Genomic DNA, 72,089 nt, shown 5'->3' with positions numbered 1-72,089 from the left:
ATAATCAAATATAAATTGCTGAATTATAATACAAATCAACATAAAAAATGGGCAAGTGTAAGTCATTTTTATTCAGTATTTCAAATGTTCTAAAAGTTACTTCATTCATTTAAAAGAAAATAAGAAAAATGGGCAAGTAAGTTAACAATTTCATTCATTTTCATCTAATTTTCGATTTAATAATACTTTCTACACATACAATTTCAAACAAACAAAAAATAGTACCTCAATCTAATATTCATTCGTTGTGGTTTGATCGAATGTAATTGGCTTGGTCGTCTATCTCATTTGGTACAACAGATCTAGGAACAGTGAAAGGTGTCGAGTCATCAAACGCATCATATTCTTCCTCATCCTCGACATCTCCAACGGCAAGGATTCTTCTTTTGCCGGCTAGCACAATAGACCATTTTGAGTAGGCTGGGCCAGTTACGTAAAACACTTGCTTAGCTTGAGATGCAAGGATGAATGGTTCCGCACTATCATTCAGGTGGCCAAGATCTACAAGAGTAAAGTCATCATATTTGACGTTACGCCTGATATTATCAACCCACTTACACCGGAAAAGGGCAATCGTGAAGTTACAATAATCAAGCTCCCAAATCTCTTGAATTCGACCGTAGTATGACAACTCTGGATCAACGGGTGATTTATCCTTAGCACTTGCAAACTCCCTTGACAATGCCACAAGCGTTAATCCACTGTTTTGGGTCAAGGAAGGTTTCAAATCCTGACGCTCAGTCCAAAATGTGTACCCATTTATGTCATATCCCTTAAATGAGCGAACATCATCCCGAGGACCATAAGCAAGCCACCTTACTGTATCTATGACACTCTCATCCATTCCACCCATCACTCGATCACAAAACCAACTCACAAAATTCTTATTATGCAACTGCATCAATGCCCTTTCACCTTTCGATGGAAATTCATCACGCAAACTAGCCATGTGCTCGTCTAAATATGGGTGAACATATGCAACATGGTGCAACACATGTAGGTGTGCTTGTAAGAACTTATCTCGATCAGGTGACATTCGTGTCGACCCGATTGTGCCATGAACATCAAGTCTCCCTTCATGTCGAGAAGTAGGAATACCAATAGGTTCAGCAACGGCTATATAGTCGGCCACAAAATTACCAATCTCCTCAGCCACGGTCCCTTGAATCATACTTCCTTTAGGGTGAGCTCGATTCCTTACCTTATTTTGCAATGTTCCCATGTGTCTTTCAAAAGGATAGCACCACCTCATGAACACTAGACCGCACAATTTAATCTCACGCACCAAATGAAGAATCAAATGCACCAATATGTCAAAAAATGAGGGTGGGAAGTACATCTCAAATTTGCACAAAGTCACAACCACATCCGCCTGTAAAGCATCAAGTATACAAGGATCAAGCACTTTGATGCATATTGTATTGAAAAACAAACAGAGGCTTGTAATAGCTTCCCTCACGTGCTTTGGTAAAATACCACGTATTACAATCAGTAGGAATACTTGCATCAGAACATGACAATCGTGGGATTTCATACTTGTCAGCTTCAATTATCCATTCAAGGATACAAATCTTTTCATGTTAGATGTGTACCCTGATAGAACCTTAATGCCGTACAGACATGCACAAAACATCCGTTTTTCTACCCTAGACAATGTGTAGCAAGTCGGAGGTAAATAAGCCTTGTCATCCTTGGCTTGTCCCGCATATTTCTTCTTCGACGCATCCGTGGCCTTTCCCTTTCCCTTGCTCTTCCCCTTTCCTTTTCTCGAACTCCTTTCATTATCCGTTTCATGTTCCTTTCCCTTTCTAACCTTTTTCTGAGCCCACAATTCTGGACGAACCCCCCTCTTTTCCAATTCTAACTGTGCATCCTTTCCGTCCTTTGTTTTGCCTTGAATATTCATCAGCGTTCCCACGAGAGCATCAAACACATTCTTCTTTATATGCATTACATCAAGACAGTGCCTAACGTCATGTTCTTTCCAGTACGGAAGCTTCCAAAAGATTAATTCTTTTTTGAAGAGAGCAGTTGAGTCCGTAGCTTTTTCTGTTTTCCCAAATATTGTTCGTATACCCTTAACACGAGCATAAACCTCCTCACCAGTCAATGGCCTAGGTGCAGTGCCCTCTTCCGCTTTCCCATCGAAAAACTTTTTCTACCTATGGTACGGGTGATCACGCCTGAGCAACCTTTGAGTACACACGTACACCTCTATGTGATAATTATCAAGGTGTATGCTTGGGGTGTCAACAATACAAATAGAGCATGCTTTTTTTCCTTTGTTCTTGTACCCAGACAAGTTGCCATATGCAGGAAAATTATTAACGGTCCACATAAGAGCTGCACGCAATGTGAACATCTCATTCCTATGAGCATCAAAAACGGAAACCCCTTCGCCCCACATCTTTCTCAAATCGTCAACAAGTGGCGCAAGATAAACATCTATGTCGTTTCCAGGTTGCCTTGGACCCGTTATTTAAAGTGAAAGCATTACGTATTTTTGTTTCATGCACAACCAAGGAGGCAAATTGTAGATCACTAAAAGTACCGGCCATGTGCTGTGTTGGGTACTAAGAGTGCCAAATGGATTCATCCTGTCCGTGCACAAACCAAGCCTTAAATTTCTGACTTCATCACCAAATTCCCCGAACTTCATATCAATGTTCTTCCATTGCAGGGAGTCGGCTGGATGCTTCAGCATTCTGTTTTTCTTTCTTCCCACTACATGCCACCTCAAGTTTTTAGCGTCTTTTGGTGTTAAGAATAGACGCTTAAACCTTGGAATAATGGGAAGATACCACAACACCTTAGCGGGAGGTCCCTTCGTACCAACATTGCAACTCATGCGCTTGTAGCGCGACTTCTTGCATCGTGGACACTCCTCCAATTGTTCATATTCATTTCGATAAAGAATACAATCATTAGGACATGCATGTATCTTCTTATACTCCAAACCAAATGGACACATGAGCTTCTTTGTGTAATAGTAAGACTTAGGAATTTCATTCCCGTCGGGCAAAATCTCAATTAACGCGGTCAACAAAGAAGTAAAACTACTGTCCGTCCACCCATGCTTCGACTTAATGTTAAAAAGTGTTAGCACGACTGATAGTTTGGAGTATTTTTTGCACCCATGATACAAAGGCTTTTTATAAGCCTCCGATAATGACTCAAACACGTCATCTTCTACACCACGCATCATCTCATCCACCCCTTCATCCTCGACCTCATCCACCTGATCATCCTCAAATCCATCCTCATCACCATTATCAATAATATGTTCATCATTCCTGTATTCCTCGTCCACACGAATGTCATTGCCTCTATCATCATGCACATCATTCCCATCAACATCCCCACTGTACTCTCCTTATTCACCGTGCCAAATCCACACATGGTATTTAAGCCTAAACCCACGACAAACTACATGATCTCTAATGATATCAACACTATTGACTACCTTGACATTATTACAATCAACACAAGGACAATATTGATAAAGCCATTAGACACCCATTCTGCGCTGATAAGATAAAGCCCTCTCGCAAAACTCTTGAACCCCATCAAATAATTCCAATGTATCACATCTACCATACATCCATCCACGATCCTTCTCCATTAAGTAAATTGTCTCTAAACATGGCAACATATTACAAATAATGTATAATTGCTACATCTATTATATATGTAAATCAAATTCAAACACACACCATGCATATAACATTCATATAGATACAAAAATGCATATATGCTTCCAAAGTGTCCTTATCACTCCAACCTAACCCATCCTTGAACGTGTAATCTCACTAGTGAATGTATGTCGATTTTCCAATTTTAAGGAAAATCCGGCGGCATTTCCCCCCAATTCTCCAAGTACACGACGTAGGTAATAACTTACCCACATATGTACCTAGAGAACATGGTGAGGAAATGGTAAGCCAAGATGTTCCTTAAAATCGAAAAAAAGACATACATTCACCACCTAAGTGAGAGTAAACGTTCAAGAACAGTCCCAACAGGGGACTATTCAAGACTTTCTCCTAATGAGAAAGCTTTAAACGGGTATCTAGGCATATGATGATGCAAGCATTTCATATATTGTTGTATTTATTTGTCATTAAATAATACACAAGTTGTAATAGCATGAAAAAACTTTTATTAAAACAATAAAGAGAAAGAAATATATATAGCTTAGAGAAGTTTATAATTCATACCAATATAGCAAGTACAATGGATGTATTCTTTCTAACTTCCCACTTGAGCTAAATATGTAGTCTTCAAGCTAAACTTGTACTTCAATTCACATATGAATCTATAAAAACACAAAAAGGATAATATTTGCCGTTGAAGTATGGAGGCCTTTGAATGGATGTACTCCCGAATTCCTTTTCCTCTGTGTAAGCCATTTTCCCAGGAACTTACTCAACAGGGTTGCCTGCGTGCTCTGAGTTCCCGCTCTGATACCAACTGAAAGTCTAACTGGCTAATACAAGAGGGGGGGTGAATTGTATTTGAGGTGAAATCTAAAAACTTTTTGCGGAATTTAACTAAATGAAATAGTGACGAGAGAAGATATAGGCTTTTCTAAATTTCCACTAAGTAATCAAACTCTTTACAAGTGAAGATTCAAACCCGTTAACAAGTTCCACAAATTAGGAACTTGTTCCCAACTCTCACAGAAGACTTCAGCAACGAAGCTTCCTTGACCTCACTTTACAAACTCACAATCCCAACCCCTAAGTACTTGAATACAATCTGTGATTACAAATACCTATTGCACTCAAGAATATATGAAGGAAAATAACTCTCTTTATGTTATTAGATGGCTACTGGAATTTTTATGCTCAAGAGTTATGTTTTGCTGAGATAGTTTGCATGAGTATTTATAGAGAAGGCTTAGTCATTAACCTCCACCATAATCACGTCCACATGTCAACAACCCACTAACAACTTGTGGAGTTATCTTGACAGATTGTGATCATGAAGAGGTTTCCTAGCCTTATCTAATTAAACCACTATCCTAACAACTTGATAACCATTAGCCGTATAAAAGATTTTCTCACAGAAAAACCACTTGCTAACTTTATCAAATATTTATTTAAAAGATTATCAAAAGTTTGTTTAAAAAGATTTTATTTGAAAAGATAAATTTATTATTTATTAAAACAACTAGATAATTATCTTCGATAATTATCTTTATTAAAACTTTTACAAATTATCTTTTCTTTAAGAAATTATCTTTTAAAACTAACTTTTATTCCAGTAGTCTTTAACATAAGTCATTGAGTTCCTTTCCGACTTTATATTATTGAGTGCTCACAATTAAAACTAGAACGTGAGATTTGCACGAGGCTTTTTTAAAGAATGCTACTCCGCATCCAAGTTCCTACTCCGGAACGAACTTTGCTTGAATCCTTTATTCACCAAAGACTCAAAACATTCATTAGTCGAGTTTGTCAATTTGTCCATCAAAACCAAAAGGCTCAACATTACGCATAACCACCCACCCTAACCCAGACCCACCCTAACCACCCCACCCTAACCTAAGCACACCCTAACCATCCCAGCCTTAACCCAAACCCACCCTAACCACACCACCCTAACCCAGACCTACCCTAACCACCCCACCCCTTTACCTAGACCCATCCTACCCAACCATCTAACCCACGCATCCCAACCCTTTACCCACAGCACCACCAACCCCAACCCAGACCAGACCCCCCACCCCCCCAACCCAGACCCGACCAAACTTCCCCCACCCACCATAACTACCCTAACCAACAACCTAACCCACCCACCCTGACCAATCACCTAACCCAAATACGAAAAAAAAATACGAAAATACGAGAAAATACGAAAAGAAAAAAAAAAACCTAATCGAAAACGCCAAATCTGCCTAGATACAGCCCCAATTCCCTTACCAAAAATCAAAACAACTAAAAACCGAAACAACCAAAACTCAAAACAACCACAAATCGAAACAACCATAAATCGAAAAAAATAAACAAAAAAAAAATTGAAATCAAATAAATTAAATAATTATACAATTATACAATTATCTTCTGAAATTAATAAAATAACATTACAATTATATCAAAAATTTAATTATAATCAAGTTTTTTTTTAAAAAAAAAACAAAAAAACAAAAAAAAATAGAGCTACAGTTGTTATTGTCGTTGCTGCTTGGGCTGGTGTTGTTGTTGTCGTTGCGGTGGTTTCCACGCTACTGGGGTCGTTGTTGTCGCTGCGCGGTGGCCTGAATGGTGTGGTCGCCATTGAAAAGAAGAAGAGGAGATCGAAAAAGGAGAATAACATGGCCGAAATGGTGTGGCTGTGAAGGAGGAGATCGAAAAAGGGGAATGAGAGGAGAAGGAGAACTCCGGGAGAAGGAGAAGATAAGAGAGAGAAAGAGAAGAAGAGAGGAGAGAGAAACGAGAAATAAAAGGGGGGATCCGGGTATTTTTTAGGGTTGTGTATGGTTAGGTTTTTTTTTTTATTATTTAATTACATTTCGACGGAAAATAAAATTTCCGACGGAATATTCCATCGGAAATTTCCGACGGATTTTATTTCCGCCGGAAATTTAATGTATCGACGGAATAATCCGTAGGAAGTTTCCGACGGATTTTATTTCCGTCGAAACATTAAATTTCCGACAGAGTATTCCGTCGGAAAGCCCATAAATTCAGACGGATTTTTATTCCGTAGGAAATCCGTTGGAAATTTCCGACGGAAATTTATTCCGCCGGAATTTACTGAATTTCCAACGGAAAAACATGTCCGTCGGAAATCGGCCTATTTCTAGTAGTGCAAGACAAAAAAAACACACCCTACATAAAGGGAACACTCCTAGCACAAACTAGATAAAACCGAGGCAACAGAACAACTAGATTAAAATAACAGCCCATACAACCACTAATTACAATACACTACACAACAACACAACACCAACAACCACCAACAGCACTACAGCACAGCACAGCAACGCAGCACCCCCGGCAGACCAGGACAATAGCAGGAACCAGGAAGCTGGAGAACAGCAGAACAGCCCAAACACCACCCACAAAGACTGAGCAAAGCAGCCATCACAAGCACATAAAGCACAAAACAGGAGAAGGACACCTAAAGCCTTTAGCACCGGTTAACCGGTGCCAACTAAAGCCTTTAGCACCGGTTAACCGGTGCCAACATAATGACGCACCTTTTGTTTTTTAATTTTCAATACTATTGGCACCGGTTTGAAGCATGAACCGGAGCCTTTAACTGTGTTTGATTTTTTTTTCTCGGCAATAATATGTAATAATATTAATACTAATACACATAATAATAATGAGAACATATAGATCCTGCATTAATTCTACCATTAGGATATTATAATAAAAATAATTAATAATTATTATTATTATTATTATTATTATAATAATAATATTAATAATAATTAAAATATTAACAATACATACGTATTGATAACAATCCCAAAATGCAATACTAATTAGGAAAAAGTGTCATAATTACAAACAATATTAATCAGTAATGTAGTAAAGAAGTTCAAACATAAATTATATTACAAATTAAATGTGATGAAGGACGCCAACATGTCTCGAACTTCATTAAGTTCTTCGCTCGTGAACGGACGTCCCGTTTGTACCTTGCAAAACTTAGAATAAACAAAAAGTAAGTTAGAGTGAATTACTTAGGTTATGCATGTAAAAATACATTTACAAGTTCAATTAAAGCAAGAATTTCCTACATTTCTTGTCAAGTGAACTCATACTTACTCATAACATGTCATTATTACTTAGTTATAGGCTGCTAATGCTTGAAATTACAAGAAAAGAGCAATTTAAGGGTTTTAGGACGCATTTTCATCCAAAATGGCCCAAGTAATGCCTATTTGACTACTATGATGCCTATTTCCTACATTTCTTTTCAAGTGAACTCATACTTACTCATAACATGTCATTATTACTTAGTTATAGGCTGCTAATGCTTGAAATTACAAGAAAAGAGCAATTTAAGGGTTTTAGGACGCATTTTCATCCAAAATGGCCCAAGTAATGCCTATTTGACTACTATTATGCCTATTTCCTACATTTCTCGTCAAGTGAACTCATACTTACTCAAAACATGTCATTATTACTTAGTTATAGGCTGCTAATGTTTGAAATTACAAGAAAAGAGCAATTTAAGGGTTTTAGGATGCATTTTCATCCAAAATGGCCCAAGTAAGGCCAATTTGACTACTATGATTCCTATTTCCTACATTTCTTGTCAAGTGAACTCATTCTTACTCATAACATGTCATTATCACTTAGTTATAGGCCGCTAATGCTTGAAATTACAAGATATAGTCAATGGCATACCTCATCAAGCTGTAGTGTGTCTGTACAGTGACTCACTATGTCAAACATGAATCTCATCACGTATAGGCCACAATCAACTCCGTTATCTTGTTGTGTGCACTAGCATAAGGAACAAAGTACATGAACAAAACATGCATAGCCAATTAGCAACATCTTACGCATTGTTTATTACGAAAATCACAATATCATGTGGCATTACCATCGGTGATTTCCATGTAGGACCTCGAGGAGCTCGACAATTTATCTTCTTCATTACACTATATAGAAAAGTAAGTTCAAATTTGATTAGTATGACTAATAAATGAGTTATGTAATGATAATCAACACTAGGAAGTTATATTTACTTTTGTAGTATGAACTTCATGAGGCGCTTTCTTGGATGAGGTAGCTGAGCAGAATCAAAAAGGAAGATTGTGTTACTGGAAACACAAATCACCAGCAGGGTCCAATGCAAACTACGTACATAAATTCACATTAAACAAACAAATCGATAACTAGCCATGTACAACATACAAACAGGGGAAACAAATGAATTTGACATAATCAGACGTACTCCTCATAATATGGGGCGAATATAAACTTGTTGAAATGAATGGTGTCGTTCCAACAAGTGTATTATTCTGATAGAGGGTTCAGAATTATTATAGAACTAATTCTTCAGTAAGGTCAAGTGATCGGAAAGCCTAGGTGGAGGCCGCTTCCGATCAGTAATATTAAGGTACAATTAATACTACAGCTTAATAATTCGAACAACCGATCCGAGACGACAAATTAATCCTAAAGAAAATTAATGAGTCGACGGAGTTTTACAAATACAGACGACGGATATCAAGCCTAGGGCGTCGAGACCAAGCGTCGCAAAATCACAAGCGACAAATACGAGCATAGCCGTAGCTAGGCTAGGCTAGCTCATCCCAAGCCCAGGCGCACCATTTGTGTGCTAGGCGCACCATGGTGTGCTAGGCGTAGCATCATGCCTAGGCACCATCGCAGCCCTAGCATGATGCCTAGGCGCCATCGCAACCCTAGCATGATGCCTAGGCGCCATCGCAACCCTAGCACCACGCACAGCACCATCGCAGTGCTAGGCACATGCGTGTGTGCGTGTGCATGTGCACCATCGCCGAGCAGCCTCGCAATGCAGCACCGAGCATTCGCATAGCTGTGTTTTTGCATGTGTGCCTTCGCATGGCAGCACCAAGCACAGCAAGCTAGCAAGCAGCACTAGCCTCGCTCAGTGCGTGTGCATGTGCACCATCGCCCAGCAGCCTCGCAATGCAGCACCGAGCATTCGCATAGCTGTGTGCTTGCGTGCGTGCCTTCGCATGGAAGCACCAAGCACAGCAAGCTAGCAAGCAGCACTTGCCTCGCTCAGTGCGTGTGCATGTGGACCATCGCCCAGCACCAAGCCCAACATGCGTGGCTCGCTAGCAGCACGCATGCTAGGCCTTGCGTGCGTGAGGGGCTGGCAGGCATGGCTATGCGTAGAGCCTGTGCGAGGGATGCGAGTGTGTGCGAGGCAATGCATGGGAGTGTTAGGCCAGCGCCAGCTTGCTAGCACAGCCTAGACCTAGCATGCACCAGCGCCAAGCATCGCCCAGCACCAGCACGCACTTCCTGGCCGGGGATGCAAGGCTGTTGGCTGCGCTAGCTGGCAGCGCTAGCTGGCACGCTAGCTGGAAGCCAGCACATCCCTCCTTGAGGCGGTTTGTGTGTGGGTGTGGGGACCAAGCAAAGCCTTGGGGAGCAATGCTATGGTCCCCCCCACCTAACCTTGGGCATCACTCATAAGCATATAATTATGCCACTTGTCGCGTTGTGATTGATCTTAATTATTTATTTAATTTGGAATTAAATAAATTATTGATTTTTACCAACTCTCCCACATTGGTGGGAGAATTGAAATCAAGGGTGCATTTCCCTATAAATACCAAAGGCTTGGGTATTTAGGAATAGACAACATTGAGTGGAATTAAAAGGCAACTCTTGATTTGAGTAAACCTTGATTCGTTAAACTCATAGTTTTTTTTGTCCGGGTCTCGACTAACCTTCGAGACTTAGGACGCTCGGGTCGGGTTCGAGGGTACGATCCCGTTGGAGACCTCGTATTTTCGGGGTTCAAGTAAGAGCTCATTGTTGAGCGAAGCACGCGTCAAAGGTATAATCTTTTATCCTTTCTTGTGTTTTAATTATGTTTTTCTTGTTAATTGTATTTATTATGGGGGCAGGTCTTGGCGGGTTTCTTTCCGCGTAGTGTGGGTCACTACGAAACCCAACAGTGGTATCAAAGCCACGCTCCTTTTAATTTTTGCAATTATTAATTAATTAAGGTGTTTTAAAGTAAGATTTAATTTCTTGTTTTGCTTTTCTAATTAGATTAGAAGCTCGTTTTAATTAATTTTAAAACTCGTATTTTTTATCAATTTGGTTGTCGAACCCAGGTTTTGGCTCAAAAATAGTAATTTTTGGGTGGAATCAACATTCTGAAACAGATTCAACCCTTTTTAAGGACTGTCCAGAAGAAAAATTCGAAACAGAAACCCAAGTTTTTGGGGTTTTTTCGTTTTTCAACGAAAATTTTAAAAGCCTTGATTAATGCAAGCATTACAAGGTTAGATTAAATGAATTATTGCATCCCTAATCTACTGCTATTTTAAATATCCTTAAGCATAATTATGGAGTTTTAATTAGTGCTTGAGTTGATATGCCTTTTCACATAAACTTGTTTTTCACAAATTTTGCAAATTAATTGCATTAATGTGTGAATGTTTGATGTGAATGTGTAATTTAAGTTCCCAAGTATGTTAAAGTTCTAATCTTTAAAGGTTTAAATGATTGGAACTCTAACCCTAAATTCCATATTGAACAAAGTTTGGATTTTTCATTTTGGTTGATTAAAATCCATGAAGTTCAAATACTTGTGAGTAAAATTTTGATTAATCATCATATTGGAAGATGTAATCTTGTTATTTTACACAAGTATGAAAGTTGGAAAATTTTTATCATTAGATGGTTAATTTATTTTTCCAACTCCTATTTGTCAAATCCATTATTAATTTACATATTGGCTAAATTAATTATGGATATAGCTCATTTAATTTTAAGCATAAAGAAATACCTAAATTTGTTCAAAAATAAATTTTTGGATGATTTAGGCTTGAGCACCATTAAAATTAAATTTATATAAGTTAGACCTATTTTATTTTATTTTATTTTTCCTCAAATTGATTCTAAAATGTAATATAGAATTAATTTTTTCACACACAAATCGGAAATAAAATTCCGAGTAAAATGCACGCAAATCGATGCAAAAATGCAAGCGTCGCCAAGGCTAGCCTGGCTGCCTAACAGCCCACATGTAAGCTGCCTATGGTGCGCGCATGGTTGAGCATCAATGTTGCGTTGCTATATGGCGAGGGGTGCTAGAGTGTTGGGCTTGGGCAGTGGCATTGGCTGCTGGCTGCTTGGAGCGCTGCTGGGCAACGTGGTAGCAAGCACCAGCCAGCCCCCACTTGCTGGCAAGCGCCAACATGCGAGCAGGCATGCGTGATGCTGGCCAGCGTAGTGTGTTGTGCTGGGCGCAGCATGCTAGCACCAAGCGCCAGCACAGCCCTTGATGCTGCTGGTGCTATGTGGCGTAGGCTGCTGGCAAGCTTGTGCTGTTGCTGGGCAGCAAGGCAACAAGCCCCACCCAGCCAGCCCACTGCTGCCTAGCAGCCATGGTGCGCAATGCACCATGCTTGGGTGGGGCTATTTTGCTTAATTTTTTAGCTATGCAATTTTGCGAAAATTTTGCTGTTTTAAATTATTTATGTAATTATTTTAACGAGGTTAGACCTTGATTTTTCCGACTATTGCAAAAATTTTTGATTTTGACAAATTATGGGTTATACCGACTTAATTTATCGGATTAATTAAGTGTGGATGCGGAATTTAGTGGGAGCTTAGTTAATTACGTGAGCATTTTGTTTTTAGAAATAATGGATTAAACAACTTTGACTAGTTTTAATTAGGCGCGTTAATTAGATAACCACCTAAGTTAGTTACTAGTTTTGCGTGTTTAATTGTGTATTTCGTAAAATGCATGGGCCATTCACAAATAGTGAATGAAAGATTGTTTTCAAAACAGGTTATTGAAAATGGCAACTAGTGGGGCCCGACTAGGATAGAAAATACGGACTGCGTTCCGTTATGTATTTTTGTAAATCTCAATACGGTCTGCGAACCGTTAAGTATTTTTGTACTTTAGATTAGTCTTAGTCGTTCTAGCTAGTTATTTTATTTTGGCCAAGATGTCTCAAGACGACGTTTCGATGAAGACGAGCCAAGATGAAGACCCATGGAAATTGAAGATTTCAAGGGGTCATGCTAGTTGCCAAATGCATCTATTTTTATGCCTTATATATATTATTGTTATATATGAATGTTAGATGCATGTCTAGGATTTCATATGTTGCGACGATTAGTTAAGTTCACTTAAATCAAACCAACATAGAAACCCTAGGTCCGTTAATAATATTGAGCTAAAATTTGTCGTTCCAAGAACAACACTTACCGAACTAATGCGCGTATGTGATGGGCTACGCCAAAGCAAGGCATCACTACTTCCCTAGGAACGTGAGGTATACTAGGTATACAAGTTGTCTTGGTTAAGCTCAACGATATCAGTAAGGAGTCCTTAGATGTCGTGGCAAAAGAGATAAAATGTCAAGGATGCATTAGATGCGACATTTTATCAAACCGAGAGTAGCTAGGAGCTATTAGCAATTGGATTGCTTACCTTAAGATATTTAATGATTAAGACAAGCCAAAGCATGCTTAACCATTTCTTGATCTTTGGGATCTCGGAATCATTTTATTCTCGCCCATAAGGGACAATTTATTAATGCGTGGATAAAATGCTCAATAAGATTGAAAATATTCATGAACGCTTTTTTAATTTTCAACTTATTGATTTATGAATGGTTTTTCATTTCAAATTCTTTCAATTGTAGAACAATTTCTGCAAGTAACTCAAACAACAACCAATTCTCTTTACGCTCAGTTCTCGACAAGGAGAAGTTGTGCGGGCCAAATTTTCTTGATTGGCAAAGAAATTTGCGCATTGTACTAATGCAAGAGCAAAAAGAATGTGTCCTTGATGAGGAAATGCCCGACGCTCCAAATGAGGAGGTCACTCAGGCGGCCCTTAACCGATGGCAAAGTGCCAATCGGGATGTCAAATGCATCATGTTGGCCACTATGTCTCCGGACCTTCAAAAGATCTTCTTTGAAAAGGAGACGGCTTTTGAAATCATTTCTGAGCTTCAGAATATGTTTCAAGAGCAGGCCCGAACTGAAAGGTTCGAAACCCACAGGCAAATCCTTGAGAGCCAGCTTAAAAAAAGAGAGCCAGTCAGCCCGCATGTCCTCAAAATGATTGGATTATTTGAGAACATGGAAAGGCTTGATGCTGGGTATTCAACCGAGATGGCAATTGACATCATTCTCCATTCGCTTCACAAAGGCTATGATCAGTTCAAGATGAACTATAATATGCATAACATGGAGAAAACCCTCACCGAGCTTCATGGTATGTTGAAGCAAGCCGAGCAAACCCTCAAAGATGACGGCAAGCATGACATGCTTATGGTGAGGAAGGGCAAGCCATTCAAATGTCCGGGCAAGAAGAAGAGCTTTAAAGGGAAAAAGAGAAATTTTCCTCCTAAGTCAAACACTGCCAAGAGCAACAAGGACAAGAAGGTAGCCTATTCCAAGTCCGATTCCGAATGATTCTATTGCAAGAAGAAGGGACATTGGAAACGGGACTGCCTCAAATTCAAGGAAGATAAGAAGAACGGCACCGTTGCTTCTTCATCAGGTATTTTTGTTATAGACTTAAACTTCGCTAGCAAAACATCATGGGTATTAGACACCGGATGTGTCTCACACCTTTGTTCCAATGCTCAGGGACTAAGGATAAATAGGAGGCTAGAGAAGGGAGAGGTTGAGCTTCGGGTCGGCAATGGAGCAAGAATGTCTGACGTCTCCGCTGGAACTCTCAGTTTGTCATATCCTTCTGGGCTTATTTTAGAACTTGACAATTTGTTATCATGTTCCTAGAGTTACCAAAAACATTATTTCAATATCGGCGTTGGACGCCAAAGGTTTTGAATTTTGAATTAAGAACAATAGTTGTTCATTTTATTTCGATAATGTTTTATATGGTAAAGCATATTCAGAAAATGGTCTTTATGTGCTTTCTCTTGACAAACAAGTCTATAACATTGATGATACCGCCAAAAAGGCTAAGACCATCGATTCGAATCAAACCTACTTGTGGCATTGTCGTCTTGGCCATATTAACGTCAAACGCATCAAGAAACTTCTACAAGAAGGTGTTCTTGACTCATTCGACTTGGAGTCGTTTGAAAATTGCGAAGGATGTCTATTAGGCAAGATGATAAAATAGTCGTTCTCCAAGTTGGGAGAAAGGGCAAGTGAACTTATTAGGTCTAATACACACGAATGTATGTTGACCAATGAGTACACCTGCAAGACAGGGTTACCGATATTTCATCACCTTCACCGACGATTTTAGTAGATATGGCTATATCTACTTAATGTCGAATAAATCTGAATCCTTTGAGAAATTCAAAGAATTTTAGAAAGAAGTTGAGAATAAACTTGGTAAGAAAATTAAAGCACTTCGATCGGATCGAGGTGGCGAATATTTGAGCCATGAATTCGACGATCACTTGAAAGAAAATGGTATTCTTTCAGAGTTGACACCTCCCGGAACTCCTCAATGGAACGGAGTGTCCGAACGGAGGAATCGAACCTTGTTAGACATGGTTCGATCAATGATGGGTAGTGAACTTCCTATCTCTTTCTGGGGACATGCGTAACAAACCGCGGCACTAACACTGAACCGCACTCCGTCAAAAGATGATGAAAAGACTCCATATGAATTATAGACTAAGAAACCTCCTAGTTTGTCTTTTCTCAAGATTTGGGGATGCAAAGCATATGTCAAGCAATTAATTTCGGACAAACTTCACCCCAAATCGGATAAGTGTTTCTTTATGGGATATCCAAAAGAAACCAAAGGGTATTACTTCTACAATAAATCCGAGAACAAAGTGTTTGTTGCTCATGATGGTGTCTTTTTTGGAGAAGGAACACCTTTCCAAAATGACAAGTGGGAGGAAAATCGAACTCGACGAAGTTCGAGAGGACGAGCAACAATTTCAACTTGATAAAACTGACAATCTAAGTGATTTGGAAGCAGCTGGGAAGATTGGTCAGAATTAAACAGACAATGTAAATGCTCAACCTATTACCCTTCGTAGGTCGCAACGGTAAAGATCTCAACCAGACAGATACATTGGTATTGTCTTAACCGATGATCAAGACATCTTAGTTATGGATGGAGATGAGCCAGCGACATACAAGCAAGCTATGACGAGCCCCGACTCTGCTAAATGGCAAGAGGCCATGAAATCCGAGATGGACTCCATGTTTGAAAATCAAGTCTGGGACTTGGTGAATTTGCCCGAGGGTTACACACCCATTGGTTGCAAATGGATCTTCAAATTGAAGACAGACAAGGATGGAAATGTATTGATATACAAGGCTACACTGGTGGCAAAAGGTTATAGGCAAGTCCATGGGATTTACTATGATGAAACCTTTTCACCAGTTGCAATGTTAAAGTCTGTCCGGATTATTCTAGCGATTGCTTCATATTACGATTATGAAATATGGCAGATGGATGTCAAAACCGCCTTCTTGAATGGGATTTTGGAAGAAACTGTGTACATGACACAGCCAGAAGGTTTTGTCGATCCGAGCAACGCAGGAAAGGTTTGCAAGCTTAAGAAGTCCATTTATGGACTAAAGCAAGCCAGCAGGAGTTGGATTCAGCGATCTGATGAAGCCATCAGCAAGTTTGGTTTTATCAAGAATCAAGATGAATCTTGTGTATACAAGAAGGTCAGTGGGAGTAACATCGCATTCCTAGTCCTACATGTCGATGACATACTGCTCATTGGAAACAGCACAAAATTACTGGAGTCCGTAAAGGGCTGGTTGGGAAAGTGCTTTTCAATGAAGGACTTAGGAGAGGCACAGTACATATTGGGCATCAAGATCTACAAGGATAGATCTAAGAGGATGATTGGATTGAGCCAGAGTACTTACATTGATAAAGTACTGGCACTATTCAACATGGAGAATGCCAAGAGAGGGCATCTACCCATGTCCCATGGCATAACTCTCAGCAAGAAACAGTGTCCACAAACACCTGTTGTGCGAGAGAGAATGGATCAGATTCCATATGCTTCGCTAATTGGGTCGATCATGTATGCGATGATATGTACCAGCCAGATGTCTCGTATGCCTTGAGTGCTACGAGCCGATACCAATCAAACCCAGGAGAGGCGCATTGGACCGCGGCCAAGAATATCCTGAAATACCTGAAAAGAAACAAGGATAAATTCCTGGTTTATGGTGGCCATAAAGATCTGGTTATTGAAGGTTACACCAACGCTAGCTTCCAAACTGACAGAGACGACTTCAAGTCACAGTCAGGGTACATATTTTGCCTAAATAGAGGAGCATTTAGCTGGAAGAGTGCCAAGCAGAGCACAACTGCAGACTCTACAACTGAAGCCAGATACTTGGATTCTTTAGAAGCTGCTAAGGAGGCTGCTTGGATTCGGAAGTTCATCAGTGAACTTGGTGTTGTGCTCTCCATCAAGGGTCCGATAGATCTCTACTATGACAACAATGGAACTAACGCTCAAGCTAGAGAGCTAAGAGAGCACCAGAAGGTCAAACATGTCCAAAGGCGATTTCACATGATAAGGGAATGGAAATCCGAGGGTGAAATTAGAATTTTCAAGATCGGCACGAATGATAATGTAGTCAATCCTTTGACTAAACCTTTGCCTCAAGTGAAACACAACAAGCACGTTGAGGCAATGGGAATCAAGCACGTAGGAGACTGGCTTTGAAATTCCCTGTACATGTGTTTTAATTAAACTGGTTGTTTTAATGTAAGACGCTATATTGAAACCATTCATTAATGGAGTAGTTAATTTTGTGCAAAATTATCATTCACTCCATTGCTATTTAATTGTGGTTTAGAATTAAATAATGAGTCCGTTCGATTTATGGAAATATTCAAAACAGGGTATCCAGACCATGTCTTGGATAAAGAAACACCTGTTAAGTGAACATTGAATATTTAAAACAAAAATTATCCCTAATCGAGGTCATCTAACTGATGGACGATTGATGACCAACAGAGATTAGTGTGTAGTATGATTTACAGCACCGTTTCTTGTACTGCAAGGACATCATGGTCATAAATCATTTGCACAGGTGCCAGTTTGGAACTGCACTGGATCGACCTATGAGAGTACTTTAAGAGATTCAAAAATTGTCATAAGTATATTTCTCATTATAGCTATCGGAACTCGTTTCCTCGACCATGAGTATTGTGAAGTTTTCTTGTTTGAGAACTAGTCACTTTGATGTTGCCTAACGTCTGCCGTAACTGGGGATCATAACGGGAGCACTCAGGAGATTAGGTCCTCTTAGTAAGAGAAACATACAATGCAAGACTGGGAATTGAAAGGAATGGTGTCCTTCCAACAAGTGTATTCTTCCGATAGAGGGTTCAGAATTATTACAGAGCTAATTCTTCAGTAAGGTCAAGTGATCAGAATGCCTAGGTGGAGGCCGCTTCCGATCAGTAATATCGAGGTACAATTGATATTACAGCTTAATCTTAACTAAACCCTTCGGGTCGAACCTAATCGAATCACCTATCCGAGACGACGAATTAATCCAAAAGGATTTAATGAGTCGACAGAGTTTTACGAATACAGACGTCGGATATCGAGCCTAGGGCGTCGAGACCGAGCATCGCAAAATCACAAAGCGACAAGTATGAACATAGCCCTAGCATCACACTGGCCTAGCTATGTGGATGCTAGACTAGTTCAAGCTAGCATGCACCTAGCATGGCTAGGCGCAGCCTAGGCGCACCATCGTAGCCTAGGTGCACCATCGCAGCCTAGACGTGCCATGGCAGCTCATCGCAAGCTCTAGGTGCACCATCGCAGCCTAGGCGTGCCATGGCAGCCTATCGCAAGCACCACAAGGCACCAGGCAGCCCTTCACAGCATGCGTACTGGCTTGCGTGCTAGCCTTCGCATGGCAGCACCAAGAAGCGCACCATGCGTGTGCAAGGGGCTTGGGCGTCAGCACGTTGCTAGGCCACCCACAGCAGCCCAGCATTGCTACGCATCAAGGCTGCTAGGAGATGCGTGGTGCATGATGCAAGGCTGGTGCGTAGTGCGTGGTGCGTAGCATGATGCGAGGGAAGGGGCCAGCATGTGTGGCTCGCTAGCAGCACGCATGCTGGATGTGCTAGCAATGGTGCGCAAGGTGTGTGTGCGTGCTAGCCTGTGCGTGGGCTGCTGGGGGCTAGTGCCAGCACTATGTGCTAGCAGCGCTAGGCGCTAGCACACAGCACCAGCACCAGCATCGCCCAGCGCCAGCACACATTGACTTGCTAGGCTGCTGGGCATGTGCTAGCTGGCAGCGCTAGCTGGCATGCTAGCTGGCTGCCAGCCCAGCAGCTGTGTGGCGGCATTAAGGAAGGGTGTGGGGACCAAAATCCAACCCCTTGGGGAGAAAGGCACATGGTCCCCCCACCTAGCCTTGGGCACTACTTCTTTGCACATGATCATGCCACTTTTCGCAATGTCATTTACTTGATTATTTATTTAATTTGGAAATTAAATAAATCATTGATATTCAACACTCCCACATTGGTGGTGGATGAAAAATCAAGGGTTCATTTCCCTATAAATACCAAGCTTGGGTATTTGGGAATGAACAACCTTGAGTGGAATTAAAAAGGCAACTCTAATTAAGAGAAACATTTGATTCGTAAAACTCATAGTTATTTTGTCCGGGTCTTGACTAACCTTCAAGACTTAGGACGCTCGGGTCGGGTCGAGGGTAAGATCCGTCGGAGATCTCGTGTTTTCGGGATTTTGATGTAAGAGCTCTTTGGGAGCGAAGCACTCGACAAAGGTATAGTTCTTGTTCTTAATCTTGTTTGATTAAGTTTAATATGCTTGTTAATTGTTTTAATTAAGGGGCAGGTCTTGGTGGGTTTCCTTCCGTGTAGTGTCGACTCACTACGAAACCCTACAGCGGTATCGGAGCCACGCTCCTTTTAATTTTTGCAATTAATTTTAATTAAGGTCTTTTAAAAAATTTATTTTTCTGGTTCATGTTCTTCTAATTAGATTAGATGCTCGTTTTAATTAATTTTAAAACTTGATTTTATTCTCGATTTGGCTGTCGAACCTAGATTTTGCCTCAAAAATAGTGATTTTTGGGTGGAATCGACATTCTGGAACAGATTCAACCCTTTTAAAACTGTCCAGAAGCCAAATTTGAACCAGAAATCCATTTTTTCTGGGTTTTTTCGATTTTCAACGAAAACTTTAATTCTTTTTAAGCCTTGATTAATGCAAGCATTACAAGGTTAGATTAAATGCACATTTAAATCACTAATCTACTGGTTTTAAAATATCCTTAAGCATAATAATGGAAGTTTTATTAGTGCTTAAGTTGATATGCCATTTTTCACATAAACTTGTTTTTCACAAATTTTGCAAATAAATTGCAATAAAATGTGAAAGCTTGTTGTGATCTTGTAATTTTAAGTTCCTATAATGTTAAAGTTCTAATCTTTAAAGGTTTAAATGATTGGAACCCTAACCCTAAATTCCATGTTGAACAAAGTTTGGATTTTTCATGTTTGGTTGATTAAAATCCATCAAGTTCAGTTACTTGTGAGTAAAATTTGATTAATCTTCATATTGGAAGATGTAATCTTGGTATTTTACACAAGTATGAAAGTTGGAAAATTTTTATCATTGGATGGTTAATTTATTTTTCCAACTCCCATTTGTCAAACCCATTATTAATTTGCATATTGGCAAGATTAATTATGGACATAGCTCATTTTATTTTAAGCATAAAGTTAGACCTAATTTTGTTCAAAATTAAAAATTTTGGATAATTTAGGCTTGTGCACCAATAAAATAAAAATTATTTAAGTTAGACTTATTTTATTTTATGTTCCCTCAAATTGATTCTAAAATGTAGTTTGGAATTAATTATTGTCACACACAAATCGGAATTAAAATCCCGAGTAAAATGCACGCAAATCGATGCAAAACCGCAAGCGTCACCAAGGCTAGCCGGGCTGCCTAGCAGCCCACATGTAGGCTGCCTATGGTGTGCGCATGGCTAAGAATCAATGTTGCATGGCTGTGTGGCGAGGGGTGCTAAGGCTGGGCTTGGGCAGTGGCCTTGGCTACTGGGTGCTTGGGAGCGCTGCTGGGCAGCATGGTAGCAAGCACCAGCCAGCCCCCACTTGCTGCCAGGCGCCAGCATACGTGCAGGCATGCGTGGTGCTGGCCAGCGTAGTGTGATGTGCTGGGCGCAGCATGCTAGCACCAAGCGCCAGCCCAGCCCCTTAATGCTGCTAGTGCGTGTGAGGCATAAGCTGCTAGCGAGCTTGTGCTGCTGCTGGGCAGCGAGGCAGCAAGCCCCAGCCAGCCAGCCCACTGCTGCCTAGCAGCCATGGTGCGCCATGCATTATGCTAGGATGGGGCCTCGTTGCTTAATTTTGAGCTATGTATATTTGCGAAAATTTTGCCGTTTTAAATTATTTATGTAATTATTTAACGAGGCTAAAAACCTCAATTTTCGGTTTTACAAAATTTGACAAATTTTGGGTTATGCCGACTTAATTCATCGGATTAATTAAGTACGGATGCGGAATTTAGTGGGAGCTTAATTAATTGCGTGAGCTTTTAGAAATAATGGATTAAACAATTTTGACTAGTTTTAATTAGGCGTGTTAATTGGATTAACCACCTAAGTTAGTTAGTAGTTTTGCATGTTTAATTATGTATTTCGTAAAATTGCATGTGCTATTCACAAATAGTGAATGGATGAATGGAAGATTGTTATTCAAAACAGGTCTTTGAAAATGGCAACTAGTGGGGCCCGACTAGGATAGAAAATATGGACTACGTTCCGTTATGTATTTTTGTAAATCTAAATACGGTCTGCAAGCCGTTAAGTATTTTTGTACTATTAGATTAATCTTAGTTGTTCTAGCTAGCTTCTTTTATTCTATTTTGGCCAAGATGTCTCAAGACGGCGTTTCGATGAAGACGAGCCAAGATGAAGACCCATGGAAATTGAAGATTTCAAGGGGTCATGCTAGTTGCTAAATGCATCTATTTTTATGCCTTATATATATTGTTATTATATATGATTACTAGATGCATGTCTAGGATTTCTATTATGTTGCGACGATTAGTTAAGTTCACTTAAGTCAACCAACATAGAAACCCTAGGTCCCTTAATAATATTGAGCTAAAATTTGTCGTTCCAAGAACAACACTTACCGAACTAATGCGCGTAAGTGATGGATTACGCCAAAGAGAGGCATCACTACTTCCCTAGGAACGTAAGGTATACTAGGTATACAAGTTGTCTTAGTTAAGCTCAACGATATATGTAAGGAATCCTTAGATGTCGTGGCAAAAGAGATAAAATGTCAAGAATGCATTAGATGCGACATTTTATCAAATCGGGAGTAGCTTGGAGCTATTAGCATTTAGATTGCTTACCTTAAGATATTTAATGATTAAGACAAGCCAAAGCATGTTTAACCATTTCTTGATCTTTGGGATCACGGAATCATTTTATTCTCGCCCATAAGGGACATTTTAAATGCGTGGATAAAATGCTCAATAAGATTGAATATATGCATGAACGTTTTAAATTTCAACTTATTGATTTATGAATGGTTTTTCACTTCAAATTCTTTCAATTGTAGAACCATGTCAGCAAGTAACTCAAACAACGACCATATGTGCCCGGACTTCCCCGAGAAGTTGGCCTTTTCCTTAAACTTGGTCAACTTCAAGGAATGGGAGGAGGAACTCAGGAGAACTCTCCAAAATTGTTCCTTGGAGTATACTCTTGATACTCCCATTCCAAGCTTCTTTGCCAAAGGAATCATGACCGATGAGGCTCATGAAGAATGATCTTCAAATTGCAAAAAGGTCTCACGACTTATGGCAAATTCCATCCCGGAAGATTGGAAGGAAAGTCTTACCTCCTATCTCCCAGACATGTTCCTCAAAGCTCTTGAGGACGTTGTCAATTCACCAAGAGTGACAATGGAAACTTTGATGGCCTCGTGTTTGACTTGACTAGATCACTTTCCAACATGAGGATAAAGCCACCAAACGTGGGATTTCTTGCTAAGGAAAGGCGCCGGCTTTGGATAAAGGTCTACAATGCCAAATTGAGACCCGGCATGTCGCTCCGACCTCATGTGCTTGGAATGACTAGAGTCTTCAAACACATGCAGCTTCTCGGAATCCCATTGGAAGATTAGATGGCGGGGCATATCTTGCTTGCTTCACTCCACTCGGGCTATGATGTACTTAGAGTGCATATCGCTGTGGGAAAGGAGATACACTCCCTCAAGGAGGTGGTGCAACTTCTTAGCCAATCCACCGCCTATGGAATGACCAAAAGGCCCTTGAGAGCTAAGAAGAAGGAGTTCGAGAAGGTCAAGGCAAAGATGAGATGCTTCCATTATGGCATGTAAGGCCACTACAAGAGAGAATGCATGCTCTTCAAGGAAGAGGGGATCATTCCGACTACCTCAGGTATCTTCCTAAACACTTGTGAATTAAGCTTATCATAAGGTATTGGATACCAAGTATGACTCACTTTATGTTGCCTTTTCAGGAACCAAGTGAAAAGCTTATCAAGTGTTGGTGCAAGAGCAAGAAGACGACGAAGATGGTTTTTCGGTCGTGCTTGCATGCACCATTTTATCTTTGAGATATAATTAAAACTAATCCTAGTTTTATCATGCTTTTGAACAATATTTTGATCAATGGTGTTGGACACCAAGATTTTTGAAATGAAAGACTTCTAACGTATTTGTTTCAAAGATTATCTTTCAAACATATGTTCAAATTAAATTGCATGCTTTACACAAATAAAATAGGAATGATACCAAATGAACTAAGACCATCAAGTCGAATCAAACCTACTTGTGGCATTATCGTCTTGGCCATATTAACATCAAGCACATCAAGAAACTTCTTCAAAGAAGGTGTTCTTGACTCATTCGACTTAGAGTCGTTTGAAAATTGCGAAGGATGTCTATTAGGCAAGATGATAAAACAGTCATTCTCCAAGTTGGGAGAAAGGGAAAGTGACTTATTAGGTCTAATACACACGGATGTATGTGGACCAATGAGTACACCCGCAAGACAAGGTTACCGATATTTCATCACTTTCACCGACGATTATAGTAAACATGGCTATATCTACTTAATGTTGAATAAATCTGAATCTTTTGAGAAATTCAAAGAATTTCAGAAAGAAGTTGAAAATCAACTTGGCAAGAAAATTAAATCACTTCGATCGGATCAAGGTGGTGAATATTTGAGCCATGAATTCGACGATCACTTGAAAGAAAATGGCATTCTTTCAGAGTGGACACCCCCGGAACTCCTCAATGGAACGGAGTGTCCGAACGGAGGAATCGAACCTTGTTAGACATGGTTCGATCAATGATGGGTCTTAGTGAACTCCCTATCTCTTTCTGGGGACATGCGCTACAAACTGCAGCACTAACACTGAATAGAGCTCCGTCAAAAGCTGTTGAAAAGACTCCTTATGAATTATGGAGAAAAGCACGCTGTTGAAAAGACATGCGCTACAAATTGCAGCACTAACACTTAGAAAAGCACGCTGTTGTTGTTTACAATCGTGCCATCTTTTATGATTTTCAAGAAGAATGCCAGGCAGCCTGTTTGTCATGTGGTGTTGAAAGTTGTAGTTCTCTGTATGGAGATGGTGTGGAGTTTTCTGTAATTATTGATCATGAGAAAAGGAAAAACTTTGATGTACATTTTGACTTGGCCACATATGAGTGCAGTTGTACTTGTATTAAGTTTTAGAGTCAAGGCATCTTATGTAGACACATTCTGTTTATTATGAAAGGCAAGTCTATACATAAAATTCTTAATCTTTATATCATGAATCGTTTGAGAAAAGACATTCTGAAGAAAGCTTCAGCCATAAATGATGTTCTAGATGATGCTTCTAAGTATGATAAGAAGAAGCAATTGTTGAGTGATGTGTGGTCCAAGATTTTCAGTTGTGTGAGTTTATCTGAGCAATCTGAGGATGATTTATCTGAGCTTATTAGGAAATTATCTTCATTTGAGGAGCAAATGCTGACAAAGAATAATCCTGAAAATGCAACTAGTTCAAAAGAGGTGAAAGATGCTGATATTCAGGTTATGGTTGGGTCAAATGAAGTAGATGTAAACATCTTGCTTCCAAATCAGTGTCTTAATAAAGGTTCTTCCATAAGTTCAAAGTGGTTGAAGAGTGCAAAAGAAATAGCTTATGAAGAAAAATCCAAAAAGGGCAGAACCCGTAGAGCTTGTGGGCAATCTAGTGTTTCACATGACAGTAGAAACTGTCCAAACAAGTAGTTCTTCAGGTATTTTACTTTTACATGTGTTACATTTACTTTAATCAGTTATTTATTTACTTTAACATTTAACTTGATTTACTTTTTATTTTTGTGCAAGTGTTATTATACTTAATACTTTTTTTTAGGTATTTTACCTTTGTACTTTTCTCATTTACTTTAAGTTGAAATTTATTTACTTTACATTGTAATTTATTTACTTTAATCTGTCACTGATTTTCTGATGTTTATTTTTGTGCAGTTATTATAATACTTGGAAATTTAAAGATGTTTTGGAAGATAAAGATATACTGAAGAAATATTAATGTTTTTTTTATGTAATATTTTTACATTTACTCTAAGTAATTGTACTGCAGAAATAAAGTTCAGTTTATTTACTTATACTTTAACCTTATGAAATATTTCATTTACTTTATGATATTGTTTTTTCCTGCCTTTCACAATAAATAATATATCATATGAATTGTATTATCATATAATGTCCTTCTTATTTAAAAAATTGAAGATAATATCCTATATTACTCCCTTCATCCCAGAATACGTGGCACGATTTCCATTTTTATCCATCCCAAAATACTTGACACATTTCTAAAAATAGCATGGGACCACATTTATAACATTTTTAATACTCCCCCATGGTCTCATGGTAACAAAACTTGTTAAACTTTTTCTTTTACATTTAACTTCATATCTTTTACTTTAATTGTAATTCCCTTTACTTTAAAATCGAACATCATATTTTTGACTATTTTTTGAACTTTTTTTCTCTTAAATTTGTTCCTTTTATTTTAATGATAATTTCATTTACTTTTGGAGTAATTTCTTTTATTTTAACAGTATTTTTCTTTACTTTAAAATCGAACACTATATTTCAAAAAGACTTCATTTTCTAAACTTTTTTCTTTTACTTTTAACTGAGTTCTTGTTACTTTAACATTTTTTTCATTTACCTTTTGATTGATTTCTTCTACTTTTATATCTAGCACCATTTTTTAAAAAGAATAATTCTACTACTTCAACTCAGAGATATAATATGTATTCTTCATACAAACATACTACTTAAACCTTCAAACTAATGTTTTGGATTATACTATACAACTTAAAGTACTCTAATGCATATGATATATTCAAATCTATTAAAAACATTTACAATTCTTTACATGCTTTTTGTGTTTTCTTCTCTTCCCAATCCTTAACATTTGTTAGCAGTTTCTCTTGCATTTGATTGTTACCATTGAAAAGTAGGTCAAGTACTGTTTTTATATGATGGTGTTTCAATCTTTGAAATTCCTATAAAAAACAAAAGATTAACTTTAGTTTTAATAAATTATGCTCTAAGTAATCCATATAACTGATAGAATTTAAGGACTTCAGAAATTATTATGGTAACTTACCTCTTTCAATTTAAGGTTCCCAATCCTATCTCATTAACACCATCATACACCTTCATGTGCAGCATTAGATAGCTTCCTGAGTAATTTTCTTGTCTTTCTTTTTGGAATGGAAGTTCAGTTATTCTCAGCTTGTATGATAACATATCATTTGCCTTTGGATGCTTTCTTTTTTAAAACACCTTCTGCATTTGTATGATCTACAATGGAATGAATATTAATGTAATATGATACATTGAAAAATGAATTTAATGACATTTTATTAATCTATTTATGCTTTACCGTTTCTAAGATAAAACTTTATACAGGCTCATATTCATCAGTGCTCTCGTATAAAGTATTGTCCAAAAGATCAATTGTTTCATTTTTTAAGTTTATGATAGCAAGAAAATAATGATCTTCCTGCTTCAGAGGTATAAATACCTGCACATAAAAAATATTTAAACATATATACTTTAAAGCTGTTTTTTATTACTTTAAACATATATTTTTCTACTTTAAGTATTTATTCTATATCTTACACATTCAACTGCATCCAAGTCCAATGGTTGTGATTTTGTCCAATCAATCCATAATTTTTGCAGACTTGTTACTCCCTTTTTCCCATGTGCATTCAAACACATAGTTAAAGCATCCTGCAAAAAAATTCCCAAGTTTATTTCACATATTTATACAATGCATAGTTTTATATTATAAAAGTAAACGTAAAAAACTTACCATAAAGTCAAGTCCAAAGTAGAATATGACCATGTCATTTTCAGACCTCTCTTTTTGCCTTTCATTCTTATTGAGGTGGTTTAACCAAGCAGTGATCAGATTAGTTGAAGCTTTCCATTCATTGAGCAAAGTGTTAAAATCTTCCCTTATTATTTCAATTGATTCTCCAAACCAACCTACTACTTCGCTGTAATGTTAAATTAAATTTATGCCAAACAATTTAATATATAATGCAACAGGAGTGTTAGTTTATTTGCAAGTATAACACATACCTCTTGTTTGGAAATTTTTCATCATCATTGATTGCTAAGTAGTCAATCACTTGGTTACATTTCAAGCTCATGTTTTCCATTACTTCTTTGTGTGTTTTCTAGAAATCGGAAACATATATCATATCTTTCACCTCTTTCTCCTGCTCAAGTTTTCTAACTACTCTGAACCTTGAAACTTTTTCCACAAGACTTTTTCTTTCAGTGTTTATCTCTGCCAAACCAAGTGCAACACATATTTCTGCACGATACACCTTTCTCCTATTTGCTAAATCAAGGTCAAAATCAAAAGGGTCTCCGGTAAAACACAACATATGCATCATTGTAAAAACACCACAATCAAGAGTATATTTTGGTGTTTTCAACTTGAACTTAACTTCATCAAACTCATAATCTAGTATTTCATCAGCTTTTTCATGATTAATTCTCTTCAGGAAGTTTGGCATTTCCTCCACCTATAACATTTGTAAAGCAATGTATAAGTAACACAAATTTACAATACAGTTTACTCTAAATAGCATATGTATTACTTTAATGAGAACATCATTTACTTTATATTTTATCTTATTCTTTTTACATGCATAATAATGTATAGTATTAATACAAACTTATTTACTTTAATAGTAATGTCATTTACTTTATATTAATAATAATTTACTTTTGAGAAATTAAAAAATCTTACCACAAGAGATGCAAGAATTTTGTAAAAAGGCCTATGCCTGTCATCATACTCCCTGTTACCCAAGTATTGAATTGTCTCTTTCAACAAGTTAACCACTACCAAACTATAGTGATTACTTACACAGATTAGAACAAAGATCTGTCATTAAAATTACACTTATTAGTCTACAAAATCAAAATCATAATACCCTACAATGTAGTTTAATTGACATGAATAATAAAACATACCAAATGAGCTATCATAATTTTCTCCTTTGCATCACATAGGCACATCCAATCATACCATGCTTGATTCAATTCTATCGCGTAAGTTGAAGGAGATGGTATATTTTTTTCATCTATTTTTTGAGTTGGCTGGGAAGGATCTTATGACATGAGAGACAGCTCTAGAGGTCTCTGTGTATTAATGAGGACATAAAACATGTTACTTAATTAGATCATATACATTTAATTATGTTTTTAGCTAAACATTTAATATAACGCTTACATTGTGGTCAATGCCAAAGAAAAAGCATGATGGATCTTCTTTCAATCGTGAATCATTCATAAGAAATTACCAACATCGAACTATATTGGATTTTATCATTTGAGGGGGGGGGGGCAGTTGGGGCTAGGGATACTGTGTCATCCCTTGTTATCATGAGTGGAGCTTCGTATTTCACAAGCTCTTCACTGTGCATATTTAAGTGTTTATAAAGTAAATTAAATATTATTTAAAGTAAATTAAATATTAACTAAAGTAGATAGAATATTTTTAAAATTAAAAAATTTCATAACTTACTGTTTGAATGCACTGTACTTCACAAAGCAGTAATCAACCACTACTTGATACACCTCTGGCATTTCATTAATTCATGATTTGTTGCTTCTCATCGACTTTGAAACGAAATTAACTTAAACATATTTTTCTCCACAATCTACATTGATGTATATCTTTGAAGCTATCTCTTGGTGAATGTTCTTAAGCACAATGGTTTCTTCTGCAACAGGTTTTTTATCACCATCACTTGAAATAAAAACAGCAGATGTAGTTTCAAAGAACCATACACTATCTACTTTTAATTGATTTGTATTTACTTTTATACAATATTTACTTTCTTTTGTTAACAACTTACTTTCAATTGGTTTTTTTGTTGCTTTCTTTATAACATTTGGCTGCTTCTCTTGAACAACAGTATCCTTTAGGATACTCTTAGTGATCGACCTTACTAAATTAGCGAGGTCTTCATTTGGTTCTTCATCAATATCATCACCATCAACTGGCTGGTTTGCAGTATTTGCATCAACTGCTACACTAACTTTAGCTTCCTTCTCTTGTTGCTTTTCATCCTTCTCTTTCTCCTTCTCATCTTCCTCTTTCTCCTCTTTGTTTTCTTCCTTCTCTTCTTTATTTCCATCCTTCTCCATCCTCTTCGTTTTTATCCTCTTCCTTTTCCTCCTCTTTTTCAGATTCTTCATTTTCATCATCCAAATTAATAGCATCATGTATAAAATTTGAAGTAGCATCTGCACCATCTTGATTATCTCTATCATAATCTGGATTAGTTTCAGGATTTTAATGCTGCTCCTCCCATGTTGATAGAAACACATTAGATACATCTCTCAAATCATCGTAAATCTTCACTATTTCATCAATAGCCCTTTGCACTCTATGGTCTTCTTTCAGCTTTTGTGTTTCAGAAAATAGTTGAGAATCCAATGCAAACAAATTCGCTTTCTGCATTTTAATCCTATCTGTTATGCAGTTTATACGCTCGGCATGTAACATTGAAAAGAGTGTTGAATCTCTAGCCAAAAAAAGCAGATCTTCTTCAACTTCCTTCAAATAAATAACAAAAATTTATTATTACAATACTCTTGATAAATAATACTACTTACTTTTAAAGTTAATTTATTTACTTTGCAGTGTATTTTATTTACTTTTTGTTTAGCATTTACTAAACATTTACTACTAGAAGAAGAACAAATAAATATAACATATGAAATTGTGACCAATCTCCATGGTAAATTTGGGTTTATCAGTAAGCTACTAGTTATACTATTCTTTTCAAGGTTATCACTTAAACAATCTTATAAGCTATTTTACTTAAAGCCTAACAAACACATAGCAAGCAGCAATGTTCTAGAAAAATAGCATAACAGTAGCAGGAGGCAGAGCAGAAGCAGCCAAAGAAAAGCAAAATACATACCAAAGTAAATATAAAAAAAACCTAACAAATCAATATACAAGACATCTTTGCAAGCTAGAATAATCCAACTTGGAGCTAGAAAAAATACTCACATCATGTACAGCCTCATGTATCTCATTGTCCGTCATAACACCATCTGGAAGGTTGAAAGAGACTAATCTTCTCTCTCTGCCAGCAAAATTCCTATATGCAGTCTTAATAACATCACCTAAATATGATTGTTAACCTCCTTTTCTACAAACTGGATACACATCTTTCTGGATTTCTCCTTGACCAAATAATGCTTTTGCTTCACTTGCAATTCTTTTTCTTACTTTCTCATCTGTCCAATGTTTGATCAAGGGCAATATTATTGGTTCAGGCTGCACTCTAAATGAAAGGTGATGAAAGTATACAATCTGAAGAATCAGGACACATCCACTGATTCCTGTTCTTGATTCCTTATGTTTGTTTTTCTTGAAGCTCCCTACTGCTTTGCACAAGTTATTGAGTACATAACCACACCGATCCAGGTTACGTATTTCTTTTACATTGTCTGCATAGTTGATTATCTTGTAATCTATCACTCTATTTGCAATAGGGGCCAAGAATGTGCTGCAAACATACATCACAAAGAACCTTTTAAAATCATCCCTCCTTCCTTTAGACTCTTTATTTTATTCTCCAAATTATTCACAAAGATGTCCTCACTATCTAGAATTCCTAGCTTCTTCATCCATTCCTTTTGAATCACCATGTTTGCTATAGGTTGCTTCCTTAACTTATAAGTTAACTTGTTCTCTATTACATTTGGAAGCATGAAAACATCTTGAACATCATAGGAACTTACAGAGAACTCCTTCATCATGTCAATCTTGAGCATACAACTGTTTTCATTGAAATGATGACAAAGCCATGGAAGCATCTTTGTTGAAACTTTTGTCAGTTTTAGTTGAAGCAAGCCTCAAAATCCAACACTTATGACATCTAATCTTTGTCTCTCACTGAAATCCTTGATCATATCAAATACTGCATTTGGTCTGCAGTGTGTTTTCTTGATGTCCAGATTACCATCATCATCGTCACTTCCTTCTTTAACCTCTATAACTTCATGTACCTCCTTATCTGAACTGTCAAGCTTCATTTTCTTCTTTAAATGAGCTTTGTATTTTTTGTCTTCTTCAGATGATCCATCAGATTCTTCATTCTTATCTTCTTTTGGTTCATAATTGTTATCTTTAACTTCAGCTTTTGTCCCTTTTTTGGTTCCTATAATTTGTTAAACTAAAAGATATTAAAACATTTACTTTTAAAATTAAAATATTCAAGAATAAACAACCTAATTCACAACATATCAATCTAACTTTAGATCCTAATACAATAAACTATTATAAACCTTCTGAAGGTTCTAGTTCCTTAAGCATTCTCTTTATCGGTATTTGTTTTTTTGAAATCCTTTGAAGTGTAGCACATAATACAGTTAAGTTTAACAATGAGTTTATGTTAATACAAGGAGTATATACATATAAAACATGTTAAATAACTTTAAAAACATATATATTTACTTTATAAGCATTTTATTTACTTTATTTAACTTATCATTTACTTTTATGATCAATCATGTAGTAGTATGCATCATAATATTTATATTGATATCATAGACTTATAAAGGCAAATGGTTTACTTATAACTGTTTCTATTTACTTTATAAAATGAATCTTTTACTTCAAGATAATATACCTTTAATTGGAGATTGCTTTGAATTTGCAGGTTTCTTTGGAGTTATCTTCTGTGCTGTAGGAGCTTTCTTGGCAGCAGGAGCAGCTTTTTTCCCTGTATGAGCTTTCTTTGCTGCAAGAGATTCCTTTTGAGGTTTTTTTGCAACATTTTTTTTTGTAGTTTTCGTCATTTTAATCTGCATGCAATTCAAAACAAAAATGAATCATGTTTTCTCGATTTATACTTGATGGTTTTACACTACCTGATATATATACTTTCAAATCAACTCTTGTTATTATAATAACAGCAACATATGATTTCTATACATGCAACATTTCGAAACAAAAAAAAAAAAAAAAAAAACCAATCCTCATTTCAACAACATCAATTTCTTGATTTTTACACAAGCCATAATAGCTACAGATCATACAATAATTCATTAACTTTTAATCAATTACTTTTAGCAAATTTCTATCTACTTGTAAAAATAAACCACTCAAAATTACTCAAAGGAAACTACTCCAAATTCATGATTTTATTTTATTGACTTTTAATTATTTTATATCAACTTTTATTTGATTTCTTTTAACTATTAGCAACAATTACTCAAAAATTAACTAAAATTACTCGAAACTAGTAGCAATAGAACCAAATTTACTCAAATTTTTACCTATATTCTATAAAAAAAAATCTTATATAAATTTATACCGAAATTCATATAAAAAAAATAACAGATCTAAATTTATGGCAAAATTCGTAAAAAATAAATAAATAAATAAAACCTTTGATTCAACTTCGAATTATCTTCTAATCAATTTTAAAATAGATTACAACAAAATTAACCAGAAATTAAAAGTAAATCAAACAAAATTGAAACAAAAACAAACAAAATTCCGAAAATACCTAATATCGAACTTCGAAACACCAAAATTGAACTTCGAACTACTTCAATTCAACTTCTGCTTCTTCAAATTTAACAAATTCAAACAAACAAAATTAGACTAAAGAGTATGAACTTCAAAGTTTTGAAATAATACCTAATTTTCGCCAATTTTTGCTAATTTTCGCGATTTTTGTTTCGAAACTGAAGAAATGTAGATTATAGAACTTAATTTGTGCTTATATAGAGTAATTAAGCAGTTGAAAATTGCGAAAATGGTGGTTTTTCGAAGAATTTGAGCTGTTGAAAATGGCGGAGGAGAGAGAGAGAAGAGAGAGAAAATGGCGCCTGAAATTTTCGTGCCTCATTCAATTTGTCTGAATTAATTTGGGCCGTTAGATTGCGCGCCTCATCTCTTAGATCTGACGATCCAGATTAGTTCCTAGTTCCTATTATAGGATTGGTTCTCATTATAACCTGGTCCTATATATATATATATATATATTGGATAAATATTAATTAGGTTTAAGCATTGACCCTTTATTCTCGCTTTACATTAAGCTCCATTACTCTATATAAGCACAATTCAAATTCTATTAACGGATTCTTGTATGGAGTAATTAATAGCTTCACGGATTTTATCTACGTGTGGCTAAATATCAACTGATATATAGAGTAATGGATTCTTGTATAAGAATCCGTTAATGGAGCTCACGTACACAATTTTATCTCACGTGAGGTCCATTAACGGATTCTGTATGGAATCAACAGATGGGTTTGTGGCTTGCGAGGAATACTAGGGTGTTTAGAATTTCTGCTGTTTAAAATTCTACCACACCTACTATTATTTCAGAAAACATAAGTCCATTACTGAAAATTTTCGGATACTTTGAGGTGTTTGCATCCACCCAAACAATGTCCGGATCATTTTCTAAGGTTTGCGCAGTTGTTTGTGTTACTAGATTTCTCTTTCCTACAATTATCCTAATTGACGGCTTGTGGAATAACCACACGTAGATTTGGGATGGGATGTTGTGCTTATGTTTCTGTTAATTGTACTTATGGAACTTGGGATGTGCATACCATGGCTTAGCTATTTCAACTTTACATGCAGAGATGAATACTTGTATCAAAGGACTGCTATAGGCAGCTCAACGATTAGTGTAGGCAATTACAATTTTTATGGACTCACTAGCGATGGGATGCCTAGGAAAGACAAGCTATAGATTTCGGTTTACAATGGACATTGGATCACATTTGTGGTCCTTTAAAAGGTATAGTATCCACAAAGTCCAGATGATCAAGGTGGATAAGGCACATATCCTAGCTACTATGACAAATTATAGCTTAATGTCTTGTAATAATTTCTTTTAGATATCATTAAGCACATGTCCAAAAAAAAAAAAAAAAAATAGTGAGGGAGTTGGGCTGGGGAAAAATTTATTGCGCCTCGCACGATTGAGAATGATAACTTAAATCACCAATCTTGAATTCTAGGATCAATAAATGAACAAAAAATTAAAACAAGTCTTTACAACAATTACCCTCCTAACTTGTTTGACCTATAATCCAAAATCACTAACAATTGATCCATTTGTTCCTGCTAAAAAGAATTGCTCTTTCAAAAAGATGATGAATATGGAACGATTTGTCTGGTTCTCTTTCTAACTTGACTGGTACAAAAAAAACCAGTAAGTGCACTTCCGCCTCTACAGATTTATCATGGATGCCGTGACAATCTTTAAACAAATCATAATAGACGCATCACAAGTACTTGCTGTTCCTGACACATGTTAGCTCTCTCTATACAATCTTGTCATTCTCTCTATCAAGAACATAATTCATGTTTTTCGCCACCTGCTAATAACATTGCTTGCGAAGAACTTCAGGCTGCCCCATAATGATGACTGCTGCGATTCCTCAACTACATCATGCTTCTTTGTGGTAGTTACCCTAGAAAAATATAATTTCAGCCATTATTATGTCAAATCTCAACGAACATAACTCATTGTATAATAGTCCATCCAGAAAGATACAGCACAGTAGAAAAACAATATTACAGAGAAAATACCAAAAATCGCACAGTGACTAATTATAAGGCTCCAATGAGATACTAATATTTGGAGAACAATATATTATCTTTTGTTGGCAGGATAGTAGACTATCACATCCCAAAGGACGAGTTCTATTACGTTGTTATCTCAAACTAGCTAGTCCCAATCAAATTCATAAATTTGCAGCATACATCAGTCCTTTTTGCAGGTCTTGGTCAAGCAGCTGATGTCGTGTTAATGTCACACATGCTTGATGACTATTGACCCTAAAAATGTATATAGTACCCCAATAACATTAGGGGAAAATCCAAATTTATCTCCTAAATAAACTTCCCATGTTTATCAAGTGGCATTATTGTAAATAAAAGGCATTGGAATGTACAAAATTAGAGTAAAAAACTATTTTCTTTGCCAACTGTCCAACTGGCATCTAAAGGAACTTGACAGAGCAAACAAACGTCGTTAGTACCATCAGGACTTAAACCCAGTTGCAAAATTTAATTTAATTCAAAACCAATTACAAAATTTAATCTTATATTCAACCCAATTGAGCAAATACACAGTTCAACAATTCCCATATTCAAGGCTATATCCACCACAATGTCAAAGTTACAAAATTTAATTTAGTTATTCAAAACCAATTACAAAATCTAATCTTATAGTCGACCCAATTACAAAATCTAATCTTATATTCAACCCAATTGAGCAAATACAGTAATAAAAAGTTAGACAATGCCTAATTCAAGGCTATATCCACCGCAATGTCAAAAACTCATATTGTAATAAGTAAATATCAGTTGAAACACTTACCTTTAAAGAGCCCAATTCAACCCATCCACCCACAATGTCCAAATTCAAGGCTATGCTAGCACCAAACAAGCGACGACGAACACAAAAAAGCAAAACCCAGGAGATTGGAAGTTCGGAGGTGATTAATTCAATGGGGTTGTAAAAAAACCCGAATGGGGTTGAAAAGCAAAACCCGATTCAATTAATTCAATGGGGTCGAAAAGCAAAACCCGATTTCAACACCAAATAAACAACAAAAGAAACAATTTAACCCAGGAGATTGAAGTCCAAAAGAGATTAATCAATGGTGTAACAATGGAAATGCATTAGGCAGCTTTTACTGATTTCGCGGAGGCTGGTAACATCAATTAACTATTGTTAACGCTTCCAACCTAATGACGTCTATTGCTGGGTCTAATCCCAATATTCTTTGTTACCATTAAATTACCATGATACCCTTCACTAACAACTGGAAATAACATTAATAGCCCTAGATAAACTTGGTAATTAATAACTACTGAACCTGGGCTTGCTCAAACATTAGTTCAAAAACATAATATCAACTTTAATTAAAAAAAAAACAAAAATTATTAACCAAAAAACATAAACCAAAAGAAGAAAATGAAATACATGTACAAATATCATACTTATAATCCAAAACTATACTTATAATTATTAACTGAAAATCATAATTAAAAACCCAAAACTAGATTCAATTATCTAAAACATACTTCTTCCGTTTTAAATTGTATGACAAGTTTTAACTTACACTATTACAAACATTGCTTTGACTAGCATTTATAGATTAAAAAACAAAAACCATAATCATGTGAGATCTTGTTAAATTAATTTCAATGTGTACTTAATTAAAAGGAAAAATGGAAATAAATAATCTCACCTTTGCTGGGTCTTCCCAAAACAATCCCACCTCTCGATTTTTCCAAAACAATCCCACCCTTGACATGGATCTTCTTTTAAAGATCCATTTCACCCGCTACCTGTTAAACAGGTTTAGATGTTTTTTTTTTTTTTTTTTTTTTAAATTCACTCTCCTCCCACTTCCCCATCCCCCTTCCATGGCAACCACCATAACCACCACCCCCAAAAACCCTTGCCACCTGAAGTACCACCAGACCTAACTTGTTGCTGCTGCCACCCTCCACTCCGCTAGAGGTGCAACCCCAGCCCAACCTCCTGCCACCGCGGAACCCCCAGTCCCAGCTCCAGCTCATAACCAAGCGGAAAACCCCATCTCACCCCGAAAACCCCACAAAACACCCCGAAAACACCACAAAACACCCCTAAAAACCCCTAGCCACCCTGAACCCCCCCCCCCCAAAGCACACCGAAAAAATAAATACTACGAAAAACTTAAAACAAAATATGGAATTTCTAGAGAATAATACCTTTAAATATTGATTAAAATCTGAAATTGATCTGGCGGGACTCCCCTTTCTTAACGAGGAAGGCGGGGTAGGATGGGGATGGGGAAGGGAAAGGGTGGTCGTTCAGACCGGGGCGGCGGGGGGTGTGACCATTGGTGCGAAGATGTTGCTGTTGTTGGTTGGGTGTGTGAGTTGTGTAGGTGCGTTAGAGTGGGTGCCTGGGGCGTGAAGGGGGGAGAAGGTGCGTTGTTGCTGGAAAAGAGGGTGGTCGTTCGGCCCTTGGCAGCGTAGGGGTGGGGGTAGGGTTGACTGGTTGGTAATTGGGGTTGTGTTTTTTTTCTTTTTTTTTTTAATTTTTAAATTTTTTTAATTTTTTAAAAATGAAATAGACCGATGAAATAGCAACACGCGGCAAATAACTTACAAAAATCGGTCACCAACAGGTAATGGAACGTTAGAGGAAGATTGTGGGCAAAGGTGGGATTGTTTTGAAAAAATCAATAGGTGGGATTGTTTTGGGAAGACCACTGAAAGGTGGAATTATTTATTTCTATTTTACGTAACTAAAATTCAAGGTTTAGCTACAATAGTATAATTAAAAAAATTTCCAATTGAATTTTGCATTGTCACACGTAATAAAAGAAACGTTTCATCTAATTTGAAATGAAGAAAGTATAACCATTTACCCAAAGCCCATAATTATAAATACAAAACGGTAACTATTAACCCAAAAACCATAACTATTAATCCAAAATCCTTATCTATTAATCAGAAATCCTTATTTATCAACTCAAAAATTAAATTTATTCACCCAAGTTCCATAACTATTAACCCAAGATCATAAATTCATAACCAATAATCCAAAACCAAAACCATAACTAAAACAAAAAATAATCATAAGTAACAATCCTAAACTCACATCCATATAAAGTATATATACAAATACCATGTGTAACTAGAAAGTCATAATAATTAACTGTCAATATAAAATCAAAAACCATATTTATATACCTAAAAACGACAACTATCAATAAGAAAATCATAGCTATTCAAAATATTATAACTATTAAGCTAAAAGTTATAAATACCAATAAAAATACCACAACTAAGCCAAAATTGTTTACCATTATAAAAAAATAAATAAATAAATAAAAAATTAAACAAGCAAATTCAAAAATAAAATTTCCCACAAAATCTTAGTCTCAAAATTATTTGGGGTCAACTAACATGTATTGTCATAAGGAATTGTCTGAAAAGGAACAAGAGCATAACAAGATAATTGATTGGAAAAAATAAATAAATAAATAAAATAAAAATAAAGTGTGTTAAGTGAGAAACAAAAGAGTAAACAAATAAATTTAAGAGAGTTTTAAAAAGAGTGGTAAGGGGATAAAAAGGAGAGGAGAAACATGTGAGTAAAAAACATAACATACCCTACATTCCATTCCTTACTACTAGTTGAATGTGATGCAGTACTATTCTTGACTTCTAGTTGTCTCCTACTACATATTTGACAAATATCTAAAGGGCCCACCAGAAATCTTTACTCGTCCTCCTCAACCATAGACCACCAAATCTTTTCTTTTGCTTTACATGTCATCATCACTTTATCCACTACGATGCCTTTCCTTTTTCTCACCCTCCGATCCTTCCTCACCTTCAACTCTTCTACTAAGCAACTCAAAAGGTAAAAATATGAGAGAAAGTAAGTTCATATTCAATTTCTTATTTGCTCGTCAATTATTGCAATGTTCTAATATCACTACTCTACTTTTAGCTAAATTTAACCCACCTCACGTTGGCAACAACCCAGCAGAAAATCCAACAAATGGATGTCTTTGCAACAAAATCCAGCTAAAAGTCCTACATAAATTGATGATTTTGGTGTTTTAGTTCAAAAGTATTGGCTCAACTCCATGAATAAGATGCTCCAATGGTAGTATGTAAAACAGTCGCTACATAACACAATAATACATCTGTCAATCTAGATCCATCCTTTGGGACCAAACCTTCTTCAGATTTTACACATACTACCCCTTATCATTCTTCCTCCTCCTCAACATCACTCAGCACAACACCATAATTCTCCCTCTCTTTCCCAGCAGATCAACCTTCCTACCCATACATGGAGAGAAAAAGGGGGTGAAGGTGGAGGAGAGGGAAACAGAGGAGTGGGCTTGGTACTGGCGTCACATGTGTCTTGTCTAGGTGTCTGCTAGTAATTTGGCCTGACAATTATATACTTTCTCCGTTTCTTATTAGTTGAAACGTTTGATTTTGGCACACAAATTAAGGAGAGATGAGAAGGAAAGAGAAAATACAAAACTACCCTTGCAAAGTTATAACCCACCCACCACTAACTATTCTAACTTGCCAGAGCCTACCCATATCTTCCATCCACATCTGGAAAACTAGAAAACTTACCGACCAATCACCAAGCCCACCACCACCACCACCATCACTCAACCCCACCACCACCATCATCACTTAACCCACCAATCCACCATCACCATTAATTTGCAGCAAACTTAACCCATCATCTTCAGTTTTTTTTTCCCAAACAATAAACAACCCTCATAATGGTTAGATTTAAAAAAATAAATAAATAAATAAAATAAAAATAAAAATAAAATTCTTAATTTTATCTCTTTAATGGAGGTTTCTCTGGCGACGTCGGCATCAACTTTCATTTCTTAGATTCAGTGAATTGATGTCTAATTCCATAATATCCTCACTAAATGCACCGACTTATACAAGAAGTGGGTAAGAGGAGAGAAGTGAGGTGACGATGGAAGAGAAAGAACTCAGCGACAGGAATGGCAAGTGAACTCTGGCGGAAAAGACTTGTGGCGGTGGCTGAAAAATTGGAACTCATACAGCTGGTGCGGCGACGGTGCCATTTACCCATGGAGGTGGCGGTGAGGGAGAGAGACTAAAATGTGTCCACCCATGGTAGTGGCTGTGAGGGAGGAGAGACTCTAAAATGGGTCACCCATGGCAGTGGATTTGACTCATGTGAAGAGAGATACTACTGAGATAGTGGGTTATGGAGGAGAGAGGAGAGAGATAGAGTGGGTCTGTCATGGAAAGAGGGAAAAGAAAGGAAGGCAAAATTGACATTTAATTATAAAAAGTTACCCAAAATAGGCACGTGTCAACTAAAAAGAAATTTCCCAAAAAGGAATACGACACAACTAATAAAAAACGGAGGTAGTATTTTTTTTGACAACCTTTTATAAGAATTTGTGCAGTCTCAGATTTCCAATATAAAGAAAAGTTGCAGCATAAGTTTCCTATGTAAACAAAAAGCAGAAAGGGCTCAATTAACAATATATAGAGTTATGGCCTAAAGGAGTAATGATATGTCAATAAATCTAATAAGTTTCTTGAGAAAAACTCAGTTAAAATTTGGTGGGATTCAACCAGCAAGCTCGACTCAAGTCCTTTACTAGCTTTATCGAGCAGGGCTATGATCCAGAAGGTCAAACTTTATGTATGAAAATCAGAAAGTAAATTGGACCGTTTGAAATGGTCACGACTCTATCTTTGCTTCTCCTTCCTCTGTTAAAAGAATATATAACCACCACTGCACAATATTTTAATTGATCCTCATCTCGACCTTACCGCACGCTACCATAATCACAGCCAACTGGTAACACAAGAAACATCCACAACATTAGCCAACACTGTAGTCACACATGGCCATGAGAACCCAAAACAACCCTAACTCTCTCATCCCCTCACTCCCTCTCCTTTGATCTAAATCACTTTTTAGATGAAATCACTTAGATCCCATCATCACTGCCACTGAGTTGCTAACCAATTCCCTTGACCCAACTCAATCGTGAAAGGGGCAGAGGGTGTAAAAAGAGCTCATTAGATGGTATTAATTAATTTCCTATTTAATGCTGAAGAAGCTTGTGGTTTTTTTTTTTTTTTTTAATATACGAAAAGGTCCAAAAAGCTAAATGGGTTTTACATTAACATTCTTCAAAAACAATAAAAATATAAAATATAAAGAAAATCAATTAAAAAACCACCTTGCAAATGTTTTAAAATTAACCTGTTGCTCAAAATTACTTTAATATGTTGAGGAGAGCATGGTCTAAATGGTATTTCACTAATTTCAGTGCCTAATCAAATCCTAATTGGGTGATTTGGGCAAATTGTTACTAAAGAGGAGAAAATTATTTCCAAGAGATTAGAACATGCCCTAGCTCCTGAATCACTTCTGGACATTCCTCGACAAAATTGCAAACTTTCTTCTTACTCCCTTAGTATTAACCAATCTTACAATCTTAAAAAGAAAATCAAACAAAATACCATTGGGAGCAAGAAAAATTTTAGGCTTATACACAGAGGCGGTTCTCTTTTACACTAGCAGTCTAGCAAACCTATCATATTGGGCAAGAGCCGTAATGAATTAAACTGTGATATTTATTGCTAACCCCCCCCCCCCCCCGCCCCCTCTCCCTCCAAAAAAAAAATGATAGATGGGGGGAGGGAAGGACTGCATTCTTCATTGTGTATAAAATGCCATAATGAGAAAAAACAAAAACAAAAGGGTTATAATTAAAGAAATGGATGGAAAGAGGCAGTATTTTCAGTTCCTTAGTCTGATGAGAAGGAAAAGAGAAAATAAAAAATTATACAAGACAAATGTATGTTTAAATGATAATTATTTCGTTGTAGGGAAAAAATTTAAATTGCATCTTTGAATAAATGTACAAGACAGATAGATAAACTATCCCCTTCAATACACCTGAACAAATTTAGAATTACACACACGAAAAACTTAGGCCAATAAACTTGTCAAGTTCTAACCTATGGGCACAGATATTATACAAACAGCCCAAATGGCCAAAAACCACTATAAATCAAACTCCATAAATTTCTGGCATTTTCCCAACCCATCACTAAATTACAGCAATTAACCCACAAACTTTTGAATCAGAAAGTTTTAAGACATTGCAGACTAATGGGGCAAATTCCACACCAAATATCCAAAACACCTCAGAGTCTCACCATCTACTGATCACGTGGAAAGAAATAACATGCAAAATACTATACATTTATCCCACCACAATTACAGCATAATAGACAAATATCTCCAAGTAAAGTTTTTGGCCCCTTTTGTACATACTATTGCAAAAGCTTACCTTTGAAATAATGTTAAAATGGCTACAAGAGGCCATATGGATGTCAACAATTTAGTAAAAGGACTTACAACTGCACTACCTACATGCTCGGAGGAAAATAAAAAGGAAATTTTGAAAAAAAAAAAAATTAACAAAGGAAGAAAAGAAAAAAATAAGCACTGGAACAATTATGACAAGCATATTCAGTACCCTATCAACAAGCTATCTTACTAAATAAAATTTGGCAGCACTGAAAGAATCAAAGTAAGAAATTGGAAGACTGAATCAAGCTGAAGGGGTTCAGCCAGTTCACAATATAAGCACAAAAGTAAACAGATTAAGAAATAACCAAACCAATGTATCCTCAAAAAACTGATACCATCATCCAAAAGCCTCTTAGAGTGTGTTTGGATTGAAGGAAATGGAGGGGAGAGAAATGGAGGAATTAAATTCTAGGAAATTGATCCATCCAACAATGGAGAGATTTGGAAGGAAAACTCATCATTCTTCCTTCCCCTTCCCTTCCCTCCCCTTCACCTCCCTCCTTTTCTTTTCCTTCCCTTAACATTACCCAAACAAACTGTAAAGTCACCAAACAATAAGTTCAAATTTTTATTGCATATAAATTTTAATGGTATAAATGCCCATAAATGTTTTAGAAATAGATAGAAACAGCTAATGCGGCAACAATGTAACACATAACAGTCTGTAACAAATGTGAAAAGATCATATTTTACTGAGCTTTCTACGGAATGACCTGTACATAATGCAATGGCCTATATTCACTTCCATGACTAACAACAACAAAAAACTATAAATTGCATGAGCTTACCTTGGGAGTTTATCACATTTTGAAGCTGGCGCAGATGCCTCGTCTAGATTACCTATCGTCACATTTTGTGATGTTTTAGGAGCTTCAATACGATGACTTGGCATTACAAAAATTTCAGAATTCTCCTGAAAACAGAGCAAGATAATAGCATGGAAGAGATTTAATAAGAAAAGTTATGGATTTTTCTACATGAAAACCACATTTTAAATTAATTTGCAATCATCAAAACTACTATTTGGAAGGGGAAACCCTAAAAAACAAAAAAAAACAAAAAAAAAAAAAAGGTGACAGAACAAGTCATGAGCTATCAAGATTTACAAGTACAATAATCCCACCACACCCAACCACAGTAATTACTAAATTAATAGGACATAAATACATTTCAAACAATGTACATGATCTAAGCAAGGATTAGAGCTATCAATTCGGGTAAACGGGTCAGGTTAGGGTCAGGTTAGTGTGGGTCAGGTCAAGTGAATTCGGGTTAATGTCATAACCTATGCGGGTCGGGTTCGGGTTCGGTCATTCTTGAGACGGGTCACGTCGGGTCATACATCTTATCGGGTTTGGTCGGGTCAATAACAGGTCAGGTTACATTTGGATCGAGTGAATAATAGGTCCATGGTTCGAAAATTCGGTTTCGGGCACGATTTCGGTCACGATCGCGATAACGGTAACTTATCGCGGTAACAGAATTGATGCGGTTATCGCGGATGTGGAGACCGAATTTTAGTTTTATAGTTTTATATGTTTTATCAATATTACAACTCATAAATTTTAAAAATTAATTTTCTTATCATTTTGTAATAATTAAAATTAGTTTTATTTTAATTATTGTCAATTATTAGTTCAATTCCTCTAAAATAAATTGTCTTCTACTGTAAGTAATGGGTAACATAAATAAAGAGTTAACTTGTTTAGTCAAAAGGTCAAAAGCAAAAAGTAATGGTATATATAATGACACTTGTCCAATACCCACTTCCCAACCACACCCCTCTAAAATATCAGAGCACCCCTCTCTCTCTCTCCTCTTCCTGCCTCTCTCTCTCTCCTCTTTCTCTTTCCTTTACTTTCTGTTTTTCAATGAAGTCGAAAAAAAAATCGAGAAATTATGTAATTTCTCAGGCGATTCATAGCTATATAGGTGTACCGGCCGATTCGGTCCAAAAATGTGTTGTATTTTAATAACCTGCATTAGATCGCTAAATCTCGGTTCGGTAAAATTGAAAACCGCTACAACTCGCCCGATACGTTATGATACGGCTACATTTTTGAACCCTGAATAGGTCGAGTTTGATTCGGGTTTTCATATAAGTTCAAATATGAGTTTGGATAGTCTGGTACTGTGGTACATAGTTAAAACATGACAACATTAATAAATCAAATACAAGGTGTTCACATTTATCTTTTTGTGCCAATTAAATACTCCATTCTTTATTATTAGCTTTATGATTCGGATTACAATACTTCTCGGTTAACTAGCTTCATTAAGGGAAACATTTAAAGCATTAATGTGCTAAACTAGACTACTAGCTATATTAGATACTCCCTCCGTTTTACATTAGTTGCAACACTTTCCGTTCTCGACCGTTTCATATTAATTGCTATATTTGGAAAGGACTCACCATTATTTTATAATTTCTGTTTCCCACTAACCCCACTTTCACAGATATTTTATTATTTCTCTTTCCTACCAACCCCACCCACACTACTTTTATTATTAATTCTATCTCTTACTAACAATACTTTATATTATAAGCCTATAAGCCTAGTCTATAATTTTCTTAAACTATGAGCCAAGCCTACTATTGCAACTAATGCGAAACGGAGGGAGTAAGAGTTAAGATATGTGTGTTGTGTGGGAAAGTAGATTTAAGGAATCTATGTGTAAGCAATGTTTAAGGTAGATTTGTCAATTTGAGTGTTTGAGTCGAGTTAGCTCGGTTTGAGCCAATTTAAGTTAATTGCATTACTATTCGGGTTGGGTTAAATGTGGTTTAGGTTGGGTTAAGAACAGATCAGGTTGAATTCGAGTCGGATTAATAACCGGTCGAATTGAATCTAGGTGGGGTTAGTAGGGGTTAGTAACAGGTCGAGTTGATTTCAGGTTTCAACGGGTCAAAACGGGTTTGGGTCAATCTCGGGTTTGGGTCGGGTTTGGTTCAAGTTAATAATTGACGAGTTATGTTCGAGTCAAGTCATCTCAAGTCGGGTCATGTTCGGGTTTGGGTCACAAATCCTAAGGTTAACTCGGGTCTCGGGTTGGTTTTAAGTGATCTCAGGTCGCGTCATATCGGGCTCCGGTCACCAATTTACCTGGTTCAAACAATCAGATCATGATCGGGTTCGGGTAAAATTTTCGGGTCGGGTCAACAATGGTGGTTTCCTTCAATTGAGAAGCTATTAACCAAACAATACAATGGATATTTGTTAAGCTAGCTATTAACCAGCTCAACAATGGTGGTTTCCTTCAATTCGAGAAGAAGGATGATCTCCCAAAATAAGCCTAAGCTTAACAACACAATTTTCTGGATATCCTACTCTATACCCATGCACCTATATTTATATTATTTAGAGCTTCTACAAGCTTCCATTCTACACTCTTTCCCCTAACAAACTTAGATTCCCTTAATAACAGAATTATTGAATTATGAACTAATTAACTAAATAGAAATTATTTAAATGTAATTAATAAAGCGACCATCTAATTATTAGAGTAGCAATTGTCGTGGCCTTGCGTGCATATGACGTCACCACCGAGGACCTGATCCCTTGCTAAAGATTACTACCTCAAATGACACTCCACACATTTACAATTATAGATTTAAAATATACACTAGTAATCATACAATCTAATACACACACACACACACATATATATATATATATATACTCCCTCCGTTAATTTTTATTTGCAACTTTGGGGCAAATAACGGTTCACGAGGCAAAAGTTAAGGGGCAAATATTAGAGGAAGTATAATGGAGATTAATATATTATAGGAGTATGTAATTAAGGTGGAAAGAGAATGTTTAAAGAAATCAACCACCCACTGCCACCACCAAGACCAGCCAACACCACCGCCGCCTCCACCAACACCACCGCCGGCTTCACCAACACCACTACCACCCCCACGAAACCACCACCGCTACCAACCCCACGAAACCAGTCCGAACTTGCAGTCCACGAAACCCGTCCGCAACCAACCCCACCGCAACCAACACCCACGAAACCACCACAGCAACCACCTTCAATAAAACCCAAAACCCACGCCCTAGACCCACCTCTAACCCAGACCACCCAAAAATCCAGCAGCTCCACCCACCCACCCACTCACCACACTAAACCCTTACCCAAAAAAATCGAACAAAATCCAAAAAAACCCAGCAATTCGAAGATAAATCACCCAAAAAAAATCGAAAAAAAAATACAAAATTGTAGATCTACAATAATCAACAATAAAAATTAACAATAAAACGGAAAATTAACAATAGAAATACAATAGCTTCGTTGTCGAGCTTTGAAGCTGTATACCCCATTTTTATGGGTTAGTTTTACAGAGAAATTTGAGAGGAAAGAGAGTGGGTTAATGGCGGTGTGAGGGGCGGTGGTGTGAGGGGAGACTAGCTTATAGTAATAGGAGAGAGAATGGTGGTGTGAGGGGCGGTAGTCGTGACTCGTGAGGGAGGAGGGATGAAGAGGCTGAAGGTGAAAGAGATGAACCGGGTGAAAGAGATGAAGAGAGGTTGAAGAAAGAGATGAATAGGTGGTGGGTAGACTAGGAGATGATTAAATGGGGTAGAATTAGATTAATAATTTTAGATTAGATAAAAAAGGTTATTGTGATTAAAATAAGATAAGGGTAAAATTAAGAAAATCTGAATTTTTAAGTAAGGGTAAATTTGTAATTTTCAGGGTTTTTGTTTACAAAAAATAGAAAGAAAATAGAAAGTTGCACATAATAGTTAGCGGACTAAAATGGCAAAAGTTGCAAATAAAAATTAACGGAGGGAGTATATATATATATATATATATATATATATATATATATATATATATAAAGGGGAGTTTTTCCTCAAGATTTTAGAATGCCACATAGGATTTTGATTTTTATAAAAAATTAGAGCGCCACGTAAGATTATGATTTATTAAAAAAACGTCATGTAGCGCCACAAAAAGTACCATGTAGGATTATAATTTTTAAAAAAAATTAATTTGAACAAAATTAATCCTAAAAAAACATATTTATAAAACTAATATTTATAAAACTAATCTTTATAGTTAATAATTGATCTCATTATTATATTTTTTTATCGTAAGATTATGCCTTATGTTAACCAATATTTGTATTTTATTTTAGAATAAAATAAAAATATAATCACCACGTAAGCAAAATTAAGGAATGAGATTTGATAAATTTAATTTTAAATGTAAAAAACAAAGAATAATGTTTTAGGATTTAAATTATTTAAACACAAAAAAAAATTATATTTTTACATAAAAGATGATTCTACGGATGACATAACATATTTAAAATTAAATTTATTTTTAATAACATTTAACACATAACCCTAACGAACAAGGTCGCATCATAAATTACATTAAAATAAAGGAAAAATTCACTTTAATAATCTCAACTTTGCTCAATTTATTTTAAATAATCCCAAATTTTGATAATCTCAACTTTCACCTGCGTTTTCTTTCTTCAATCCCAAACCGGCTAACAAAAGTCAACAACCTTTGATTCTAGGTAACTAACACGTGTCACCACGTGATAGGTCCAAAAAATTAAAAATAAAAAATAAAAAAGTTAAAAAAAAACGAAAAAAGTTAAAAAAAATCCAAACCACCAAGGTTGGTGGCCCTTCTCCCCAGCCTACCCACGAACAACCCCTCCCCAGCCCCTTGCCACCAATTTTCGCCACCGAACCACCGCTTACACCGGAAATCGGCCCCCAACCCGCCACCTCGAAAAACCACCATTGCCCCTCACAACGCCGCCTAGATACCATTACCCTCCCTAACTCAACCCCCTAAATGGACCCCCTCCCTTCCTACACCGCCAAAATCGGCGTTCCCTCCCTTCCCACACCACCGAAACCGGCCCTCCTCCCTTTCCCCAACCCAGAAACCGACCATAACCCTTCACCCACCTTCGAAATCAATCCCAAGCTCTTAACAACAACTGTTTCAGGGCTAGCTTGGGGTGGGGTTGGTTTACGAGGTACAGTGGGGGCACGAACTTTCAACTAGTTTGATTTATGAATGAACAAAATACTCAATCCATCCCTAACCATTTTGAAATATCTACAATTAAAAAATAAAAAAATTAAATAAAAAAGAAAGTAAAACTAAAACTAAAAATAAAAATGGGGGCAATAGCTAAATGAGTGCTTACAGCACGCACTTTAGGGTGTGTAAAATTCAAAGAGGATTTCAGAGCACAACTTGATCATACCGTTGACATGGCAATTAGAGTCTCACTTGCCAAGGTGCTCTCCATTACAGTTGATATACCAGGCACTATGCAGCTTTCCAGAATTCTACTATTTTCACTAGTGTCCATATCTGCAGATGCTCTGCCATGCTCTCCCCAAACCTTTTTCTCACTACCAGATTCATATTCTGCTGTTATCTCATGGTTCTTGTTCAAAGTTGACATATCAATCATCTTCTGGTCACTGATTTTATCAATTTCGTAGCTCAAATAACATTCTGCTGAAGTACCGTCATCCACAACAGTATTCCTCTTGTCCTTGCCAGACAGTTTACAGTCAACAATAGCTTTAACTTCAGAAAACTGATATGGTTGAGCTTTTTGCAGTATAGTTAGTTTATCAGCAGCACTGGCCACAGTAGGTAACTTGGATTTGTATTCCAACTCCTGAATAATAACCTTAGTTTTATAGTGAGAGCCGCCAATTTGATTAGTAACATTTTTGGTTGTTGGGAATTTTCCGGAATTCATCACCCTGTATCTGCAACAAAAGTGATCTAAAAATTTTACTCCATGACTAGCATGCCAACTACCCTTATAAGGTATAATTCCAAATATAAGAAAAAAAAAAAAAAAAAAAAAAAAAAAAAAACATCATATGGGAAATGCAGGATTAACACAGAATAATCACTATACGGCATAATATGTACCAAAACAGTCAGATAAACTTGAATTCATATTGATCATAAAGTTTATAGATGACAACTATCATTTAGGATTAGAATACAGTCAACTAGCAGCTAATTTCAAATTTGTTAAATTGTTATTTTAGTTCAGCTATAGTTTTTTGTAAGTGAGTAACATGTATGAATAGGAGTTTGTTTAGCAAATGTAATTGTTAGCATATTATAGTAGCAATTTGTTATAGTACAGTATTTGGTTTTTGTAATTTGATGTTATTCCTAGAAGAAGAAGTTGTCAAAATTTGATGAGTATTTATTTGAGTAGCATAGGTCAACCCTCAATGTCAACACCATTTACGAGTTGTCAATATGTGGTGATACAGGGGTAGTTAGGTGGGTTATACCGAGCTTAATCTTAGTTCCATTACAATAAGTCATACCATTTTAATATTTTATCCAGAGTCCTATACAGTTTTACTAGTCCCTTAAAGAGTGGATTTTACGTGCAGAATAAGTCATACCATTTTTAATTACCAAAAAGCTAAAATTGTAAGAAGTTGCAATTTTGAAAATATATAACGTGACGAATGTAACAAGATTCCACATCACTATATATTTCATTACGTATAAATCACAAAATATAATCAAAGGAAAGTGTGTGAATAAGGTTAGAGTCAAAACGTGTCAACTAAAAAAAAAAAAAAAAAAAAAAAAAAAAGAGGAAGTAGTAATTTATTATCGTGAAGAGTCCTAGTCCAATTAGGTGTTTATTTTCTATATAACCTAGATCTCTTTTCTAGATTATTCTATTATTTATATTGCCTATATAAATGGTCTTAGGATCTTATCTTATTTGTGTGAGTGAGGTTAAGGTTAATAAAGTTTACAATTTTGTGATAAAACTTATGAGAGTAGATGAGATGCTTAATCGCCCAACTACCATTTTGTAGTTGTGATAAAATTTAAAAAATAAAAAAAAAAAAAAAAAAAGGCAATACTTGGAGGGAAACAATATCGAGTGTCATCCCAAGAGTGGTGATGATAGTTGGATGTATGATAATAAACCCTCGAGTTAATTACTACTAGAAAGGGAGCAACATTTCAAGTTAATTATTACTAGTTTGAAAATCAACCATGCCACATAAACTTGATTCCTATGAAAGACAAGATTGGGACAACATTTGAAGTTGAAGAATCGACCTTTGTTCGTCATTGAGGATTCATTGAGTTTCATGAATTACAGTGACACAATGAAGGAAGTTGATGAAATTTGGGTGTATTTTATGTTAAAGATTTTAGCATGATTCGTGGACGAATCAATTTTAAAGAAGGGGAGTTCGATGTGTATTTGAGTAGCAAGGGTCAACCCTCAAAGTCAAAACCATTTATGAATTGCCTATTTGTGGTTGTTTTAGGTTAGATGTATTAAATGCCAAAAAAATTAAAAAATAAAAAAATAAAAATAAAATAAAATAAAAAGAGAGAGATGGTAGATGTATTGGTAAGACGGCTATTTTGATACATGAGTAATTAGGTAGTATATGACACTTGGCGTGCAAGGAAATTACCAAGCTTAGTCCTCGTAAGTCATATCTTTTTAAGAGTCATTTGATTTAATTTGTTGGAATGGGTCAGAATGGATTTAAATCCATTCCATTCATTTCAGGAAAAATACACTTTAATAATTCCAACTATTAGCGATTTACTTCTAATAATCCCAACTAGGGTTTATTATCTAATATCCCAACCATGGGGTGGCAGAAAATGAGTTTTGGGGTTTCTTTTTCTTTTAAAGTTTTTTTTTATTTTGGAGCAATTACATGTTGACACATTTTTTTTTTATTTTTTTTTTTAAATCATTTAAAGTTTTTTTTTTTTATTTTGGAGCAATTACATGTTGACACTTTTTTTTATTTTTTTTTTTTAAAAAAAAAAGTTTACCCTTTTAGTAGGTTACCGGTCATTGAAACTATTAGAGGCAAATTGACCCCATAGTTGGGATTATTAGATAATAAACCTTAGTTGGGATTATTAGTAGTAAATCGCCCATAGTTGGATTATTAAAATGTATTTTTCCTTTATTTTATTGTTTGGTTAGGCTTTTTAGGTATGGAACCTCATAATATCGAAAAGGTTCTAACTCTGTCCCATCCCACTTGAATCTCACCCCCACCTCACCCCCTAAGATTCACATTCCATTTCAATAATGAAATATAACACTTACTTTAACATATATACCAAATAACTTTAAATTAGTATGGAATTTAGATCCATTCCTCCCTAGTATGAGATTTTTTTTTTCAATCCAATTTAGTTTAACAAACCAAACAGCCCTTAATGTTTTATTAGGAGCCCTACGCAGTTTTACTAGTCCCTTAGCGATGGAAATTTTACTTGTAGAAAAATGAAAGTCCCTTCGTTTCGAAATAAGTGACACACTTCCTTCTTTTTGGTCATTCTAGAATAATTAACAAACTACCATAAATGACGAGGAACCACTATTATCAAATTTTTACCATATTATTCCAGGCCCACTAGCTTTTCTCACCCCACATGTCCCTTTTTTAATAATATAAATTAAATCCACTAACTTTATTTTACATTAAACGACTCAATTTATGGTCCCCAGCTATAATTTTCATAATACATACTAGAATAAGGAAGCGTGTCAATTATTCTACAACGAAAGGAGTAGTATCTCATTATCTTTAAGACTCTTAAGAGTCCTATTTAATAAGTGTTTATTTACTATCTTACTCAGACTTATTTGATAGTTTATTCTATAATTTAGTGCCTATATATACAGCCTTAGGGAATGTTTTTAATATTTTTGTGGGTGTATTTGAGATTAAAATGTTTAAAGTTTTGTGATAAAATTTATGAGTAGATGATATGCTTATTCACCCTACCTAGGTTTCCTAATTTGATTTAGTATTTGCCCATTTGTTCAAATCCTTTAGTTTAGGTCCATTTGTATCTAATTAGCACCCTAGATTTTGTGAAGTTCGTAAGACTTGAGCAAAACCATATTAAAACAGCTTTAGAAAATTGGTATTTAATGTGGGTGTTTGTATTATAAAAATAAAGAAACAATATGTTTACCTCCAAAACTACCTCTACCCAACAACTCATTGTAGTTAGCTTTTTCCAAAACACGATGTGAAATAGTAGAACTTAGCCATTTAATAATCTATAACGGGAGTTGTTTTGCAAATTCTTGTTACAAAATGGCAAAATAATAGCCATGCCCTTGATGTGTTAAGATTTTTAATTCTCATTATGTCTATTCTTTTGTCAAACTTGGCCAAATTAATTACCAAAACAATCAAAATCCTCCCTCCTTGCGGTTGTGTTGCCACCTCACCCTCCTCCCAACTATCGCTCCACCACCCCTTCTCTTTAGTTATTACCACAACCATGGTTATAACTAAGGTATTAAAGGTCAAATTTGAACATAAATTCTTAGATTAGAAGTTTTCATAGTCGAATTTGACTATTTAAAACTATAATTAATCGTCCAAAGTATACTCTTGATTTTTCTTTTCTAATCATTAGGGATGTGGGTTTTTAGAAGGGTGTTAGCGGTTACAATTGGTACATGTGGTTTTTCAAGGCTATAAAGTTTTTTTAGGTTGGGTAGGAGTGGATTTTGGGTGGGTGGGGCATGGTTTTGAGGGATTGTAGTTTTCTAAAGAGTGCATGATGGGTTAGGGTGTTTTAAATGGTGGGGTATGGTTTATAATGAGGGTGGTTTTGGGGTGGCTAAGGGCAATTTTGCGAGTGTGTAATGTTAGTGATTACAGGCGACACTAGTGTAGGTGGAGGTGAGACAGTGCCCACGAGTGTGAAGGTGGTGATTGTGTAATGTTATGGTGGTGCATTCATTACAAAATTAAGTAAATATGGCAATAACTAAAATTTGTTGCCACCAAAAATCCGTTGCCGACTCTAGTTAGCAACGGGTTGGAAACAAAAGTTTGTTGTTGCTAAAAGACTTGTTGCCATGGGATTTTGGCTACCATTTGCACAACAATTTTTGTTGCAATATTGCATTCATTTAAATACAGTTTCTATGATGGTTGTTGTTCTTGGTGCATGCGTTGCCAACTTTGGCAACAGATTACCATGGGTTGTTGCTAAAAGTAGCAACAAATTATTAATGTTGGTTCCTAAAATTACCAACATATTTTAAATATTGGTTCCTAAAAATAGCAACAAATTATTAATGTTGGTTCCTAAAAGTACAGATTATTAATGTTGGTTCCTAAAAATAACATCAAATCATGCTATTCGGTTCAACCTGACCCATTTACCAATCCCGAACCTCACTCGGGTCAACTCGGCTCGGTTTTGCATACAAGGCTCTTTGAATCCCCACTCTCAAGAATCGCAGTTGGTAGGTGTCGAACCTCTGACCTCAAAGTCACATGGTGAAACTCTTACCAACTATACCAAGTAGTATTTGTTTACTTTTATGCATATAATTGATAATAAGTGGACGAAATATTAGAGGCGGAATTCTAAAATCTGAATTAGGGACAAAATGAAAATTTTGTCTCTAAATTAGAGACGGAATTGAAATCCGTTTCTATTTGATGTCAGAATAGCAACAAATAATAAGAAGAGTGTCTCCAAAATATTATACTTAATAATAGCTAAAAGTGACCTGCATATAAATTAACAACAAATTGTAACACAACTTGTTTCCAATGGCAATAAACTAGAATTTGATGTCATTATAGCAACAAATAATAAGAATCTCCAATGGCAACAAATAAAAATTTCGTGTCATTCATTGGTAAATGGCAACAAATAAAAATATGTTATCATCTAGCAACAATTGTTTAGACGACTCGTTTCTAATGGCAACGATTCAAAAATTCATTGTCTTTCTTTGTTTCTAAATCAATACAAATAAAATATCAGTTGCCATTGTTTGTTGTTATATGACAACAAGACAAAAATATGATGTCATCTAGTAACAACTAGTAACACAATTTGTTTTAAACAACAACAAATCAAAAACACGTAGCCATTAATTATTAAAAAAAGTAAAGCATAAAATGTCGCTTTTAATTAGGCAATGAAAAAATTTATTTTCGTTGCTATTTAGCAACGTTTTAAAAATCTATTGCCAAACTTAGTTGCTAAAAAGCTTTAATTTTTGTAGTGTATTAGTGGCATAAAGGAAGGGAATGGAAATACCATGGGGGTATGGAATTAAAGTAAAGGAGTTTGATGAAAATGAGAGGGGAAAGGTTACGATAAAAATGGCATCATAAGCAACAATTTCAATTTTTGTCCATTCTCTTTCCTCTTTCTGATTACCCCCCATACCAAACGCCCCCTAAGTCAAAGTTAATCCGTGTGTATTGAAGTTCACTATAATTCTAGATACTTTTGTGTTTACTTCTAAGGACTTTACTATCTCAATATGAAGTGTGCTTTCAAATGCTTAGAGCTGAAACACATTAATATACTGAATAGAGTACGCTATTCAAGAACAGATCATAACAAAGCTTGACATAAACAAGGAGAAAGATTGAAGGAGTTGATACTATTTGAATTAGTGGATTAATTCAGACAAAAATTACTACTAATCTTGAGTTGCTTGTAGAAAACCATGTTAGCCTTAATATTTGGAGAAAAGTATACTATTTCAACTGAAGCATCTTACTAGTTCTTAATATAATACACAGGATGACAAAAGCCTAATGGAAGAATAATCACCATTGAACAACTTATCTTAAAATTCACCCTTCAACAAATCAACTTAAAATTCAGTTTATGATAGGTAACTTCCATCTTTAAAATGCCTGTTTTCCTAAGATAAAAAAATAAAAATAAAAAAAATAAAGGAACAAGAGACCGACATTGGGGGCGATAAGAAGCCATTCAGCCCAAGTGTATGAGATCCATCGTCTTTCTTTGCTTTGTTTCCCTTTAGCAGTGGTGTGGGGTACAAAACAACAAGTCTTTTAAACAATGAAAATCATGCCCACTGTCACAAAGAATAAGGACTATTCACACAAACAAGAGGCACCTTTTTTTCCTTTTATCAAGAAACTGCCATCCCATCATAGTTTCCATCTATAAATTAAAAAAAATAATACCAAGATTAATGTTGTGTTACAGGAAAGCCTGAGACCAAATGGAGGATATGGAGTGAGATTAAAAAATAAAAAAAAATAAAGAATCTAAGACTTCTAGAGATACCAGATAAAAGCACTAGGCCTGACAGGGATTCTGCTCTGGACCAATCACTCCACTTGAAGAAAAGCATTATTTTGTATTTTTTTCAAGTCAACCTATTGACTCAATTACAGACCTTCTGTTGGCATCTTCTTCTCCTTTAGTAATGTTTGGAGTATAAGGATTAGTGTAACGAGGATCATCCTTTTAGACTCCACTCTGGAGTAATTTACTATCCATTCCTAGCACATACATCCTAATAGACTTTCAAGCTTCTAATAATGAAGAATCTTGCTTTTTGAACTTCAACTATCCTCCAGCAATGATATTATACACAACCCAACTAGACGCACTACATCCACATCTCATACCTAGTTGACTGATGAATCTCCTAATAGGGTTATGACCATTATAATCAAAGAATCAAACTGATACGATTAATTGTCTTGGTCTTCTACTCTTCTTAACTATCGGGAAACTGATAATTATATATTAGGCTACCAGACAAACAAGTACAGAACCAAGACATCTTATCAATTCTATACACTTCAAAGCTGAAATTTTATCAATGATGATTCTTTCCACTTTGTGAATGTAATTTAATCCAATAACACCGAACTTCAAAATTAACCATCTCCATCACCAAGCAATTACTACAAATAACCCCATCACAACAACCTAACAAAACACTCTTCAACAGCTTTACAAAAATTTGAAAAAAAAAAAACGACAATTAAATGGTTTACAAATACAAGCATTATAAAACACCCATTGTTGAATCACACCCATAAAACAAATTAAAGAGGCAATAAAAGTGAAATGATCAATCAAAATAACAGCGAGAAAAAAGGAGCATAATTCGTTTGGCTTACTTGTTGACATATGCTTCCACCATTGCTTTTCTTTCATGTGCAGGGATCCTTTTCCCAGTTCTACGCTTATTGAGTATTTCTTGAGCCGCAGTCGCAGCCGTACCCAAGTACCTCCGTTGCGGCCAAGCAACATCTGCAACATGCGATTCAAAATTCTCCACAGTTATTGCACACAAAAGACAAACTAATAAGAATTCACACTTCATTGCACGGAATTATGAAAAATTACCTGAGCGGAGAAGAGTGTGAAGACGGTTTCTTAGAGGAGAGAGAAGTTTGAAGTTCATGATTGTAGAACAAGAAGAAGAGATATGATGTCCGAAGTTAGGGACACAACGGCGGGAGAGCCATGGAAAATCGGAGAGATGGAGACTGAGAGTCGATCTATTGGGGTTTTCAAAGATGTTTGCTGGCCGAGTCTTGGCGGAAATCGGGAAAAGTAGTACGGAGTAGGGTCTTGTTTAATTTAACTTATTTTTACTTTCTTTATAAAAAAATAAGTTTAGACTAGAGCAAAAAAAATAAATTTATATCCGATTATTGTTTTATGTGCAATTTTTTATCGCTAAATATATTTAATTTCGTAATGAGAAAAAATTATGAAAATGAATGCCTAGGTGGAGGTCGCTTCCGAACAGTAATATCGAGGTATAATTGATATTACAACTTGATCTTAACTGAATCCTTCGGGTCGAACCCAATCGAATCACCGATCCGAGACGACGAATTAATCCAAAAGGATTTAATGAGTCTATAGAGTTTTACGAATACAGACGTCGGAAATCGAGCCTAGGGCCTCGAGACCGAGCGTCGCAAAATCACAAGCAACAAGTATGAGCGTAGCCGTAGCTAGGTTAGGCTAGCTCGTCGCAAGCCTAGGTGCACCATGTGTGTGCTAGGCGCACCATGGTGTGCTGGGGACTATCGCAGTCTAGGCGTGCCCAGGCAGCCCATCGCAAGCTAGCAGCATGCTAGCATGGGTGCCTAGGTGCGCATGGTAGCTATCGCAAGCCCCACAAGCACCAGGCAGCCCATCGCAGCTAGCAGCATGATAGCCTGGGTGCACATGAGCACTGTCGCAGCCTTAGCATCATGCTTAGGCGCGCTATCGCAGCCCTAGCATGATGCCTAGGCACCATCGCAATGCTAGGCACTGACGCATGTGCATGTGCGTGTGTGCATGCCTCGCACCAAGCAGGGCAGTGCTTGGCACTGGCTGATGCATGCTAGTGCGAGGATGCCTGGCAGCGTCGCCGAGCACGCATGCTAGGCCTTGCGTGCATAGGCTAGCTGGTTGGGATAGCAATGGCGCGAGGCTAGTGCGTGGTGCGTGGTGCGATGCGTACTGTGCATGACTAGTGTGCATGGTGCGTAGCTAGTGCATGTGCGAGTGATGCTGCAAGGTGTGTGCGTATGGTGCGAGACAAAGGGGGCCATCATGCGTGTCTCGCTAGCAGCACGCATGCTGGATATGCGAGAGTGTGCGTGGTGCGTGAGGTGTGTGCGTGGGATACTAGGGCCAGCGCCAGCACGCACGAGCGCCTAGCACTGGCACGCACCAGCGTCAAGCATCAACCAGCACTGCCTAGCTGGGATGCGAGGCTGGGCTGGTGCTGGCTGGCTGGGCTGGCTGGCACATGCTAGCTGGCGTGCTAGCTGGCAACTGCCCAACACCCCTTGTGAGTGGCGGTTTAAGGAGAGGTGGGGACCAAAGCCACCAAGCTTCCCTTGGGGAGCAAGGCAATGGTCCCCCCCATGGGATATGGTCCTCACCTAACCCATTCTCTTCTTTTGCCACTTGTTGGCTTGTGATTGCTTTTGCATAATTATTTATTTTGGAATTAAATAAATTATTGCAATTGCACATGATCCCACATTGATCATGAAAAGGGGTTTCAAGTCCCCATTCTCTATAAATACCCACTTGGTTGGGATTTTGAAAAAAACCTTGAGTGGAATTAAAAAGGCAACTCTAAGAAAAGAGTAAACCTTTAATTCGTAAAACTCATAGTTATTTTGTCCGGGTCTTGACTAACCTTCAAGACTTAGGACGCTCGGGTCGAGTCGAGGGTACGATCCATCGGAGATCTCGTCTTTTCGGGATTTTGAAGTAAGAGCTCTTTGGGAGCGAAGCACGCGTCAAAGGTATAATTCTTGTTCTTAATCTTGTTTGCTTAAGTTTATTATTCTTGTTTAATTGCTTTAATTAAGGGGCGGGTCTTGGTGGGTTTCCTTCCGCATAGTGTCGGGTCACTACGAAACCCTACACCCAGGGATTTCGAAAAACCTCGAAACATTTAGCGCCGTCTGTGGGGATAGTCGTCTGAAATAGCTAAAGATGGTCAGACACTCGGTCCTGACCAGGACTGTAGGGTTTCGTAGTGACTCACACTACGCGGAAAGGAAACCCCCCAAGACCCGCCCCGATAACTAAAGCAATTAAGACAAGCATAAACATAATTAAGCAATAATTAAAAGAAGAGAGAAAGAAATTATACCCTCGATGCGTGCTTCGCTCGCAAATCGAGCTCTTACTTTAAAAGCTCGAGCGTCACTAGTGTGAACGCCTCCAACAGCTCGTACCCACGAACCCGACCCGAACGGTCCAAGTCCCGAAGGTTAGTCGGGACCCGACCAATAAAAACTTGGAGTTTTACGAACTTAAAGGTTTTCTCACCTAATGGGAGATGCCTCATTGAGTTCTACTCAAGTATCTTCCCATATGCCCAACACTTGGGTATTTATAAGGGAATGCTACTTGATTTTACATTCTCCCACCAATGTGGGAGAATTTTGCATTTCCATCATAAAATGACAAGCAATAGATAATCAACAAGTGTCACATGGTGAGGAGAGGTTAGGTGAGGACCACCAAGGGAGGGTACTATCCCACCTTTCTCTCCAAGGCTTTGACCAAGCATTGGTCCCCACCAACACTCAAGGTCATCCCAAAAACAGCGGGTTGCCTCCCAAAAGCGCTTGTTTATAAGGTCTTTAGCTTGACCATGGTGAAACTCATTGGCTCGGTGATGGGGAAGAGAGTGTGGTGTCCACTCCTTCGTCAATGGGGTCACCAACTCGGTAATGCTTTACTCTTTGCCCGTTGACCTTGAAGGGCTCTCATCTTGCATTTTCTAACTCGACAGTGCCATAGGGATACACCTTTTTGATCTTGAATGGCCCCAACCACCTAGACCGAAGCTTTCCTGGAATAATCTCAACCTAGAGTTGAAAAGAAGGACTTAATCTCCTTCCTTGAACTCTCTCCTCACAAGGTTTTTGTCATGCCACCTTTTTGTTTTCTCTTTATATAACTTTGAACTTTCATAAGCTTCGAGACGAAGCTCGTCTAGTTCATTGAGTTGTAATAGTCTATTTTCTCCCGCTTCTTTGGCATCGAAATTTAAGCTTTTGATGGCCCAAAATGCTCGATGTTCTAGCTCAACGAGCAGGTGGCATGCTTTCCCGTAGACAAGTCTATATGGGGTTGTTCCAATTGGCGTTTTGAAAGCCGTTTGGTATGCCCATAATGCATCATCTAACTTCGCGGACCAATCTTTCCTTGTTCTGGCAACTGTTTTCTCTATAATGGACTTGATCTCTCGATTTGACACTTCAACTTGGCCACTAGTCTGTGGGTGGTAGCCAATTCCAAGCTTATGTTGCACTCCATATTTCTTCAACATTGCCTCAAATGGATGCTCCAGAAAGTGTGTTCCCCTATCACTAATCAAAACACGTGGTAAACCAAAACGAGGGAAAATAACTTTCTTGAAAAACTTACTTACCACACGAGCATCATTGGTTGGAATATTAATTGCTTCCACCCACTTTGAGACATAATCAACGGCTAGCAAGATATAACAGTTGCCATAGGAAGAGGGAAACGGACCCATGAAATCTATCCCCCACACATCAAACAACTCGACCTTGAGTATGTTGTTAAGTGGCATCTCGTTCTTCTTAGAAATTGTGCCAGTCCGTTGACACCAATCACAAGCCTTGACATAGGCATAAGCATCCTTGAACATAGTAGGCCAATAAAATCCGCATTGCAGGATCTTTGCAATCGTCTTCGAGGGGCCTGCATGTCCACAACAGGGTAAGTCATGGCAATGTGAAATAATGTTGCTTACCTCATTTTCTGGAACACATCGTCGGATCATGGCATCCGCGCATTGCTTGTATAGGAATGGATCGTCCCAAAAATATCTCTTTACCTCAGAAAGAAATTTCTTCCTTTGTTGAGAAGAGTAGCCATGAGAAATTTCTTCCTTTGTTGAGGAAATTAGCCAAGTTAGAAAACCAAGGTGATTCAGTCTGTAATGAAGCTAGTAAGTGTTCTGCAGGAAAAGAATCATCAAAAGGAATATCATCTCCATTCTTAGGGTCAAGGAGAAGATGGGAAAGATGGTCTGCAACAACATTCTCTGTCCCTTTTGTGTCCTTGATTTCGATGTCATAATCCTGTAGCTGTAGAATCCATCGAATCAACCTAGGCTTGGCATGTGTTTTGGTCATCAAGAACCTCAATGTTGCATGATCTGTATGTATGATGACTTTAGAACCTACCAAATAAGAATGAAACTTGTCAATAGCATATATAACTGCTAGCATTTCTTTTTCAGTTGTGGCATAATTCATTTGAGCAGAGCTCAAGGTCTTTTTAGCATAGTATATGGCGTGGAGCTTCTTCTCCTTCCTTTGCCCAACATGGCTCCTACCGCATAATCACTAGCATCGCACATGATTTCAAACGACAGACTCTAATCTGGGGGTTGCATGACTAGAGCAGTGATTAAAGCCTCCTTCAACCTATTAAAAGCTTCAAGACAAGCATCAGAAAAAACAAAAGGGACATCCTTGGCCAATAGCTCAGTTAAAGGTCTAGCAATATTCGAAAAATCCTTAATAAAACACTGATAAAAACCTGCGTGACCAAGGAAACTTCGAACTCCTTTTACAGAGTTAGGAGGTGGTAAGTGCTCTATGACCTCTATTTTAGCTCTATCAACTTCAATACCCTTATTAGACACGACGTGACCTAAGACAATTCCCTGTTGTACCATAAAATGGCATTTCTCCCAGTTTAAGATTAGATTAACTTCTTTACATCTTTGGAGCACCTTTTTCAAATTTGTAAGACATACATCGAAAGATGTTCCATAGACAGAGAAATCATCCATAAATACTTCCATAGAGTTTTCTATGAGTCTTGAGAAAATTGCCATCATACATCGCTGAAAGGTGGCAGGAGCCTTACATAATCCAAATGGCATCCTGCGATATGCAAAGGTGCCATATGGACATGTGAAAGTAGTCTTTTCCTGGTCACAGGGACGGATGGGAATTTACAAAAAACTTGAATATCCATCCAAGTAACAGAAAAAGGAATGCTTTGCAAACCTTTCAAGCATCTGATCAATAAAAGGTAAGGGAAAGTGATCCTTTAGGGTGGCCTTATTCAACTTTCTATAATCTATACACATTCGCCATCCTGTGACAGTTCTAGTGGCGACTGGCTCACCCTTGTGATTCTTGACAACGGTCATACCTCCCTTCTTTGGTACTACTTGTACAGGGCTAACCCACTTACTATCAGAGATAGGGTAGATTATACCTGCAGCAAGCAATTTCATAACCTTTTTTTAACTACCTCCATCATATTAGGATTAAGTCTTCTCTGAGGTTCTACTGAAGAGGCATGATCGTTTTCAAGAATGATCTTATGCATACAGAAAGAAGGATTAATGCCCTTGATATCATCAATGGTGTACCCAATGACACTTTTATATGTTTTCAGAACGTTGAGCAATTGCTCCAATTCTGTGTCCTTGAGTTCAGCATTGACAATAACAGGATATGAATTATTTGGACCAAGATATGCATATTTTAAGTTAGAGGGGAGGGGTTTCAACTCTACCTCGGGAGGCTTAGAACTCTCCCCAATGCTCATTACTTCCAATGTCGCTCTGATCGGGTTCTGATTTGGATCGGCCTTTGCTTCATCAAGTAACCTAGTATACTCCTTAGACTGCCAATCTCCATTATCATCTTCCTTCCCTAATAACACTTGTTCAAGAGCATCATCATTTTGATTCAAGGGAAGTTGCTCATTCTGCAGCTCATCGAGCACATCAACCTGACAAACAGTGTCTCCCATAGAAGGAGCACCCATAACATTTAAAAGTGAGTATTCCAATTTCTCATCACCCACTTCAAAAGTAATCTTACCTTTCTTCATGTCTATAATTGCACCTGCAGTAGCTAAGAAAGGTCTACCTAGTATGATAGGAACATTCACATCCTCATCCATCTCCATCACAACAAAATCACATGGAATGAAAAACTTACCTACTTGGAGGGGTACATCCTCAAGTACACCCAAAGGAAACTTCACTGACTTGTCTGCAAGTTGCAGAGATATGCTTGTGGGTTTGAGTTCACCCATCTGCAGCTTCTTGCATATAGACAGTGGCATGAGGCTCACACTTGCACCTAGATCACATAGTGCCTTGTTGATCTCAATATCTCCAAGCTTCACTGGAATTGAATAGCTACCTTGATCTCCTAATTTCTTAGGGAGAGTGTTTTGCAAAATAGCACTGCACTCTGCATTCAAAGCAACTGTAGTATTCTCTTCTAATTTCCTCTTGTTAGATAGCATATCTTTTAAAAATTTTGCATAAGAAGGCATCTTAGATATGACATCTAGGAATGGAATATTAATATGAAGATTTTTAAGAACATCGAGGAACTTACTGAACTTTTTCTCAAGTTTAGCTTGTGCTAATCTTTGAGGAAAAGGAACCTTAGGCATATACGAAGCAGGTGGCTTTGGTGGTGCTTCCTTTGATGCTTCCTCGACCCTAGCATCATCTACTTTCTTCTCACTTGCACCCACTTCTTCAATGAACTCTCTTGATGGCTCCTAGGTAGGAGGATCTTCCAACTGCTTTCCACTCCTCAGGGTGACGACATTTATTTGGCCTTTTTGAGATTGTTCAGTTTGGCCCGGGAAGGTTCCTGGAGTCTTTAAGGCTTGGCTAAATTGGTTGGCCAATTGGCTTATCTGATTCTCCATAAGTTTACCCTGAGCTTGCAACTGTTGGATAGAGCTATTTTGATGTTGGATGGCACTGTTTGTTGCGGTTATAAAGCTCTCTAATGTCACCTCTAGGCTTGATTTCTGAGGTTGTTGTTGCATTGGTTGGTGGGCATTGGGTGTTTTCTGTTGGAAACCAGGTGGTGGTTGGTTGTAGGTGTTGGGTGGAGGTGGTGGTGGAGGGTTTTGTTGTGCTTGGGAATTTTTGTATGAGAAGTTAGGATGGTGTTTCCATCCTTCATTGTAGGTGTTGGAATAAGGGTCATAAGGCCTCTTTGGGTTAGAGGAGTAGAAAGCATTGGCTTGCTCGATTGACATCTCTTCCGTATTCTGCGAAATCTGTGGGCAATCTCGAGCAACATGACCCTGCACATTACATAACTGACACAACTCCTGTGGGGTGTTAGAAGTTTCTGCTTGGAACTTATCAAACTTGCTTGTTAGTGCCTGCACAGAACTAGTTAGCATAGTTAAAGAATCAACATCAATTTTACCTCCCTTTTTCACAGTGTTTCGGCCTCCAGGATGATAGTTATCATTGGCCGCCATCTTCTCTATGAGCTCCCTAGCTTCAGTGGGGTTCTTTGTCAAGAGAGAACCTCCTGACGCAGCATCTATGTAAATACGGAATTCATGAGTCATGCCATTGTAAAAGGTCTGCATCAAAATCCAATCTGGAATGCCATGGTGAGGGCATTGTCTCTGCAATCTTTTAAATCTCCTCCAAGCCTCATAGAGAGACTCATCATCTGACTGCTTAAAAGTTTGTAGGTCATTCCTCAATCTTGCAGTCTTCTCATTCCCTAAAAACTTCACTAGGAAGGCCTTCACTAACTTTTCCCATGTATCGAACGAGCCAGTGCCTTCATCTCTTAACCACTCCTTTGCCCTGTCCCGAAGTGAGAAGGGGAAAAGGCGTAGTTTGATTGCATCATCTGTAACACCATTCAACTTCATAGTATCACATTTCTCCAAAAAACTATCAATATGACTTACTTGGCAATCATGTGGTAGCCCTGCGAATGAATCATTGGAGATGAATTGGATGAATTGCGGCTTGAGCTCGAAGTGCTGAGCCATTACAGGTGGTCTTATGATGCTAGAAAGGACTCCGGTAGTCGTATCAGGAATACCGTACTCCAAAAGGGATTTCGTTGGTTGGTCTACCATGTTTCTCCTACGTCGATTTCTTGTTCTCCTTCTTCTTATAGTTGCCTCGATCTCAGAATCAAATGGTTCAAGATCTTCTGAACCCGAGCGTCATGTGGGAATGCACAAGAAAAACTAGAGAAAAAGTATAAAAAACACAAGAGAGAATAGCCGAAGCAACTAAATAAGCTTAGCAAAAACGAATCACAAATAATCTAATGAAATCGTTAGTCCCCGGCAACGACGCCAAAATTTGGTAGGCGTGTCGTGTACCTATCAAAAATAACCTAACAGACCAATACTAATGTAGACTGGCAAGTAAGGGTCGGATCCCAAGAGACTAAGGTTTAGAAATAATTAATTAGACTCGAATTTCTACTAAGCAAGAATAAATTATAATAAATTATCTAAGGAACTAAATATGAAAAGAATTCAAAAATAAACTAAATGAGATGATTAAATCAAGTACTTAAAACATCCAAGATCTAGTTTCACCACAATTATTAAAAGAAACAATAACAATCATAAATATGGAAAACATAAATGAAAAGCAAATATAATTGAAGGAAAATGAAGTAGAAGTGAATGCCAAGGATTCTTCAATTGAAAGGAATTAAATTGTTGAAGAAAAATGCTCAAATCTTGTGCTGGGAATTAAAATTGCTTCAAAATAATATACTAAAATTCTAGAAAGAGAAAGAGGAATAATGGAAAACTGAAAAACGTTTCTAATGATAATTACAAGAGGTATTTATACCCCTTAAGACCTAGAAAAGATAAAAAATTAAATCGGAGATGCGCCATAACTGTGCCCGGTCTGCCCGGGCTGTGCCTGCCCGATCGAGCACTTGGGATTAAAGTCGCGAAAATTGTTTCAGCTGGAGTTCTTCTTCGCCCGGTCCAACCGGGAAGGTTGAGCCCGATCGGGCACGAGACCAAAGTCATCCTGCTGCCTTCTCTTGAGCTCCGTAGCAATGCCAAGCTTCTTCTACCATGCGCCCGGTCTGACCGGGCATGGGCTGCCCGATCGGGCGCTTGGCATAGATGACACAAATCGACTTCTTTCTTCATAGCTTCCATCAACCTGAGTTCACTGCTGCGCCCGATCTGACCGGGCATGTAGAGCCCAATCGGGCACAGCTATAAACTTCGCTTTTCTTGCTCTTTCTTCTCGGTCTTGGTTCGTTGTTTAGCTTGCTTATACGTTCTCGTCCACTAACATCTCCAAATCGCTCTAAACATGTCCGAATTGTCCGGTAAACTCCAAATTCCTGTAAAACTCATAAAAGTACACCGAACACACTAGAGAAGAGAATATTAGTGGGAAATGGCTCAAAAGAGCCTAAAACCATGCAAAAACGTAGTGAAAATTCGGGAAAATATATGTATAAAACGTGTATATCATTCTCTCTGAAGGCCGGCTGACTCTCTCTCTTTCTGAACTTTGGAAAATGACGAAATGAGGGGGGGGGGTGAACGGCTATATAAAGGAGGGTAATACGAAGGGTCATTCCAGCAAACTCCCCTAGAAGGCGAACGGTTATTGCTGTTAGCCAATGATTGGGTGACAAGTGTCACAGATGCCACGTGGCCTGCCACGTCACATCTGTGAGGGGCAAATGTTTAGGGTAAAAATACCCTATGCCACGTGGCCTAATCAGTGTGTTACACGTGTCACCTTCAGAGTGGTTCATAAGAACCAATCCCCTCTGGACACGTGGCACCTGCTTCCAGACCCTATAAATAGGGAGATGTTTCCCCATTGGAAACCATTCACATTCAATACCAACCAACCGAGCACATTCAGTGCAGTTCATTTACTCCTAATCTCGTAATTCGAGAAGATCATTAATTTCTGCATTTATTACAGACTCCATTCCGGTTCTAACTTGATCATTGGAGGAGGAACTCCCCCATCCGGAGTCTCCGTTGTTTTGCAGGTACAGACGTCCGGATCCTAGTCTTGGTGTTGTAACTCTCCTGAAGGACATAGAAAACCCCGAAACACCCATCATCAGCCTAAGGTGAAGTGCACCTGAAAGGTAAGCTCTCTCTCTCTCCTCTTATTTTCTTTTCTCCTTAATATTTCCCCTTCCCCTTTATTTTAATTATACCTAAGGTGAAGTGCCATCATCTTTTTTATTTCTAATTAAATCTACCCTAAATCTAATTATTGTATTTGGGTTTTATGATGATTTTATGATGTTTAATGGTAAGTATTTTGTATATAAATTTTCATATTTGGTTTTGAATTAAAAAGCCCCAAATTGAAAACCCTAGGTTTCTAAATTAAGGTATATTGATGGAATTTGATTACAGGTGATTTAAATTATTGGAATAAGTGTTTTAAAACACATTACAACAATTTTTAATGGTTTAATAGAGTTGGAATTTTTATATAAAGGTTATAATTTGGTTTCTTGAAAGGATTTTTAATTACCCATCAATTGGGAATAAAAGTAAGGGTTTTTAATAAAATTTCAGCTTATTTTAGAGGGTTTATGAGTGATTTAAAGAGAGTATATACTGCTGGAAATTTGTGTTAAAGAGGTATTAATACTTCTTTATAATTTTGGTTTGTAGGAGACTTCCAAGTGAGTGATTTTATTTAGTCGTGGCGATTTTGAGATCATATTCAAGGTACGTTCACGTGCTTGGTAATGGTTTAAGTGTGTAAAAGCATGCTCGACTTTGTTTAAATAATTCCAAGTAGTATCATGATAGGTATTGGTTGGAATTTGGTGATTTGTTTGGCGTTGGTGAATTATTTGAGATGTATGAATTGTTTATGGTGAATTGGTGATTGGAATTAATTATATCGGCATGTTAAATATGAACCACACTTTTACTATTGCCATGTTAGAGAACATGTTTAATTAAACTAAATGTTAAATTTTGTTTGGAATATGAAAAGGGAATTTTATGATGGTTCATATAATTTTTATTGATGCTATAAGCATGAGGAAGGAGCTAATTAAGTGTCTTAGTACACATGGATAAATTATATTGTGGTGCCTACGTGCACTTAAGGTGTTTCTAATACCGAGGGATAGGATTTGTGGTGTTCTATGCGCCTAAGGTGTTATTTAACACCGAGGTAGTTTAAAAAAGGGTTCAACATATAATTTATGTGGTCACTAATTATTCAAGAATTAAATTGGTAAGTTTGATTGCTTAAATTAAGTATAATGTTTGGTTGTGTTGCGTTTGGGAGTCATCACCAAGTCTAATAAATATGTAAACAATGTAAAGTGAAAGAGATTACGCATCAAAACTCTTGGAACGTATATACCTTGAATATGAACATATGAGGGGAGTTATGGGGTTTTATATTTAACCATAACTTCTACTGGGAGTACAGAATGCTGTATTTTCCTTTATATTTATTCTATGCGCAGGACGTCCAGTCACTTCATGTGACATTTGCCTATCTAGTTAGCTCCCGGTGTAGTTTACCTCGATTTATTTGAGGCAGGGATTTGGTGGGAAACCCGTTCGATGCGTAATCAAATTAAATAAGCGATTTATTTATTTGTTGGTTGGTCGTTTTATATGTTGAATGTTTGTGTGCTTGTAAACAGGTGCAATATGGTAAGTTGTGTGTTGATAGGATGAAAGCATGTTAGTGTGTTTTACTACGCTTATGTACTCATCATTGTTGATTGTGTGTTTGTATGTTTGTTTGGCCTTGTCTTTACCTTGGTCCTACGACGACCCATTTCTAATGGTGAGTAGTGGGGACAAGTAGAGATATGCTTTTCAGGTGATGAAGCATTTGCATGATGGGAATGGGTGAAAAGCTAATAATGCTTAGTTCCTATAGGAATATGATATGTTTAATTACTTTGAATTTTATATATATTATTGTGATGGTAATACTAACGCAAAAGATTTTTTAGTATTGTTTGGTTTTAATGGCCTACCATGGTTCCAAGTTGTAGGTTGACTTAGTTTGACTTTTTAAAAGTTGACTTGTTTTAAATGATTTTAAAAGGTAGTATTGCGCTGTGTGTCTTTGATATTTGCCTTAGCCGTTTTACGGTGGCGGTAATGTCTTAGATTTTCCTATTTTGTATTTCAAAAAGGGCAAAACAGGTATTTTAAAGGATAGGAATTTCTAGGGTGCTACAAAGTGGTATCTCGGAACTTTGGTTGAGATTTTTATTACCACTAAAGCCAAAAATGTGTTTTAAAGTGTTTTGTTTTAAACTTGGCCAAGTGCTTATTTAATTAAGTTATTTTTTTTTAAAAGAGAGTTACTTTCAATTATTTTAATTTTTGGAAACCGGAAAATTTATTTACTTATTTATTTTTATGAAAAATCCGAATTTTTTTTTATTTGACAACCGAATTTTTTTTATTTATGTAGGGTGTCCGAATTTTTGTTAAAATAGCTGAATATTTTTGGGCATTTTTCGAGTTTATTTTTGAAAATTAATTTTAGAAGAAGAGTCAAAAATATTTTTGGTTTGTTCATTTTGTAGGAAAGCAAGGATTGAGGTAAGTATTATATGTTAAAATCTTTTACAAGAATGTTGGTGAGCTTGGGTAGGAAAGAATTTGGGCATAGAAGTTAGAAATAATCATGTTCTTGTATGCATTAAATTTTAGGTTGTGATGTTTGATCATGTGGATTCATAAAGTGAAATCATGAGATATATGATTAGAATAAGTGAAATTGTTTGATTAAACATTGAACCTAATCCATGCAAGAACTATATTGTTTCTATTTTCTTTGGGAAGGGAATTCTTTTGTAAAAATTTTCCTGTACAGGATGCCAATTCTTCCTAGTAAATTTTCCCAAATTGGTACTCTAATCAAGAAAGACTATGAACATCCGTTTGACTGTGTCAACAAAGTTCAATTCTATTGTGCCCACATGAGCAATGTCTTAGGAAACAAGCACTATGACCTTCCTGATCGTGTTTCTGCTATGATTATTCACTGTCTTCCAGATGAACCTCCATATCTTGCTGTCAAAGCAAAATTTTCTGATTTCTATTTACCAGGGGACATCCCAAACTACTCTAAATATAAAAATTGCTATGGACAGTGGTACCCAGATTACAGATACTTGATTTCATACCTTGTTAAGGTTGAAAAAGAGTATTGCCAGCACTTACAAATTCCATATCCCAACTATTACTATGAAATCCCGACAAGGAATAATTCCCCTTCCATTAGTCATCAGTTAGGAAGTTCTTCTCCCACTTAAGGTAATCAAACGGAGACATATGTCAGATGTAGGGCAAGAAGGAGAGAGGATGGATTAGAGTAACCATACTTCCGATAGTTCCATTATGGAAATTCCAAATCCAAATCCATCATCAACTCCAATTATAATTGATATTTCATCTGATGATGAGGAAGATGAAGATTTTGTCCAAGTAGAGCAAGAACCAGAGTCACCTGAACCAATGGAGGAAGATGATGCCTTTGAAATCGATCTTGGAAGCTACAACTAATCTACCAACAAGAAGGATAATGTTCAAAAGGGCTAGATTTTTGTAGTTTCAATTCTTTTAGGGTTCTTAGATTCGTTTCCGCATTCTAATTATTCCAGTTTCAGTAGAGTAATTAGTGGCATGTCCACAGTGAGTTTGTAAACTTATGTAGTTACATAAGTTATTCAATTTATATTCCTTTTTCTTTTCAATTTCACAATTTTTTTTTAAATAAAATAACGAAAAATCGCAAACTGAATCGACGCGAGCCGCGGGCGCGGGGGCATCGGCCACGGGCGCGGGTGTCGCAGCCGCGGGCGCGGATAACCATGCCACGGGCGCGGAAAGGAAGGGTTGCAACTCGTCCTTAGAATCTGGAGAAGGCTGGTGCTCTCCCTTGTCTACCGCGGGCGCGACACTTCACGGAGAGGGTTCTCCCAAACCGTACACTCTAATTACTAACGAATCATTCATTTCTTCCTCAAATCATTTATTTCGTATCACTACTCCATTAAGCCATTCCTTACTCAAAAAAAAAATCCAATGATTTATTTCTAAACTCGGGGAATCCATGGGAATTATTTTTATTTATAAATGTGATGCTTTATTAAATGCTTTATTTATAAATCAATATTTGGTTGACAAAGCTACGAATTTTGGGAATATTAAATTCTAATTTGTTAGCTTAAAATCTAATGTGTATATGTCAAGGGTGTGAGTTAGTTGGATAAGTGTCTAACTAGAAAGCTAGCCAAGACCGTATTTAATAAAGACCCCTTTGTGTTAATTCAGGTGAAGAAATATGGCAGGAGGGAGTGGTATCAACAATAATGGAGGAGAGCTAAGTGAAGTTGTGAGACAATTGATAGTTGTTGCCCAACAGTTGGCAAGGAACTCAACCAATAACAGAGATGCTCAGGGAGAGCTATTTAAGAAGGTGGCGCAGAGCAAGCCACAAACCTATCAAGGAGAACCTGATCCAACTATACTGGAAAACTGATTGAGGGAGTTTGAGAAACTGTTCGGGGCAGTTTGGTGTTCTAGGAACTCAAAAGTGGCTGTGCTACTTACTATCTTAGGGGTGAAACTGACCTTTGGTGGCAGCAAACTGAAGCTACCATTAGGGTAATACTTGGATTTGACCGGACTATGTTTCAGGAGAAGATTAGGGATAAGTTTTACCCTAGCTTCTTACAAAAACACAAGGTTGAGGAATTTTCCAACCTTGTGATGGGGAAAATGTCAGTCACTAAATACTACACCAACTTTATTGAGCTGTCATAATTTGCTAAGGAGTCTGTTTCTACAGAAAAGTCTAAGGCTAGGAAGTTTGAGAGTGGCCTCACTACTGATTTGAAGTTAAAGCTGTGTGGTCAAGTTTTTGAGACCTTGGATGAAGTGTATGGGAGAGCTACACATTTTTGTGCGTTGGAGTTGAAGAAAAAGAAGAAGCTAGCTGATATAGAAGGGAAAGAAAAGAGAAAGGAGATGAACCAACATGCTAGAAACCCACAAGGTAACCAGAACAACTTTAAGAAGCAAAAGTACCACCATAACAACAATAACTTTGGTAACAACAATAATTTCCAAGGTAACAATCGTCACGGGGGAAGAAACTTTAATAATGGGGCTAGAAACTCTCCTTAGGGAAATAACAAGGGAGCACAAGAGAATGCAGCGAAACCCAACAATAATAATGGAAACAACCAACAGAAAGGTGGAGCTGCAGGAAAGTTGAATGTTATGAGTAGGCATGAAGCTGATTCCATTAAAGATGTTATCACTGGTACCTTTTATATTAACTTTATTCCTGTTAAAGTCTTGTTTGATTCTGGTGCAACTTTTTCTTTCATTTCAAAGGCCATTGTTTCAAAATTATCAAACTGTTTGAAAATAGTAGATAAGCTAGATTTTCCTATAGTTATTCCTATGGATGGGCTAGTAAAATGTAATAAGACCTGTAGAAATGTACCTTTAGAAATCGAAGCAAAAGTGTTTTTGTTGGATCCCATTGAGTTCGGATTGAGTGACTTTAATGTCATTTTGGGAATGGATTGGTTAAGCAAGTATAGTGCAGAGATTAGTTGTCGATCGCAAAAAGTAAAAATGAGTACAGCTGATAACGAATTGGTGACATATTGGATGCAGGTTGAAACCAAGTGGCCAAGGATCATATCTGTGCTAAAATTGGCAAAGTA

At 37.0% G+C, this 72,089-nt stretch overlaps 7 protein-coding genes across 7 annotated transcripts; 1 reads left to right on the top strand and 6 right to left on the bottom strand.

Annotated features, from left to right (window-relative positions):
* Positions 1–24,523: 24,523 nt before the first annotated feature.
* LOC110692612 lies at positions 24,524–25,292 on the top strand. Its single transcript, XM_021869642.1, has 2 exons — positions 24,524–24,984; positions 25,229–25,292. The coding sequence occupies exons 1-2, from the start codon at positions 24,524–24,526 to the stop codon at positions 25,290–25,292; spliced, it is 525 nt and encodes a 174-aa protein (XP_021725334.1).
* Positions 25,293–28,939: 3,647 nt separating this feature from the next.
* LOC110692611 (FK506-binding protein 5-like) lies at positions 28,940–29,503 on the bottom strand. The gene has a single exon (XM_021869641.1). It carries the CDS (start codon positions 29,501–29,503, stop codon positions 28,940–28,942), a length of 564 nt encoding a protein of 187 aa, XP_021725333.1.
* A 1,674-nt stretch (positions 29,504–31,177) lies between these two features.
* LOC110692610 lies at positions 31,178–32,122 on the bottom strand. The gene is made up of 2 exons (XM_021869640.1): positions 31,954–32,122; positions 31,178–31,482 (listed from the first exon to the last, which is right to left on the bottom strand). Exons 1-2 carry the CDS (start codon positions 32,120–32,122, stop codon positions 31,178–31,180), a joined length of 474 nt encoding a protein of 157 aa, XP_021725332.1.
* A 2,113-nt stretch (positions 32,123–34,235) lies between these two features.
* On the bottom strand, positions 34,236–56,648 carry LOC110692626. The gene is made up of 5 exons (XM_021869660.1): positions 56,422–56,648; positions 56,193–56,325; positions 48,467–48,986; positions 43,011–43,135; positions 34,236–34,765 (listed from the first exon to the last, which is right to left on the bottom strand). The coding sequence occupies exons 1-5, from the start codon at positions 56,477–56,479 to the stop codon at positions 34,654–34,656; spliced, it is 948 nt and encodes a 315-aa protein (XP_021725352.1). The 5' UTR covers positions 56,480–56,648; the 3' UTR covers positions 34,236–34,653.
* Positions 56,649–59,434: 2,786 nt separating this feature from the next.
* LOC110692609 (uncharacterized protein K02A2.6-like) lies at positions 59,435–60,223 on the bottom strand. The gene has a single exon (XM_021869639.1). The coding sequence runs from the start codon at positions 60,221–60,223 to the stop codon at positions 59,435–59,437; it is 789 nt and encodes a 262-aa protein (XP_021725331.1).
* A 735-nt stretch (positions 60,224–60,958) lies between these two features.
* LOC110692608 lies at positions 60,959–63,012 on the bottom strand. The gene is made up of 2 exons (XM_021869638.1): positions 61,849–63,012; positions 60,959–61,519 (listed from the first exon to the last, which is right to left on the bottom strand). The coding sequence occupies exons 1-2, from the start codon at positions 63,010–63,012 to the stop codon at positions 60,959–60,961; spliced, it is 1,725 nt and encodes a 574-aa protein (XP_021725330.1).
* Positions 63,013–63,123: 111 nt separating this feature from the next.
* Positions 63,124–64,467, bottom strand: LOC110692607. Its single transcript, XM_021869637.1, has one exon. It carries the CDS (start codon positions 64,465–64,467, stop codon positions 63,124–63,126), a length of 1,344 nt encoding a protein of 447 aa, XP_021725329.1.
* Between the last annotated feature and the right edge of the window lie 7,622 nt (positions 64,468–72,089).

Source organism: Chenopodium quinoa, unplaced genomic scaffold (genome assembly GCF_001683475.1).
Source record: "Chenopodium quinoa cultivar QQ74 unplaced genomic scaffold, ASM168347v1, whole genome shotgun sequence".
NCBI lineage: Eukaryota > Viridiplantae > Streptophyta > Magnoliopsida > Caryophyllales > Amaranthaceae > Chenopodium > Chenopodium quinoa.
This window is presented reverse-complemented; position numbering and strand designations above follow the sequence as displayed.

Bases quoted from the DNA above. Each gene is read 5' to 3' on its own strand.
- LOC110692612 (XM_021869642.1), top strand. From the start codon at position 24,524: ATGAATCGTTTGAGAAAAGACATTCTGAAGAAAGCTTCAGCCATAAAT. The intron at 24,985-25,228 runs GTAGTTCTTCAG...ATTTTTGTGCAG, and splicing joins AGTAGAAACTGTCCAAACAA to TTATTATAATACTTGGAAAT.
- LOC110692611 (XM_021869641.1), bottom strand. From the start codon at position 29,503: ATGAAGAATCTGAAAAAGAGGAGGAAAAGGAAGAGGATAAAAACGAAG.
- LOC110692610 (XM_021869640.1), bottom strand. From the start codon at position 32,122: ATGACGAAAACTACAAAAAAAAATGTTGCAAAAAAACCTCAAAAGGAA. The intron at 31,483-31,953 runs GTATATTATCTT...AACAAATTATAG, and splicing joins AAAGCAATCTCCAATTAAAG to GAACCAAAAAAGGGACAAAA.
- LOC110692626 (XM_021869660.1), bottom strand. From the start codon at position 56,479: ATGAACTTCAAACTTCTCTCTCCTCTAAGAAACCGTCTTCACACTCTT. The intron at 43,136-48,466 runs GTATGATCAAGT...CTCTGTTTTCAG, and splicing joins CTCTAATTGCCATGTCAACG to GAGAATTCTGAAATTTTTGT. The intron at 34,766-43,010 runs GTAAGCTCATGC...ATATTTTTCTAG, and splicing joins AAATGTGATAAACTCCCAAG to GGTAACTACCACAAAGAAGC.
- LOC110692609 (XM_021869639.1), bottom strand. From the start codon at position 60,223: ATGTTCAAGGATGCTTATGCCTATGTCAAGGCTTGTGATTGGTGTCAA.
- LOC110692608 (XM_021869638.1), bottom strand. From the start codon at position 63,012: ATGCCTAAGGTTCCTTTTCCTCAAAGATTAGCACAAGCTAAACTTGAG. The intron at 61,520-61,848 runs GTAGTTAAAAAA...CCCTGTGACCAG, and splicing joins TTAATCCTAATATGATGGAG to GAAAAGACTACTTTCACATG.
- LOC110692607 (XM_021869637.1), bottom strand. From the start codon at position 64,467: ATGGTAGACCAACCAACGAAATCCCTTTTGGAGTACGGTATTCCTGAT.